Consider the following 72,089-nt stretch of genomic DNA (forward strand, 5'->3'; position numbering starts at 1 on the left):
TTCACTGCTCCCACCATCTCCACCAACAAAACTACCAAGGTAAGTGAAGCTACCCACTTGGTCAATCTTTTCATACCCAATGTACCCTTTCATCTCCACTTATTTCAAACCTTAATGACTTAGTCTTCTTAACATTAATTTTCAAACCTATTCTAACACCCTGAACTCGCAAAAGCTCTAAAAATTCATTCATTTTGCTCACACTTTCCTCTAGGATGCTTAAATCATGAGCATAATCTAAGTCAAGGAGACTTTTTCTTCCCCATCTGATTCCGTGATCTCCCATTGCCTTTTCCTGTGCTTCTCTAGACAAAATCCGTCAAAATAATCCATATAAATCGGGATAGAACACAACCCTAATTAGCCCCTGATTTAATACAAAACCAGCTGCTAACCTCATTTCCTACCTTAACTGCAGCAGTGTTATTCTCGTACATTGTACTAATCACTTTAATGTATTTGTCTGGTATACCATGCAAGGATAAAACCTTTGCTCATAATCTATAAAACTGAGGACCAAAGGTGTTTGACAACTCAGGTACTTCTCAATTATTAACCTAAGAGTGAAAATTTGGTCGATGCATCCTCTACCTTTTTTAAAACCGCACTGTTCTTCTCCTAAAACTTTGTCTAAGGCATCTCTCAGTCTAAGAAGCATGATATTACTAGGTGATCTGTTACCTACAGAGACGAGACTAATGCCTCGATATGATGGAGGACCTGCAACAAAAGACCAGACGTGTGAAATTTAACGGAAGAGATATGCTGTTTTCTGCAGGTACATATCTTCAAATGCCCAAGGACGATTTTCTATCCAAAAAAAAAAAAAAAAAGGCGAGGTTCGTCCACATGCTCAATGAAAGCTTATGTGAAAGGGGGATCGAAAATATTCAGGAGAAGGCGAGGCTGATATGATAACCGTTAAGACCACTGTTGAGAGGTCTAGTACTCTTCCTACTGTGCTAGTTTGTGATAATACTGACTTACTCTTTCTTGGATGGTTTCACGCCATTGCAATACCAACAAGATATGTTATTCTCCAGAAGTGAAACAAGGCAGCATAAGTTTTGCGTGGGATATGCAAATGATGAAAACTAGCTTGGGAAAAGAACTCTGGAATTCCATACTTTTCTGCCATGCACTACCTGGCTGCAACACCACTTCCCATATACATGATGTTGGAAAAGGAAAGGCTATAGACATATCTAAGGAAAAGAGACGCTCCGAAGAAGTTCTCTAGTTTTCCTGAAGACAAGCACCAAGCAGGAGATAATTGGTACTGAAGGATGTGCTTTACTGTCCATCATTGGACACAAGAGTGATGATGACCTAAAATCAGCTGTCTTCTAGGAGACGGCCTCAAAATACTCAGAATTTAAGCATCCTAAAACTAAGATTGACCTAAAACTAATGCAAGAAGACTTGAACGGACCATGCACGTGTCACGCTGCAAACCGCGACATTTTTTTAACTGTAGCACCGAAAATTGTTGTGTATCATGCAAATTTGGGCAATTTTAGCACTTTAGGAACTGACCGTGTTGGTTATCCTGCCTTTGCACCTTAAGAATATGAAGAAGTATTTTTCAAGATTGAACAGGCATAACTAAGGTGCAGAAAACAACTTAATCGAATACCAGGAGCAAGAGAGAAAAAAACCAAGGCTTCAAGATATACAAAACATGGGTAATGTTATTCTAGAGCAAAGTAAGGAGAATAATATAATATACACTTACCACCCACACATGCATTTCCAAAGTTTTATTCGCCACGTATCTATCATCAGGTCCAAAATCAGAGTTATAATAACAGTCTCGACTCTCTTCAGAGGGGATTTAGGTGCAAAAGAACAGTTTTGGTGCCGATGATGACTGATTTATCTCCGGTTCCATTGCATCTTCTGAAAGTTATGAGGTGCTCCTCTAAACCAAATAGCTGTGACTCAGAAAAACGCTTGGGTCTGGATTGCTCTATAGCTTGAAAATTATGGAAAAGGATCTCCTGCCCGATTGCCATGGAGCCTAAAGACGATGGCACTGCCTTCAGTGCCGATGATTTTGACATTTTTCTCTGTTTATGTTTTGTAGCAATATATTTTTCTCTATGCTTTGTAGCAATAATAGCAGATATGTATCGGAGGGTGAAATTTGTTGTGAAGGTTATGGGAAATTTTTCTAGGCTGGTTACGTCTCATGTGGGTGTGTACAAGTATGTACAATTATGTACCTTATCTACTAAGCTTTTCTCCTTGTTTTTTAATGATTTATATTGGTTTATGAAAAATATTGGAGCCCCTTATGTATCTTTGGATTGGTTTAGGTTATCATGTATTTTATTCGCGGATGACATAGCTCTAGTGGCGGATAGTAGAAATATTCTTCAGAAGTAATTAGATATAAAGATCTTAAGCCGAACTGGCCAGCCATTCAGTTACTCTGGTGTTCTGACAGAAGTAATTCTATAATAGCATCTTTTCCCTACATGGATCAGTTTGTGCCAATTGTATATTTTTTTTTTTGGTGGCGGTTTTATTGGTTTTTAGTTTTTGCTTGGTTTTTTATCTTGTTCTTCTTGTGTTTCTTTCGAGCTGAAGACGCCTTGTTTGGATACAGGCGAAATATCCGCGTAGCTTTACATTTTTCGTCTTTTCTCTCCACTGACCACGGTCTCGTTTGTTTTTTTTTTTTCACTTAGACTTTTATCTTTGTTGGTTTTAAGCAATTAGATATAATAAAAAATTATTTATAAAAAGAAGGACTTAGAGTTGAGCGCTATTAAATCAGTAGTATTAGTATTTAGGAGTAAAGGAGATGTTGATTCAGAGGTTTATTTTAATTTTGAAGGAAAGGTGTTACAGAGGTTACAGAAGAATTTGTTTATTTGGGTGTTAAGTTTAGTGTATTAAGGGAGATGTCTAGCCATGTAGAAGATTGTAATTTAAGGGGTAATAGGTTAATAAATATGCTTTTGAGAAGTAATTTAGGGAAGCAAGCTGACATGAGGATCCATAAAAGAGTTTTCCAGACAAAAGTAGCTTCTAGTCTACATTGGGACTCTGAGGTTTGGGGTTTTGCTAAAGCAGATAAACTAGAAGCAGTTCAGCTAAGATATTTTAAGAGAATTTTAGGCTTGAAGGATTCATTTAGTTCAGTGGTACCGAAAGGAGATTTGGAGCTTTTCAGTTTAGGGAGTGTTAGATTGGCTAGAATGGTAAAATTCTGGTAGAAGATAATTAGGGTACCTAGAGCTCGGCTTCTTAAGTCAGCTTATTTGGAGAGCTTGAAGGACGGTAGACGTGATTCATGGCCAAACCAGGTCAAGAAAATACTGGACCTTTATGGCCTTTCGGAGATGGGGAATGAAGGAAAAGGCCCTATTGGTGAAACCGTATAGAAGGAAGTCAAGTGAACCCCAAATGACCAAGAAATCCAAGAGTAGCTAGCTTATAAGGACTAATCTATGTCTCTGAGGTTTTGCTCCCAAGCCAAGGAATGTTGGGGGGGGGATGTTTATTTTAAATTTGTGTTGAATAAAGAGAATTTGAAGAATTTGTTGTTGGTAAGAGGGGATAGTTTGGATTTAGGTGAGAGACGGAAATTTTTGGGAAATTTTAGGCTGGCGGCTGACCCATATTTTTGCCCAATGTGTGGATGTGTGAATGAGAACTTATTTCATTTTGTATCCGAGTGTATTTTGTATCCGAGTTTTGTATCGAAGAGCTGGCTGAGTTGCGGAATGAATGTTTTGGAGGAGTGTTTGGGAGTGAATGCTGTTTAATTGAGCGGATGGCCGAGAGGAACGCATTTGCTATTAAACACAGTTTTTACGGTTTTCAGGATTTGAATTTTATTATGATTAGTGTTTTCAGGATTTGAATTTTATTATGATTAGTGTTTGTTGGTGAAAATGTTGAACCTTGGTGTGTTCCTTTTTTGTCGTTTTGTTGTTCTTTTTTCTTTTTTCGATTTGTATTGTGTAAAGTCGTATTTTGTTCCTGAGCTTTGTTTATAGACTGTATTATATGTTGCTATGGCCTACAGGCTTTTTGCAACAAATCTTATCTTATGTATGGGACACCCGATTCCATGTCCTGCGCTTTTACTGTTAATTCTAAAGCCAAATAAAACCAATTAAAATACTGGTGGCCCAAACTGAGTTTGTTAAGAAATAAATGAGACATTTTCGCTTTTTTTTCGTCTTTCCTACGGAAAATATCCTACATATGATCACTTCTTTCTTTTAGGATAATTATCCATTTGTTTTTTTTGGTGGGAATCTCCGTTGCCACTTCAAAAGGGCACTATACCTTGAAGTGCCCATTCGAATGGCTAAATTTTTCTTTTAATAATCTAACACTCATATAACTTACCATCCTTCTCTAGAAATATCAGAAACTTCATATCTTGTCGGTAGTAGTTTTAGGGTTCTCATGCACGTTTAATTTAATTAAATACGATTAAATTTTCTTATTTAAATAACCCACGCCCAGCACTTCTTCTAATGAAGCCAAACCTTTTTCCTATGGAAGATTTTCTACAAATAAGCACTTGCTTCTTGAATAATAATTACCGATTCGTTTTTTGGCAGTGACAAGAAACGAAAAAGGGTCTAAAAAAATTATAAAAAACCTTACTTTTTTCCTAATTCTGGTGGCAGCACTCCACTCCCGGTTGTTGGTAATCCACTCAGTATATATTTAGCCAGTTTTCTAACTTTTGGATGATAATGGGCCTGAAAAAAAAATTGACTGAAAAGTAAAAATTTAATTTCACAGTATTTGAAACCATATTGTTTGAAAAAAGTGTTTGTTTCGAGGTTCATATTTTTCTTCTATTATTATCAAAACTATTTAACTCGTTTCATATTTTTTATTAAAAATTTTTTCAAAAAGTTTAAATACAATTAAAAAGCAACATTAGAGCCAAAAACGAGCAAAAATAACTTTACATAATAAGTAAAACTTAAAACAAGCAGAAATTACAGTGAGTGAATGAATAAATGAAACCTAAAATGAACAGAAATTGGAGGATAGTGGAACTGAAAAAAATTGACTAAAAAGTAGCAATTTTTTAACTAAAAATTGTTTAACTCTTTTCATATTATGAATGAAAAAGTTCCCAAAAACTAAAAGAAAACCAAAAATCGATATACTTAAGGTGAAACTTAAAACTAATAGAAACTACTGCGAATGAATAAATGGAGCCAAAAAAAATGAACAAAAATTATAATGAATAATCAAGTGAAACATAAAGTAATAGATACTATTAATGGTTAAATGAAACCTAAAACTAAGTCAAAATAAAATGAATAATCAAATTCAACTTAGAACGAGCCAAAATTACCATCAATAAGAGCTATCACCTCCTCAAACTTTAATAATTCTCTCATTGCTAAAGATAAGTAGAGCTTACCTTTTGCTCCTTTCTCGGTACTGATCTTAGAATGTTAACTGACAACAAGTACATCAACTTTTTAACTAAGAAATGTATTTTTTTATAAAGGCGATCAATACTAGTTGATCAGCTGATAGAAATATGTGATACAAGCTTTATTTTCTACAGATAATCTTCAATGATTTTAACTTTAACATTAACTTTATCTAACATAATAAACAAAAATATAAACCATACAAATATAAATCTCTACGCTAGGGAAAATTTAACTTTTGCTAACGCGTAGCGATTACCTACATATAGAAATTCCTAAAGACATTCTAAACTAATAAATTAAATAAAAAAAGGAAGCTTAAATAAACAGTCCTAGCAGCATCCTAAGGGAATTAATTTAATAATAAAAAAAGAAAATCACATTCTTCCAAGCACCCACAGAGTAACAACCATCACCCAAATCCAACTACATCCAACCCCAGCCCCTTCAACCAGCATCTGATACCACATGAAATACCCGTATGAAATCTGCACAAAGGATTTTTAATCTGTTTGACCAGAGGACTTTTGACTTTGACTAAGTCACGTTGAGTAAGCTAGGTAAGTTGAATCCACTCGGTATGTTTACGATGGAAATATAATTCTATTCAATAAGGGTATTAAAGTCAGACCGAACTACCCTTCGGTATAAAAAAGTTTTGTTAATAAAATTAAAGAAAAAAGTTATAATATCTCAAGACATGTATACACTTTGTTGGGGTTCCACCCCTGCTTCTTTTCTTTTCAGATAAATGACCCATTTTCTTTTCTATAAATACATTAGCCTATAAGATAATTTTTAATTATAAGTTGAATTCTGGTTGCTAAGTTAGATGCTTTCGCAATAAGTAAGCTTTGAACTAAATTCTATTTTGGTACTTCCTGGTTTGAGTCATTGAAAGGTAAAGGTAAGAAAAAGTAGAATGGGGATTGAGAGGATTGGCTGGGCCAAGTGAAGGTCCACCCCTATGAAAAATTGCTGTATAGAATATTATTTTTGAGTAGTCTACTTTGAGACCCCGTATAGGGAGTCTGTAATGGGAATTTATAGATGTGTTTATTTTGACCGTTTGGAAGAATACAAGTATGATATTTTCTACGAACTGTGTACTAATTTTCCCGGAACCCAGACAGGGTAGGAACAGAGATACGAGATGCCGTCATTATTATATTGACAGGGGGGTTCGTTACCTCCAAGGAGATAGTTAGAAATTAGCGGTAACCCAGGGTGGGTAGCCTTGGCCTTAGAAATTGGCCATTTGACCGCTCGATCACGTTATCATACCACAGAACCGGTGTGGTAGACGCGGGTATCCCATAAAATGTGGCACCGCCAGGGGCTTTTCTTTACAGTAAAAGGTTTAGCACCATTTTTGCACCAATAAGTGGTGACACCCTTAACTTACCACACCAATACTGGTGGCATTGTAACCTACCAGTATAACACTGGTGCCAGCGGTGGTTACCGGTATAACACTGGCGGCAGCAAGAAAAGGAGCTATCAACAGCACTGATAGTAAAAGAATTTTGCGTTTTCGAAGAGACAAGTTGAGTTAGCCTACATAGTAGCCTATTGTGGTTACATATATAAAAAAATCGCAAAGAGAGATTTTTTTATCTGGGCTGTGCCTAGTTAGATAATAATAAGTAATAAAACTTAAGAATCAATAGATCACACGAATAATTAACTTGTGAGACAAGGGAGACTGCGCCGCCCACGTAGAATCGGCAAATTAAAACGAAACAATTTTCACGAAAGGATAAAAACAGACACTGGTAAAAGGATTTTCATTTGGACGGAAGACGTTAAGTAAACCTTGAAGTAATGGCGGACAAACGGAGAATTCAGACAAGATCTACCGCGGTAAAACAAAAATAAAATTCAGACACACAATTGTATGCAACTCCCGCTGGAAATACTCTAAGGAAAACACCATCAGATGGCAACTTATATCACTCAGGAGGTAAAATTCACATTTCGGACACATGTGAAGGGGAGATATTCAAAAAAAACATAATAATACAGAGATGTCTGGTGCAAGTCGTGGGAGAAGAAGAGAGCCTAAAGCAGAATAAGAAATAATTATTCCCAGATAGAGAAAACCAGACAAAAGAAACAGTGGCGATAATACATGAATAAAAATCATTATATGAAAATACGGGTAAAACAAAAACAACTCACCCTTCAGATGAGGTACAAAATGTAGGGGAGTTGCGGGTAAGAGAAAATATAATTATAGAACGAACAGACTCAGAAAACAAATTAAGAGGATATAAAGACAAAGAAAATCATAGTAGACCAAGTAGCAGGAGTAGCAAAAGCTCAATTTCCAGCAGGGGCTCGCGAAAAAGTTCTCAAATAGATGTGACACAACATATATTAAATTACATGGAGAAAGAGAGAATAGCCAGAGAACGAAAAGAGGAGGAAGATAGAAAAGAAAGAGCGAGAGATAGACAAGAAAGAGAGAAAGAGAGGATAGCTAGAGAGCAGAGAGAAGAGAATATTAGAATAGCTAGAGAACGAAAGGTGGAGGAAGATAGAGAACAAAGAGAAAGAGATAGAATAGCCAAAGAAAAAAAGGAGGAGGAAGCTAGAGAAGAAAGAGATAGAGTAGCCAAAGAAAAAAAAAAGAAGGCAGACAGAGAGGAAAGAAAACACATAATGGAAATGATTGCAGGGAGAAATTCTCAAGAGCCTCAGAAATCGTCTACAATAGAGGTAATGCAGGCAGTAAACCCTCAACCAATGAAAGAAAATGAAGATGTACATATATACATATACAATTTTGAAAAAACGGCAGAATTAAGCGGATTGCCGAGAGAAAATTGGGTGACAAGAATACAACCCCTCCTTAACTACAAAGCACAAATTGCATATAAAGCATTACCAATGCACTACTCAAAAGATTTTGAAAGACAAAAACAAGCCATTTTTGAAAAGTTTCAACTCTCCCCCGAGCACTTTCAAAGGAGGTTTAGAAGCAAAAGAAAACGAGACAACGAAACTTATATAGAATTCGGGTACAAATTGAAAGATGTGTGTTTAAAATGGCTAGAGTTAGAAAATTATAGAATGTTAGAAGACCCAGAGGAGATAAAGGAAAAATTGACAGAAGTGATAAATAAAACAGCAATGGAACAATTTTTAGAAAATAGCCACAGAGAATTGAAAATATATTTGAAAGAAAAGAACCCCAAAACAAGCGAAAAAATGGCAGAAATTGCAAATAGGTGGGCCGAAATAAGAGAAGAAATTGAGGAGACAGACATATTTCAATGTAGAGAGTATAACAAAAACAGGCACTATAACACAGCGCAAAGAGAATTATCTTGCTATAATTGTGGTACCACGGGGCATTTTGCAAGAAACTACCCCAGTAAACATGACCAAAAACCACATAAAATGACAGCCTGGGCCATGACCCATAATAAGAAAAAAAATTACGCATTTGCAGAGTCGCATAAAATATACGGAAAATTGAACGGGGAATTAGTTGAAATGGCAATTGATTCTTGCAGTGACCAAACCTATGTGCGAACTGACCTAATTAATAGAACGGAGATAGACCATAAAATTAAAAATTACAACATTATGGTATTATGGAGACAAGCACCCATGCCCGTCTGCTTGGGTAAGAATAGACATTGCAAAGAAGGAGGGTACAGTCCAGAGAAAAACAATAAAAGTAGGCTTAGTACCTACTCCAGCAGTGAATGTTTTAGTAGGAGGAGACTTTTGAGATATTGGAAATCTCCTATCCTTAAAAGTGACTTCTTTAACAGTGGGAAAATTACAAAACTATACTAATACGGAAAATATACAACTTCGTTGACTACGGGGGAGGTGGACCGGCCCATAAAACAAATTGGGAGGCTACGCCGCCCTGTCGGAAAATCGAAATACTTGATACGCGTGGTCGAAATATTGATAATCCATAGAAATGGGATGCAGAAGTAAAAAGACAACATAATATTGAAAATAAGACGCGCGAAAATGATTTTTCAGGAAAATCTGCAGAAAATAGAAAACTTGAAAATAGTTTTAATGAATATGAGACGCTAACAAGTACAATCCAAAATGAAACACTGATTGTACCAAAGAAAAACGAGACGAAATTTATTGTACGCGCTTTTCCTCACAAAGTTCGGGAAATTTTAGTACAATATGAAAAACCAAATGTCGGAATTCAGTTCCCATTTCATAACGAAATATTTGTTTCTGCGGCAAAAGCAAAGAGAACTAAAACAGAGAAAAGAGATATTAAACGGAGCTACAATGAAGTAATTCAGTCAAAGATGGTGGACACTGGAGTCCAAATCAGATTTAACGATAATATATTACTTTGTATGACGAACAAAATCTAGAAAAGTAAAAAAGAACACATAAATACCAAACAGAGGCAGACTTCGAAGATTCAGCCTCAAATGGCGAAAAATAAAAAATGTTTAACGGGCTGTACCTCGATAACATAAACAATAGGGAGAAAAAAATGTTGGATGGGCTGTGCCTTGATAACATAAATAATAGGGAGAAAAAATGTTGGATGGGCTGTGCCTTGATAACATAAATAATAGGGGGGAAAAAGAGGTCAAAAACCCATGGGGAATATAACAAAATGATTATAAAATGGAGATAAAGGACCTACAATGGGTTGGGGGAAAGTTGGGAGATATTGAATGTCGAGTCGGATTGGAAAAACTTGGAAAGGAATCTGAGATTAGTATTATCAACTCAAAAGATATGTCAATCCTTTATGAGGGGGAGGAATCCCTTGGGGGAGATCCCCTGCGGGAAGTCGCAAAAAATAGCCCTTTTCCTCAATGCACAACTGGCGGATAAGTTGCGATCCTTTTACCGAGGTTTTGCCTCTCTGATCTGGAGTCCTTGGGGGATACTCTCTCCCAGTCACTTCACATTTCACCAAAACCTTTGTCCAGTAACCCTATTCATAGTTGTTATTCTTCATGGGAATCGTTATGTTCTGGGGCATAACTTATTAAGGGGGGTTTATAACTTATGGGAAGGGGTTTTGTATGGGAAGAACACATAGGAAATCTATTATAAATAACGAATTATTAGGTAAAATAAATACTTTGTGATAGATACAAAAGTACTTTGGCACACAAATTCCTATTAAGGTCAATTCCAAACAGCCATGATCAATTTGTGCCAGTAAGTGAAATGTTTTAAACTCCCTTATGTGAGCTATTTTATCAATCCATTCATTGTTGTCAATCGCTGTCCACAAGTTATGCAAGCTGTCTATTGTTCATATATAAGGTTTTTATCAAAGAGGTAATCGTATAAACTTTGATAATAGCCTCATTCAATTTAAATTGAAAGTTCTAGATCCGTTTTTTAAATTCAAGAATAATCGGACAGTAAGCATCCCCCCCCATGCCAAAAAAACTGGAAACTTTTTGCAATCAAAAACAAACAAAAATTAATTAAAAAAACTTTCCAAAATTAAGTTTTTCAAAGAAAAGTAAAGGCCATTTTAAACTTAACCTCGGGAGATACAAATACCTGTTAAAATTCAAACTCAAAATGACCAGAAATTACTATTAAAGAATAAATGAAACCCAAAACGAACAGAAATTAAACAAACAATCATAGCAAAAAACATACAACAAGTAATAATATAAATGAATAAATAGATCTTGAAGCGAGTAATGCTTAGATTGAACATGAAAATCAAGCTTAAAACGAAAACAAATATTTTGCTATTAAAGTATGAATGAAACTTAAAACAAACAGAAATTAAATAAAAAATCAATGCAAACAAAACATACAATATATATTAATGTAAATGAATAAATAAATCTTAAAACGAGTGAAACTTAAATTGAATATGCAAATCAAGTTTGAATCGAATAGAAATAACTACAAACAAGAGTTTGGGTATCGTCTCACTGCAGAAGCCTAAAACCTAATGCATCATTGGCGCTTTACTGAAAACGAATTATATTACAAATGGTTTCTTTTGTACTTAATGTTGAAAATAAATATTAAAATTACAGTAAAATTTTGAACTGATGAGCTTTTAGCAATTAATATCATTATGCATCAATATATTCAGTTTAATTTATTAGTTTTTTTCAAGATTGGTCAAGACAAATATAGTTTCACTACAAGCAAAATTTGGATACTGCCACCTTCTTTAACTGTAAAAACCTAAAGCCTTCTGCGTCATTGGTGCTTCACTGAAAACGAATTACTCGTATATTACAAATTTATTATTTTCCAGTTCTTACAGCATTGAAAATGAAAATAAAAATTACAGTGAAAAAAGAACTTGAACTGATTGATCTTTCAACAATTAATATCATTATATATCAAATATTCAATTTGATTTTGTTTACACTTTCCAAGACTGTTCAAGACTCATAAAGTTTTGCCATTTTTTTTTAACTGTGTCATTTTTTTTTAACTAATTGTGTTAGTTTGATATGAAAACATTCTATGGCTTCTAGGCATTTTAATTTGAGCGGAAAACTGCACCTCAAACTTTGTGGAACGTGTATTTTCTTGCATGAAACACGAAAATATAATAAAATGTCAAGTTTCGGAGTGTTCCACCACTCGCAAGCAAGTGCCATTGATATTTTTGAATCCGTATGGTCAATTTAGGGGGTGGAGGGTAGGCTAATTCTCGTAGCAGCCCCATTCCGTCGTGGTATGGTTCACATTTTCAACACCTGGCAACCGGACTATCATATAATATACCAAGCATACAACTACCCCAAATCAGTATCAATAAATAAATGAAACCCACAACGAAAGATTGTCAGGAGAGATATACTACTACTACTACTACAAACAACTACTCACTGCAGCACCAAGCTACCCAGGAGCTACACAAGCTCCTTCTTCCCAATTTATAGAAAGCCTCACTCTTTACTCCCTCCCATGAAGTTCCAGTTTCCTTTAACTCTTTCCTTAAGACACCAAGCCACCCCCTTTTGGAAATAAGACAACAAACCTCACTGATTATATTATTGTAAACCAAAGACTGGCAGGATCAGTTAAAGATACTAGGGTGTGTAGGAGTGCTGCTATTGATGTTAAAAACAACTGCTCACTGCAGCACCAAGCCACCCAAGAGCTACACAAGCTCCTTCATCCCAATTTATAGAAAACCTCCATCTTTACTCCCCCGATGAAGTTCCAGTTTCCTTTAACTCTTTCCTTAAGACACCAAGCTACTCCCTTTTGGAAATAACCTGCTTTTTGTTTGGCCCTACATGGTTGGCCACAAGGATGATCTTTAACAAGTCATTATCCTTCATCTGCTTTGACATGTCCTAGCCATTTTGGTCTTTATCTCATTACAACCTTAGAAGGTGGGATTGAGCTACATTTTTTGTACAGCTTGCTGTCTAGGATACATTCAGTCAGTGGGTACCCAAAACAATCCATTGACTCTTAAAACATCTAGCAAATTCTCCTGTCTTTCAGAGTGCCCACACTTCAGAGACATACTTGACCACTATTATCACTGTAACATCCAATATTCTAATTTTGGTTTTCAGACTTATCTTCCTATTCTTCCAAACTTTTTTCAACAGTGTAATAATGGCCCTGTGCATTGGCTATTCTACTTTTAACATTTTAATGGCATTGAATAACAATACTTCTTTACTACGAATACCCACTAACAATAGTTCTTTACTAATAATTAATTAAAAAAAACTTTTCCACAAAATAAGTTTTTCAAAGAAAAGTAAAGAACTCCATTCAATAAAAAATGAGCAAAAATAAAATCAAATAATCTACCAAGTGTGAAATTACCACAAAAAAATACAAATTAAAGTTGCTTTGTCAATTTAATATACATATACTAATATTTAGTAATCAAAATGTTAATATTATTTGATTTATTAAAGTTATAAAAGTAAAAACATTTATATTTTTTCAGTAAAGTGCAAATTATGTTCTGGCCTTGGGAAGGCATAGGGGTTTTGAGCCCAACTTATGTTAATTTCTGCTCATTTTGAGTTTGACTTGGTTATTTATTGTAATTTCTGTTCATTTTGGGTTTCATTTATTTATTGATGCTGATTGGTGGTAGTTTCATGCTTGGTAGATTATTTGATTTTATTTTTGCTCATTTTTTTTTTTTAATGGAGTTCTTTACTTTTCTTTGAAAAACTGATTTTGTGGAAAAAGTTTTTTTAATTAATTTCTGTTCGTTTTATATTGACATAAGCTGCGTTTTTATCTCATGGAAGGTTCCTGTGAAATGGATACTCGAGCTCCATTTGACCGTTTTTCATCGCCTGGCAAACGAGCAAATGCGAAAGACATCCAGGAGATAAAAAACGGCTTTTTTCGCTAATTTAGTGGGAAATTCAAAAGGAATAGAACATGGACTCAGTAAACATTCATCCTTTTTGAACCACTTACAAATGATGAGCAGGAATCTACTGAATCTCTTGGTAAGAAACTTTTGATCCAAATCATCATTTCTTTGTTTCTATATGACTGAGGTGCAGGAATAACCTTATTGGTAAAGGTGCAGATTAGCTACCCCTGAAGTATATGGTGCAGAGCTAATTGCCCAATAGGCTAGAACCAGGATATATTGTAAGAAGTGAGTTGCTTATATACTGTCTTCACTGGGCAGTATCTCTGAAACTTTACAGCCCAAATGACTGATTAATGTATAGCAAAAGATGAGTTCTTTTTGTCAGGAGTAGCTAATCTGCACCATTACCCAGGCATGCTGGATGTGTTGGATAGAAATGAAAATAGAAAATCAAGAGTGTATACAGGTACTTCAGTCTCTTTTTTCCCTTTTGCTTGTCCTACAAAAGCAGGATTATGTAGGATAATTAACATCAGTCTTGTATATTTTTTAAAATGGAAAAACATGTGAAATCATCTGGCCTTCAGAGAAGACTAGGAAACTGTAAATACAGAAAATATTTATTTCTTCAGAGACCTGTTAGTAATCTTATTCATATTCTTCAGAATTTAAAGGGTTTTTGGTGGGCAAGGTCCATCTTGCAAAGGCTACTAGGTTAAGCTTGATAAGGAATAAGAAGAAAAGTTATTCTGATAGTTAGGAAGGTGGGCTCTAAGGCATCTTGAATTAAAATCAGGTAGTTGGAGGAATTGAGACATGACTAGTAGTAGAAAAAGCCAATACAGATAGTCAAAGTGAGTGAGAGGCAAATCAGGGATAACCACCCTATAATTTCTAGTAAACAAAAAAACTGATTAGGCCTACGCCTTTATTATATAGTCTAGATTTGTTGAGATTACTCCTTAAATTTAACATTTAAGGGAAAGTAGGAAATAATTTTGATAGGATATGACCATCCCTAAGCATGGGCATCCATAAGAGGGGCGCCCCCTGACTGAATGATGTTGCCTTATTTATATAGTTTTGTTCTAAGATGTCTATTATATAGCATTAAAAGTGCCAATTAGACAAGGTTTGCCCCCCCCCCATGGAATTCAGCTTATGGGCGTCCATGCCCTTAAGCCCCAAACTTGAATGTTATCTCTGGGACAGCTACTAAGTAGACGTAGACCTTCATTTAGAATCAGAATTTATATCCTCAATCCTAATATAGATCTATCATTCATTTTTCAGAAATAAACTTTGTCCTCCCCCACCTGTAAATATAGGCTAATTCCTGAATTACAGATATGCAATGCATTTCCACTGTTTTGATAAACTGTTAAACCAATTGCAAGGTAGTCTTTGAATAATTGCTGGTGAAATTGATAAAATTCAAGTTTAGCTACTTTTTTCTATCTTTAAAGAGGTTAGGAAAATGCTTTAAGTAATGAATAAAGGGCCAAAAACATAGCCTACCTTAGGAAGGTATTACCCAAGCTTCTATGTTAATCCTCTTCTGATTTCCAAGTCTTAGAAATTTCTCAACTTGACAGATTTATACCTATTGGAATGCTGACAAAATAATATTATACATCAATTTTATGTTTCCAGTTTATTTTTCTCTGGTTTTAGTATTGAAAATGTTTTTCTGTTAATTGAGAAGAGTTTTAAGTCATACCACTGGGTTTTTCTAAATTCAGGAATTCTATTTGCAGATCTTTGAAACTTCATAAGTCGAGATTAAGCAATTTTGTCAAGCTGAAAACAGTTTTTTGTTCTTTATTAAATCAAATCATATATTTTGCAAGGTTTCACATTTTTAACACAAAGATTTCCAAAGGTCTGTGCCCTTTAAAGGGAGGTGTTGAGGTAGCTGCTTCAAAATTCCTTCCCATCTCATACTTTAGGCTATAGATCCATTCCTGGAAGTTTTGTTTTCCTAGCCAAAATCCTTTCCAAGATGGCAAAAAGTAGCTAAACTAGAATTTTACCAGGTATTTATTGCCTACAAGTTCAATAACTTAGGGTTGTCTAAATATTAGTTCATTAGGGGAGATAGGACTACAGACTGTTTCCAATGCAAATGAATTTTGTATTTGGCTTCAATGTTATATTATGATTACATAGGTATGTCTATTTTTTAGATATGCCTATATCATTAGCAATGTATTGTGAAAATTTAGCTTTGATCCTTTCCCTTCTTACTGATAGATGAGAATATATAGCCCAATTCATATATTCTTCATACATTTTTGTCATAAAAATGCTTTTGAACTCAGGAAATATTGCCTGTATAATTTAGGATGGTGAAATATTTGATAAAAAGGAGGGTGAAGTAAAAGTATTTTTAGGCATGTTATGGGTAACTATTTTGGTATTTGTAATGTTCTTTTTGGAATTTTAAGTGTTTCTTTTTAAGTAGGCCTAAATGTTGGCTAATACCAACCCATATAAAATACTTATTAATGTAATCTTTTATGTCACCTCCCAATAAGTTAAATTTATGGCTGATATTACTGATTCTCCTTGAATATTTTTATTTTTTATTACATTGATTTCACTTGCCTTCTGTTGAAAAACTTACATATTTTTAAAAATCAAACATAATCTTTGATAAAAAAAAATATGAATTGCTGTTCTTCTGCATGTTGTATAAATTGTGAAGGAATACCTGGCCCTTTATTTCACACATTAGACTAAAATTTTTTGGAGTATCTAATATCAAAATACATCTGATACAATTTAGACATGACATAGAATAGCAGTAATTCTGCCCCCCCTGGCTGAATGATGCTGCCTTATTTTTATATTTTTGTTCTGAGATTTTTATTATATAGCATTAAAAGTACCAATTCGACACGGTTTGCCCCCCCCCCTGGAATTCAGCTTATGGGTGCCCATGGCTGTGCACTTACTTTGCTGAAAAATTGTGTAAAAAGTGCCAAGTATAGAGAGCTATGGTAATATTCTTCTTGCTGATCAGTATAATTGTTTTTAAATTCTTTTTGTTTTAAAGTGTTTTAGAAAGATTCTAAGCCAACCATATATTGCTGTCATAATATACCAAAATGAGGTGGTGGAAATCCAATACAAAATATAAATTTTCTTTTTTTATTATTTCAAGACTAAAATATCACAAAACTGTGATATTGTGATAAAATATCACAAAACTGGGTATTCACAGTGCTTGATCGTATTGTAAGTAAATACAATCCCTGGTGGAGTTTTGTTGATACCTGTCTTAAAATTAATTTGTCTAAATAAAATGTATTGCGTATGAGGCAGTAGTGAAAATGACAGCAACTATGACTTGAGTTGTCTTTTTATTTTTTATTTTTTCAAATTATTGTTGTTCTTTGGTCACACTGGTTTTTCCTGGCTAAGTGGCTGGCACTCTGGGTTGGGAATCCTTTGTCCAAGGAGCACAAGTTTAATTCCTGGCATTACTAGTTTATTTGGTTTGGAATATGGGTCAGTGATGTGACTTTAAACTCAGAAAGAGCTGGCCCAGCTTTAAACCTGGAGAAATCTGGGGAAGGTAAGCAGGAAGGGCATGCAAAAGCATAGGATTGCTGGTCCCTAGCTTCCTATTGCCCTTCCCGGCCAAATGACCAAAAAATTGAGCTCACTACTGCCAGTTTTGACCTAGGAGGTCTAGAGCCACCTTATTTACTGACATATTGTTGTGAAGTTTGCAAACAACATTTTATCTTGAGTCATTTGTAAAAGCATTTAGGTTGCTATGTATCACAACATCTAATTCCCTTGATCTCTCTTTTTATTTCATTGGATAAGAAAATAATTTCAGCTAAAGTTTTGTTAGATCCTCCATGCTGCATAGGGGCTATTTTCTTTTATTTTTCATAAGCTTATTACACTGCCTGTCCTTCCAGTGATTTCAAAACTAAAATAATCTAAATTAGTTTTTTCACCATAACAATCACTTTTTGTATCCAACAAAAGAGGCGCAGAGTATGCTGATGTCTATGTATACAGTTAAATGTAAATTAAAATAATAAATCATTAATTACTGTTTATATTTCAGATTTGGAAGATGAAATTTTGTTCATTTTAAATGAAGAGATGAATGGTGTTACCCCATTTCCTCAAAAGCTCATGGTGAATTTTTATCTGCCTTCTTTGAATGAACCAACGGTAAGTACAAGTTTAATAGAATCAGACTCTCTTAAACCGCATGTGAAATGAAGCTTAACCTTCCATATGGCAACTGGCACCTTTTTATATCACAAATGAAAAAAATTAGATGGGCTGAAAGATCAAGGTATTAGGTGACATCTACAAATTTAGGCTGGTTTCCATTGCTTGTTTTTAAAGGAGAGTAATACATTGTTCACATTGGTGTAGTAAGGTGCATAAGGTATAGTAAGTCGAAAAATGAAAATAGACCTCAGTTCTATTGTCTCTTATACATGACTAATCAGAATGCTTTATTAGCTGACCCATCAGGGGTAGATATAACAGTCAAAATGAGCAAGCATTAATTTTATATGGCTACATGGCTTATCACTTGAATGTGAACAATGTATAAACCCAATTATGCTATGATTGATGTCCCCTGTTAGTTTCAGTATATGAGTATTGATGATATTAGATGTAAATATTGAAGAGATAATGAACAGAAACTGATTTTGGAACATTAAAATACTAACTTTTTATCCTTTTTAGAATGATGTAACCTGTTTTCACCTTGCTTCAGTTAACTTTTAATTAGTTTGGGAGGTGCAAATAGGACTACTGCATTGTTTGGAGTTTGTGTGTCTCTGTGCCCAAAAAAAATAATGATCTATTCCCAATTGGAATAGTCTTTGCTTCAAAACACACTAATAGAAAAGCCCTGTTTTCCACAATGGGATAAATACCCTAAAGTTTTCATTACAAATAGATTCTATGATAAAGAGCAGAATGACAAAGGTATATAAGATTCTTTGCCATTGTAACTCTTTGCCGATTCTTTGCTGAAAAAAAAAAAAAATTTCGGCAAATTTTGTAGAGAGGTGTCAGCACCCACGGAAATTTGCCGGAACATTCTGGGCTGTCCCCCCTCAACCCTAGGAAGGTAGTTACACCCCTGCTAACCCCTTAACTTGAGGTGTACATTTTTTTCTACATATTGACATTGATCATTGACATTGATCATATTGGCCCTAAATCTCACTTAAGACTGTAAAAATTGAACTAATGTTAAAGGGATGCATATGGATGTAGATGGGATTTATCAAATGTTTGCTTTTGATATCAGAAATATCCGCAACTTTTCTCTCTAATTGGGATCTCTTCAAACCCATTGTCCTTGTCACCTCCTCCAAAGGTAGTTATAAAATCATTTTCTTTTTCAGGGACGCCCGAAAATTGATGATTACATGTCTGTTGTCTCCCAGATGTCTGATGAAGTGTTCAGCGAAAGCTTCAGGCTGACAAGGAACACTTTTCAAAGCTGTGCGAGACATCATATCAGAACAGTTGATAACTCTGCAGCATTACCCTTTGCATGCAGAGTTTGATGATAGAAGACTATCCTTTGGCAACGTATTACTCATAACTCTCTGGTACCTAGGAAACCTGTCATCTATGAGGGATGTTGCTGAACGTTTCGGGGTTTGAAAATCAACTGTCCATACGTGTGTTCATCAGATTTGCAAAATTCTATCAGAGCTTTCTCCTAGGTTTATCATTTGGCCTAAGGATGCAGCAGACATCGATAAAATTCAAGCTGAATTTTTTGAAAAAGCACATTTTCCGGGCGTGATCGGTGCAATAGATGGGTGCCACGTTGAAATTGTGTGTAGTGACAAATCCTTTCAAAAGGCATATTTCAATCGAAAAGGCCATCATAGTAAGCTTGTTCATGGGGTTTGTGACACCAGCAAAATCTTTACTAAGGTTTACATGGGATACCCAGGGTCTTGCCATGACGCCAGAGTGCTTTCCAATAGTTCACTTGGATATGACCTTGCTTCCAATTCAAATCTGGTTCCTTCTGGCAAGCATATTGTTGGGGATTCTGCATAACCCCTTTATGAGCAACTTATGGTGCCATATAGGGTTGCTAGCTCCCTCATCTCATATCAGGCTAACTTCCCGGATTGTAATAGAGCATGCCTTTGGGTTACTTAAGGGACGTTGGAGGAGGCTTAGATGTGTAGATATGAGTTTGGAATCAGTGTCTTTTGTAATAACAGCCTGCTGTGTTCTGCATAATCTATGCCAGCTCAACAAAGAAGAGTTGGAAGAATGGTTTGACGAAAATGATCAGTTTGTTAGGAAAGATGTCACATCATCCATTGCTGTAGGAAGGACTCACAGCAGCAACACAATAGTTGCTCAGCAGAAACGTGATAGGATTGCCAGAAATTTGCCATGAATTTGTGCGCTTAATTATTTACTTACTTTAAATAAATTTTCTTCTTTATTCATAGTGGTAATAGCTGCAACCATGATTGAAATCATAATCAAACCATTCTTCCAACTCTTCTTCGCTGAGATTATGCAGAACGAACGTTTTAGTTTATTATGTAAGTCGCTATTAAGTAAGTCAAATAAACCTCTCATTAACCTTCTTTGTTTGTTTGTACTTCTCAGTTTGAGGGTCTGATCCCTCTACCTTATAGCGTGTCCAGACTACCCAGGAAAAGCAGTCCAGACTTGGCGGTTTTTTTCAAAAAATATCTGTACAAGTCTATCAGCTATAAATTGATATAAAATTAAAAATATAATAAAAAGAATATAGTATAAAAATTAGTCGCTTTCCAACGAAGAGATGCTCCAACGATCTTTTTTTTAATTTTTTTACAGGCGCCTGCCCAGACTTTAAGTAGTTTTTCAAATTGCTCGTCCTTTTTTCGTCCCGCTTCTTCCTATACTCTTTCTCCTCTTCACTTAGTTGAATTCTCCTTTCATTCACAGAAACAATTTTTCCCGAAAGCTACAATTTTCTTTTTGATATTTGCCTTCCTGCTCTTTGAGGCTATCAAGTGCCGTTTTTAAATCTTTTTTAAGGTGTATTTAGCCCTTTTTGGTGCTCGTGGTGGTATCTTGGGAGTAGAGCCAGAGCTACTGGGTACTTCAAAATCAGACAAGTGAATCTCTTTAGTACATTCTTCTGATTTAGCACTATATGTCTTCTTCCTCTTCACTGGGTTAAGTGTCATAGGTTTCAATAAGCAGGGGGGGGTGGCATGTGAAGACCCCTCAATATCATCAAGCTTGTCATAGAATGGTGGTTTAATAACAGTGTCGCCTCCAGTCCGTGCAACTGCTTTTTTATATGAGCGATATGCATCCATCAGTGTTGTCATTTTGTTAGCAATTTTATCTTTTGGTTTGTCACCAAGACTGAACCTCAGTTTGGACATCTCACTAGCCACGCTCACCCAAAACCCTCGTGGAGCCCCAGCCTGGTAAGAATGAAAGTATCTTTCACTTCGAATAATATTCAGGAGAACTTTGACAGCTCTTTCATCATGTTTTGCAATTTCCGGGGTTTTTCTTTTCTCCACACAACTTCACTTTTAGGGAAGTATCTGTTTATGAGATGGTCAAATAGTCCTTCAGATGTGTGGGGTTTGACCAACTCAGATGTTTGAGGAATCGCTTTTCCAAGAATCGCTTTTCCAAGAATCGCCATCAAGTGTTCTCTTGTATAACAATTGGCAGCCAACTCTTCCTGTCCCCAGAGTAATATTTGGTCTCCATCTGTAAAAGAAATAGGATAAGCACATTTTTAAGGGAAAACTCTAGCATTAAAATAAATGAACCCTAAGCGGACAAGTTTAATAGTTGAGTTTTTTCTGATTTTTTGACGCACAAAGCATTGACCTGGGACAAGTCTAAGTAGAAATATCTCATGGCTGGTAATACTGTCATTTTGAGTTCAAGACCCCTGATCTGGTTTGTCGCATCTATACTATCATATTGGCATAACAGTACACCACTAAATTATCTTTTTAAGAAATTATCTTTGGCATAACAGATTTTGACTGAGCGATTGCAGGTATCTTCCTAATCATCAACTATCTGCGAGAGATAAAGAAGAAGAATGTTGATTTAAAATTGAGTAAGCTTGGGTGAAATTCTACTCTTACCCTAGTGGGCCGAGGAGAATTTGAAAACATGACATAAAATTTCATTCGGAACCAATTGTGGCATTTTTAAGGCTCAAGAGTAGAGACTATGGGGAAATCTGTCATGTGCAATTAGGTCATGGCAGTTGTCCTTGTAACTCTGTTCAAAAAGCTAGATTTCATCAAAGCACAATATCTTCTTCTTCTTCTATTTAACAGCAGGCGGGCTTTTCAGTAAAACTATTTAGCCCTTTTCCTTTTGCTTCACTCTGTGGGCTAGAGAGCTACTGGCTTGATTGCCTCATATTTATTAGATATATTCAGATATCTTTCAGCAGATCTTTCGCCTCTAGGAGTTCAAATATAAGATGATAGATGTCGATTTCTATGCTCTGTGTGCAGGTATAGTTGGCTAGGCTCTTGACTGATAGTGGGATTTTGTGGTGTTTGAAGTATTTTAACAGTTTACAAAGCAAGGTATATTGTGCAGACGTCTGCATATTACATTCAAATAGGCAATGGTCAAATGTTTCATTATTCATATTACAATGTCTGCATAGAGGGGACAGGGGACTTGAACCACTTGAATAAGAAAGCTTATATGAGAATGCAAGGATATTTAGTCCATTTGTTCTAGAACAAATTCTATGATAAATTTTAGAAAGATACTTATTGGGAAAGGGGGAAAGGATAGGATTAATCTTATTAAAATTAATATCTGATAGCCTCCATCGGTAAATATCTTTAATTGGGATTGGTCTACCACTTGGCTGGTCAATATTTTTAGCATTTTTTGCTATTTCATCAACCTGATGATTACCTTTTATGCCAGGGTGGCTAGGAATGTACTGAAAATAAGTTTTTATGCCACTTAAAGCAAGATTATCAATAATACTGTGACAATGATAAGTGTCAATGTCCAACTTATATTGAGGAGCTGAGGCCAGCAACTCAAGGCTTGATAAAGAGTCGGAATAGATGATAATATTATTCGAATTTTCAATCAAAGGTTGATTTTGCTTAAGGTGTTCTAATGCCATGATTATGGCATTTAATTCAGTAGACATCATAGATAAATTATTAAATAATCTCTCACCCATTGCAATTTTCAGATGAGGAAGGAAAACACCACTTGCAACCTTCTCATTCATTTTTGACCCATCAACAAATATTTGGAAGTGATTTTTATTGGTAATTGTATTAAGTTCAGCAAATTTTTTCTGGACAAAAGCAATGGGGGTTAAATCTTTATTCCATTTTGAAAATTCAGTATTTATTATGGGAAATGACCAATTCCATGGAGGGAATTGGGGGAAAGCAGGTGCAATAGACTTTGCTGGTACAGGGAACTTCTTTTGAATATTGGCATACTCATCTGCAATACCTCTATACATGGCTGTATTTCTTAACCAATTATGTAATGTGTGTGAGCTATTTGATTCTATTTGTGTAAGATGTTTTGTCAAGATAAACCTACGTCTCTAACTTATTGTTGTTAATCTACTCTCCATAAGATGAAACTTGGTGCTTGTGGGTTTCCTAAAACCAAATATGAGACGCATTATATCGTTTTGTATTGTTTCAATTTTTTGCATTTGGGTCTTTGCACATGCACCATAGACGATGAGCCCATAGTCAATATGGGGTCTTATATGTGATTCATAAAACTGGAGTAAGGTTTTCTCCTTACAACCCCAGGGTGTGGAAAGAAGTCTTTAGTATATTTGCTTTGCTATAACATTTTTTTATTGTGTTTGAAATGTGGAGGTGGAAATTAAGTTTTTGGTCAAGCATGAGACCTAGGTAATTAATATTATTATCTTCTGGAATAGTTGTTTTATTTAGAGTTAGTTTTGCATTAACATGGTTTCGCTTCCGGTGAAATTGGATTATTTTTGACTTGGTCAAAATTTGACTTGGGAATGTTGAGAGAATTTTTCAAACTGGAAGTGACTTTTGCAGATTTGACTGTGCTATCTGAAAGGTGTTGCCAGATGACCATAGCACCAGATCATCAGCATATTGTAGATTCGTGTGGGGTAGGTTCATGTCCCAGAGATATAGGGCAAAAAGGAGGCAACTGAGAACTGCTCCCTGAGGTAGGCCTTTGGATATTGTCTTTTGGGGTGAAGAGGCTGAACCAACACAAACAATGAAACTTCGCACTTCTATGAAGGATTTAATAAGGGATACTAGCTTAGGAGGTACTCCAAGGTTTGCAAGTTTATTTAAAAGGATTTGGTGGTTAACATTGTCATAAGCTCCTTCAAAATCTAGGAAAGCTGCCACTAGGATATTATTTTTTGAGAAAGATTCATTTATTGCATTTGTTAGCAAAATGAAAGCATCTGTTGATGAGTGGTATTTCCTGAATCCAGTTTGAGTGTGTGGGATCATATTATTTTTATCAACAAACCAGAGGAGTCTGTTATAAATCATTTTCTCCATTATTTTCCCCATCACAGGTGTAATCATTATGGGCCTATAAGACTCAGGGTTATCTTTTGGTTTATTTTTCTTTAGGATTGGTAGGAGGGACGAACATTTCCATATATTGGGGAACCTAGAAGATGCCCAAGCGTGATTATAACAATTTAGCAGTTCTTGTTTGTATGAAGGTGTGAGATTCTTTATCCATGTAGGGTGTATATTGTCATAGCTACAGCTAGTTTTGGACCTAATATGATGTATTGCATTATTCAATTCCTGGATTGAAAATGGATTAGTTATGTACTCGGATCCTGGGCGTTGTTGGTAAATAGGGTTCATAGGAATTGTGGACAGTTTGCTTTGATTATTTGATGTTAGCTTATTAACAAAAAGAGTTGCAAATAGGTTAATCTTTTCATTATCATTGTCATAATGGGTATTATTATGTATAAGCTCATACAGGAGTGGGTTGGGAGAAGTCTTTTTCCCACATATGTGGCTTATGACTTTATTTATAATTGGCTCATTTGTTTCTCTGGAGAGATTATTTGCAAAATTATTCCAGTATTTATATTTAGCATCTATTATAGTCCTTTTTAGATTAGATTCAGCTTGTAATTTTTTTAAATATGTAGTAGGTGTTGGTTTTTTCATGAATTCTGCCCTAGCTGCCTTTTTTATCCTCCATTTATTTAGGCACTCATTTGTCCACCATGCTTTAGGAATTTGTTTAGGGAATGTTTTCTTTGGTGTTGTCCTGGGGATAGCATGATTAGCTGTATTTATTAGTAAAGATGTCAAGGCTTCAGCATGTGTGTCAACTGTTGTGTTAGAAATGCATGAACTTTGGGTGAAACTTGTAATTTCATCATTTATCTTATTTTGGAAAATAGACCAATTTACTTTAGTGTTGATATATTTGGATGTATGAGATAAAGTTTCAGCAGGTTCATTTAGGGAGCAAACTATAGCAAAGTGGTCTGTACATAGACTATCAATTTTATTTATGTAAATTTTGTTCAAAAAATTTAAAGACACAATTTGTAGGTCAATTGTGGAGAAATTGCCACTTTTGGGGTTGAAATACGTATTCAGGTTTGGAGGGGTAGCAACAGCTAATTCATTATTATTTGATGTCATATGCTCAATAAATTTACCAGCTTTATTTGCTGGTTTATTCCCCCACAAAAGGCTGTGGGCATTGAAATCACCACAAATAATGATATTTTTTAACATATTAGAATTATTTATATAATTAAAGAAATCCTTGGCATCTGTAGTTTGGCCATTAGGGTTATAAAAGCTTATTATGTAGGTTTTTAAATTATTCAGGCAAACACCAATTACATCAACATCATTTTCAAAATCTGGAAAATTGATGCCGCAAAATTTTATATTATTATTAACTAATAAAGCTACACCACCTCCTTTTCTCTCTGAAAATCTATCCTTTCTCAGGATAGTATATCCCAGAGACTTAATTTTTTGATTTTGGGTTAAATGAGTTTCCTGGAGAAAAGCAATATTAATGGAATTATTATTTATAAATGATATTAGTTCATTTAGATTATTATCTGTGAGTGATCTTACATTCCATTGGAGTATTGATAAATGTTGTGTTGTTGATTTATTCTTCATATGACTTTGTATCAATGTTCAGCTTTGTTAAAAGTAAAGCAAGATCTTTTTTTGCTTGAATGAGCATATCATCTGGGATGTAGATTTTTGCCAATTCTGCAATAATTTTTGTTTTCTGTAGTTGATGTATGTTCATGGCCTGAACTGCATTACAGTTTAGAATGAATAAGCATATATTTGGGGATTGTATTTTTGGTTGTGCATCCTGTTTGTTGGTTAAGGGATTGACTCCTGGTAGTGATTCTGGTGTGTTTCTTTTTGGGAGGGAGGGCCAGGCTGACCTCTTCTCACCGGACAAGATGGCTTGTTAGCTTGGTGATTCCTTCTGATAGGGATTTTAGCTAGGGGGCTTAAAATAGGGTGTTTTATACGTGGTACTTGATGCATTTGGGACATTTGACTTGGGGGTTTTGGTTGGTTTCATTACAGGCTTTATCTGGTATTTTTGGGCAGCATTTGCTTCCATTGCTACAAAGGGGTATGGGATGGCCTTCTCTGTTGATATTTGGAGTGTTAGAGCTCTTTTCTTGTATGCAGGGCATAATGATTTATTTGTAGATTCATGTGGGCCTTTGCAATTGATGCATGTAGGCTGGGTGTTTTTGCAAGTTGTCAGCTCTTTAGGATGGAAAGATTTACAATTACCACGCTCTTGGAGAATTTCATTGCATTTGTTTGTCATGTGTCCCAGTTTGAAACACTTCTGACACTGGATAGGCTTAGGTTTGTATTCCTTGTGTGGTTTGATTTGCCCAAATAGGAATAGTTTTTCTGGGATATCAATTTTATCCTTCAGTGTGAATAAGAAGGATCTACTAGTTTTTTGGCCATCAGAGTTAGGTTTTCCAAGTTGGGTAACATCTTCAACTGGGATTGTGTTTCCAGCCCTATCTGAAAGGCCTTCTTTTAACTCCTGAGTAGATATCTCTGGGGGAACATTGTAAACTACTATTTTTGTTGGTGATTGTTTTGGGTTCCAGTTAGATGCAATAATTGGGGTATTCAGAAGGGATTTAAGGTTAATTATTGTATCTGCTGATTTCTGATCTTCTACAGCTATTAGCAGAGATCCATCACGGTTAATGTTAAGAGAGAACATTGATTTTAGCAATTTAAAAATTGCAACTCTTATTGCAGAGATCATTTTTATTTCAAAGGGGGTAGTGGGATTAATTTTAAGGTAAATTCCTAAGTTTTTTGAGGGAGGATCTTGGGCAGAGAGAGGGGAAATGCTTTTGATTGGGGATATTTTTTTCCTTTTTTAGAACTTCTAGAGAGGACCTCTTGAAACCCATTATCATCATTTATGGTTACATTAGCCCCTACACTTATCATTGTCCTATTCTCTGAATTGGAGCTATCATTAGAACCTTGAGATAGTGTGCTTGACCAGCCAGGATGGGTATCTTTCACTATGACACTTTCACTGGAATTTGATTTGGGATCTGGGGGGACTTTTTTTTGGAGGACTTCTAATCATTGCCTATTGGAAAAAGCTTTAAACACAAAATAAAATTAAAACAAGGAGGGAAAATAAAAGATATCACAGCGTCTACACTATACTATTGGGAAGGTAAAAACCACAGTATAGCCCTGAGGATGACTTGAGCAGAATTGGTTTAGTACAACTGCTGATTAGAAGAGATAATAATCACAAGAAAATATATTTCGATTTTCTTATAAGGTTGCTGTTGTGTCTACTGATGTTATATCTTGAGCTAGAGTGATACTTCATCTTAGTTAGCAAAGATGTTGTAGAGTAAGTATAAAATATTTGGTAAGTTTGGAATATAGGACCATATTGAGATAGTGTTAAAGATGCAGATTAGCTACCCTACAGTATAGGTACGGAGGTACTGCCCAATAGAATCAGGATAATACAGTAAGAAGTGAATTATTTATATCTTACTTCTACTGGGCAGAATTTCTGCCACTTTACAGCCCAATTAACAAAATAATCTGAGTGCAATGGCGCTGCCTAAGTAAAGAACAATGTTGGCAAAATGTTTTTTTTTCCATACCTGGGCAATTGTATCAAAGGACTTGTTGTAGAAACTTCGAAAAGGGCTCATTCAATTGGAAATTGAAATGGCTTATGCCCTTTTTAATAATCGAAAGTGATTGGAAGGCAGCTAACACCCCTTCCATGCCCACCATTTCCCCAAACACATCCAATCAAAATTATAAGATAGCCATTTTGCTAAATGTAGCTGAAAGTTCTTGTAATAAGGTCTTTGAGGATGATAAATCCCCTCAGGGCCCTCAGGGAAGGGATTATAAGTTATACCCTGGGGGCATATAAGGTTTTTATTATGGTTTTATTTAGGAAATTATGTCTTTGAGGATGACAACCCCCCACAGCCCTCTGGGCAAGGGTTGTAAGTTGTGCCCTGGGGGCATATGAGCTGGTATGACCCAAGGTGCAGGCTTGAACATCGTTTTTTTGCAACTTCATTGAAAAAAATTGAAAAGGAAATCCATGCTCCTTCCCAAATATTTTCATGAATTGGCGCTACTGCTGCCAGCAGGCCTAGCTGCCAGTCCCTTTAGATTAAAGGGTTGCATCTTGACAATGAAAAGCAGGTTATAAGAATCATACTTTCAATTTAAGGTCTTACTTGGTACTGGAGCAAGTCAGAGCTCTGCTAGGTATAACTGTGAGTCCCCCCCCCTCAGTTTTGAACATCACTTTGGATAGCTGTATGGTAAAAATGTCTGTTTGGAAGGATCATTCTTTGTAGTACACTTTAGCTAGAGTTCTGTTTCTTTCTGGCTCTATTTAGCTAAAGTGCTGATCTTCTGAAAAATACATAATAAGCCAAAAATCAGGTACAATAAGGCATATCAATATGTTTCACTAGTTGCTGGCTGCCAGTCATGCAAAAGAAAGAAAAAACAATTCCTTAGGCATAAGAAATAGGTTGAAATTTAAAAATATTAATTATACATGAGAATATCAGATAATGCATACCCTTTTTACTAACTCAGAAGGTAAAGAAATGCGGATAAACACAAATGTTAGAGAAAAATACTTAATGCATGAAATGAGAGTCTAGAAATAAAATATGCACAACTGTATCTTAGGAAAAGTCAAATAAAAGACAAATATAGAAATATCAGTACTGAAAAGATGCCAGACAAAACCTTTCTGTCACAAAACTAAATAGAGTATGGTTGAAACCAGGGTAAAATTGCAGATTATTTCCCCCTGATAAAAACAAATCATTTCCTATTGTATATTATTCAGTCAATTCAGTTGTAAAGTTGCACAGATACTGTCCAGTAGAACCAGAATATAAACAACTAACTTCTTACTGGTGCTCCCCATGAAGTAAAAATGCAGTGATGCAGCTCAATAGAAGCAGGATGCAAGACAACTTATGCATTAATTAGTCCATTGCACAGCAACTCTTCACCTTTACTGCACGGGTAGCAGTTCTGCATGTTTGCCTAGCTTGATAAACTGAATAATATACAGTTGTTTTTATAATGGTGTAGATTAGCAAGGTTAGCTACTCCTATAGGATAGGGTGCCTGATAGAGCCAGAAAAAACAGTAAAAAATGAGTTGTTCATATCCTGAATCTACTGGGCAGCATCTCTGTAAACTTACAGCAACATTTGCTGAATAACATTGATTGAGAAATGAGTTTTTTTGGTCAAATTCAAATATAGGATGATAATGATATATTTAGAAAATCTATAAGAAAGTCCTTAGTTTTACAGACTTACTTGAACTTTATTAATCGAATTGATGTGTTAAGGCTCTTAAAGTGTGCAAGGCTTAATACATGTTAGTTACCATTTAAGACAGGGCTTTAGTGATGATTCATTTTGAATACCACCATATTCAACAAAGTTCTGAAATCTTTTGACAATACAAAAAATGTTGAGTCCTGACTGCTCTGCATCCTACACTTCAGGAGGACCTAATCTGCAGCTTTACCAGAAGTATCAACAAAAGATAGAAATATAATCTCTATTCTATTTCTCTTTTATGCAAGACTAATCAGAATTACTTGGTTGCATGAGTGCATCAAAACACATTTGGGTAGAATTCTACTAAAGAAAATTGTTTTTAGTATGATCACTGTTAGATGAGGTGTTGTTCACTTTGGTATATAAGCTATAGTAAGATATTTAGCTATGTAAGTGAGGAGATTAATCTGAGGGTTAATGTATTTTTCACAATGATGTAATAAGCTAGTTAACCTTATTTACCTTATTACAACCCAACAAATTAAAAAAAATACACTGCAAAAATTATACAAAGCTAACATTTAATTAACCTAGGATTAACCACAAACGTGGGCTTAAGCTACTTTTGACTATCTTAGAAAGGGGTTAGGTTAGGGAAAATGAAACTTTGAGGGATGGGTATACAGGTAAAAGAATGTCCTGGGAAGGTATTTTGAAGTACATACCTCAACTCCTTCTCCCTCTAGACGGTCCTGACATTTGCCTACATCACAGGTCTATATCCATTGAAATTTTGACAAAACAACATTTTACCTTAATTTTCAGTTATCAGTTTCTTTTTCTCTGACTTTACCTCAGAAAATGCAATTCCAGTTATTTGAGCATAATCTTAAGCCATATCAATGTTTTATTTCCAAAACTTAGGAAATGTATTTACATATCTTTAATACCTTATAAATTGGAATTGGGCAAAGTAGTGAAGCTGAAAACAATTTTGTTGTACTTTATTTAAACAGAAGATCTATTTTGCAAGGTTTCACTTTTATAACCCACAGATTTTAAAAGGTCATCAAAGGTCAGGGCTCCCTAGAATGAGAAGTAGTGGAGATAGGTACTTCAAAATACCTTCACAGGACATACTTTACCCTGTAGACCCATCCATGAAAGTTTCATTTTTCCCAACCTAGCCCCTTTCTAAGATAGTCAAAAGTAGCTTAAATAGAATTTTACCCACATTTGTTTATCTAGGTTAATTAAATGTTAGCTTTGTATAATTTTTGCAGAATATTTTTTTGATTTGTTGGGTTTCAATAAGGTAAAATAGCTTATTACAGCAATGTGAAAAAGACATTAACCTTCTGATTAATCTCCTCAGTTACATAGTTAAATATCTTACAACAGCTTATATACCAAAGTAAACAACACCTCATCTAACAGTGATCATACTAAAAACAATTTTCTGAAGGTACTAACACATTATGACACATGTGCCATTCTCCAGGCCAACAAGTCTTCCTTCAGTAAATTTCATAATCTCTCAATTTCAAACTTCGCGCTGTTCTTCTAATGGAGCTCCAGGAGAAAGGTGCTTCCTATCTCCTGGGAGCAATCTTCTCCATCGTTCCATTACAGCAGATGGAAAATGGACAACATATTACTCCAGGCCCCAGGAGATCGCCAGGAGATAGCAAAAAACGACCAAAATACATCCAGGAGTTCCTTCCAGGAGATGAAAAACGCAGCTATAGTCTTTTCAGAGAAAAAGAAAATAATACTTTAAATCTTTTCGTTTTTTTTAAGAATTTATAGTTCGGCCTGCTATTTGTATGCTGGAGAAGAATTTTCAACAATTTTTAACAACATACACCCTCTTAAAAATCTGGACACAAATAGTGGTGTTTAATTTAGTTTAATACCTCCTCTAGTTGACCTGAACTGCTTTTTTTTTTGCAAACAAAAATTTTTTTTTGCAAAAAAATCTGTTTACTTTCTTTGATAGATTAGATACACTTATGCTATTTTGATTTTGTTAAATTTTAAGAGCAGAAGCAGCCCCAAAAGTTTGAACATAATACTCTCAGTCATTCTTGGGATACTGCTGTGATGCCTTATTGGTAATTAGCATTTACACAGTGGATTTTGATCTAATCTTATGACAGCATTAAGTTTTTAAACATAAAGTCAAATGGGAGGGTGGGCGTGGGAGGGGGATTAGTTTCCCTCCAATCACTTATGACTATTAAAAAGGACATCAGCCGTTTCTATTTTCAATCAAATGAGCCCTTTTCAAAGTTCCTAGGACAACTCCTTTGATACAAAGGGTCCTGGTCTAAACAACAACAACAAAAAAAACAATTTTATGTTTTACAACATCACTTTCTATGAAAATCTTACATGCTCCCAGGGCATAACTTGCAACCCTTGCCCTGAGGGTTGGTGGGGGGATGGGTTGTCATCCTTAAAGACCTAATTTCCAAAACTGAGGGCTCTGATGGGGTTATCATAATAAAAGACCTAATTTCCAGAACATTTGACTACAGACAAAATGGATATCACAAAATTTGATTGGATGTGTTTGGGGAAATGGTGGGCATGAGAGGGCGGTTAGTTGCCCTTCAATCACTTTCTACTATTAAAAGGGCACTATCCCTTTCAATTTTCAATTGAATGAGCCCTTTTTATATGTTTTACAACATAACCCTTTCCCTGAGGGTTGTGGGGGGATGAATTGTCATCCTTAAAGACCTAATTTCGAAAACTTTCAACTATGTTGAATAAAATGGCTATCTAAAAATTTTGATTGGATGTGTTTGGGGAAAAGGTGGGCATGAGAGGGGGATTAGTTGCCCTCAAATCACTTTCAACTATTATAAAGGGCACTAGCCCTTTGAAATTCTAATCAAATGAGCCCTTTTTCAAGTTCCTGTGACAAAGCTTTCAATAATAACCTTATATTCCCCAGGGATTAACTTATAACCCTTACCCCGTAAGACTGTGGGGGGAGTTTCCTACTCAAAGGTATAACTTCCTGAACTTTAAACTTCGTGGAACAAAATGGCTATCTAAAAATTTTGATTGGATGTGTTTGGGGAAATGGTGGGCGTGGAAGGGGTGTTAGTTGCTTTCCAATTACTTTAGACTAATATAAAGGGCACTAGCCATTTCAATTTCCAATCAAACGAGTCCCTTTTGGAGTTTCTACTATGATGCATTCTATAAAAATCTTACATGCCCCCAGGGCATAACTTACAACCCTTGCCCTATGGGCTGTGGGGGAGTGTCCTCCTCAAAAACATAATTTCTATCTGGAAATCCACAACACTGAACAAAATGGCTATCTAAAAATTTTGATTGGATGTGTTTGGGGAAAAGGTGGGTGAGAGGGGGGCTAGTTGCCCTCAAATCACTTTTGACTATTAATAAAGGCACTAGACCTTTGAATTTCAAATCGAATGAGTCCCTTTTCAAGTTTCTACAACAAAGATTTCAATAAAAACTTAAATGCCCCCAGGGCATAACCCTTGTCCTGAAGACTGTGGGGGGAGTGTCCTGCTCAAAGGTATAATTTCCTGAACTTTAACTGCATGGAACAAAATTGCTATCTCAATTTTGATTGGATGTGCCTGGGGAAATGGTGGGTGTGGAAGGGGTGCTAGTTGCCTTCCAATTACTTTTGACTATTAAAAAGGGCACTAGCCATTTCAATTTCTAATCAAATGAGCCCTTTTTGAAGTTTCTACAAAAGCGCATTCTATAAAAAACTTTATAGGCCCCCAGGGCATAACTTACAACCCTTGTCCTGAGGGCTGTGAGGGCTTGTCATCCTCGAAGACTTAATTTATAGAACTTAAAACTACGTTGAATAAAATGGTTATCTCAAAATTTTGATTGAATGTGTTAGGGGAAAAGATGGGCGTGATAAGGGGGTTACTTGCCGTCTAATCACTTTGAACTATTAAAAAGGGCACTAGCCCTTTGAATTGAATTTCAAATTGAATGAGCCTTTTTTGAAGTTTCTACTGCAATGCCTTCTATAAAAACCTTATATGCCCCCAGGGCATAACTTACAACCCTTGCCATGAAGGCTGTTGGGGAGTGTCCTCCTCAAAAAAAATAATTTCTATGTGGATATCAACTATGCTGAACAAAATGGCTATCTCAAAATTTTGATTGGATGTGTTGGGAGGAATGAGGGGCATGGGGGGGACTAGTTGCCCTCTAATAACTTTTAACTATTAAAAAGGGCACTAGCCCTTTGAATTTCCAATCCAATGAGTCTTTTTTGAAGTTTCTAGGACAGTGCTTTCTATAAAAATCTTATGTGTCCCCAGGGCATAACTTAAAACTCTTGCCCTGAAGGCTGTGGGGGAGTGTCCTCCTCATAAACATAATTTCCATTTGGAAATCAACTATGCTGAACAAAATGGCTATCTCAAAATTTTGAGTGGATGTGTTTTGGGAAATGGTGGGCATGGAAGGGGTGTTAGTTGCCTTCCAATAACTTTCAACTATTAAAAAGGGCCCAAGCCACTCCAATTTCAAATTGAATGAGCCCTTTTTGAAGTTTCTATGACAACTTCTTTGATACAAAGTGCCCTGCTCTAAAGGAAAAAAAAATAATAAATGATACATTGTGCCAACATTGTTCTTATATGCCCTCAGGGCATAACTCCCCCACAACTCCAAGGGTTGTGGGGGAGTCTCCTCCTCAAAAACATATTTTCTATCTGGAAATCAACTATGCTCAACAAAATGGCTGTCTCAAAATTTTGATTGGATGTGTTGGGAGGAATGGGGGGCATGGGGGGGGGTGGCTAGTTGCCCTCCAATAACTTTTGACTATTAAAAAGGACACTAGCCACTCCAATTTCTAATCAAATGAGCCCTTTTTGAAGTTTCTGACAACTCCTTCAATATAAAGTGCCCAGGTATGGAGAAAGAAGAAAAAAAATAATACATTGTGCCCACATTCTTCTTTACTTAGGCAGCACTAGCACGCAACCTATGATACTGCCTAGGTAAGTGAAGCTATCCAATTGATCAATCATCTCATTAGCCAACATCACTTCTTCAACTTCACTTACTCTTAATCTTAGCAACTTAGTCTTCTTAAGATTAATTTTCAAACCTATTCTTGCACAATGAAAATTCACTTATTTTGCCAACATTTTCATCTAATAGGCTGAAATCATCAGCATAATCTATGTCTAGGAAATTTTTACTTCCCAAATTGATTCTCTGTACTCCAATAGCTTTTGCCTGGTTTCTGAGGGTAGTAAATTACTTAATATGATGATACTTTTTAGACTTAGAAATGCTGTAGACCAAGTTTTAAGAGAAGAATAGTGTGGTAATGAGATGCAATGGCAATGGGAGAATATGGAACCAAATGGGAAAGTAAGACTTTCCCAGACTTAGGTTATGCTGATGATTTAAGCATCTTTGATGAAAGTGTGTGTAAAATGAATCAATTTTAAGAGATTTTGTGAGTTCAGGGTGCTGGAATAGGTTCGAAAATTAATGTTAAGAAGACTTTTGCTATGCACATTTGACTGGTTTATTCTAGAAGCTTTGCAATCATCCACATATAGCATCAAAGGGTTATTCAATTAGGTTGTACAGTCATTCATGTACATGCTGAATAATATAGGATCCAGAATGGTCCTCTGAGGAACTCCACTCATGACTGGGTGCATTTCAGAAAGACTGCACTGTAGTTGTACACCAACACCCTCTGAGTCCCGCCAGTTAGAAAGGCTTCTATCCAAGCTACAATATCTTGGTGCACTTCATATGTCTTTAATTTCAAAATAAGTAGGTGGTGTTGAACTTTAACAAAGGCTTTGGCTTGGTCAAGCAATAATACATCTTCTAGTAGACAAATATCTAAGAGACTAGTCACAAAATCATGACTCAATTAAGCTGATATCAATTGAACATCTTTATTGAAAACCATGTTGATGTTTGCTAAGCAGGGGATTTTTTTTAGATGGGAGACCAGTGCTTTGTTTGATGCCCTCAAGCACTTAAAGTACCAAGGACACCTAAAATGAAAACTAATTCATTAAATTGGTCAAGTGCAAACTTATACAGCCATATACGTCTTAAATTAGTGTGAAAAACCGATAATTCATTTTTTAAGGAGAAAGATCTCCTGTTTACATAATGTATTCCAATACGCAAGTTCGTGGCCAATTTCAAAAATAAAGAACGTGTGCTGTTAAACAGCAGAAAATGACCAAAAAATAAATAAATCAGCATATAGCCTTAGAAAGTGTTGTTTTCTTATATGTTCCGGTAAAACAGAAATCGGAACCTAGTTGAGCAGAGCTCTTTTCTTTGAAAAATACTTTTAAGGAATGCTTCTCTAGTCTTGATGTTACTAGGATTTTTGGCATTCCAGGATCTTTTAACCATGAAGCAGTGTAAAGGTAAACATTAAGGATTCTAAAAGAAAGCATCAATACATAGGCTACCCTATTGGTAGTTTTGCAGACCTAATGACTTCCACTGATAGCCTACCTTATGTAGGCTAAGGTAAGACACCTAGTAGGCTGTGTGATTTGCTTGAATATTTTGATATAAATCTACCTTATAGTTACTATATAATAGTAGCGTATACTTTTTATGCTTTTTTTATATTAGAAATACAAATTACTTGGGTGAGCACTGTTTGACTAGGCCTATTAAAGTCATTGGTTCTTTATACTCTAAGCAACAAATATTGTCATTCACTTTTATATTCTAGACACTATAAAATAATAACAGGAGTCGTTAGCCTATTGTGCTTACATTAAACATATATAATGATATAAAGTCTTCTCTATGATTTTTTAAATGTCACATGGATATAAATAAAAAAGAATAAGGTTATACTGAAAAAATTTTTTTATTCTCATTTCCTGGATAATCAACTAAAATGTCACAAAAAATAACTAAAACTACATCACTGATACATAGAGAAAACGACACAGTCATACAGATGGCTTTTCATAGTTCCAATTGCAGTTCAGGCAACTTGGTGGTCACATATCAATCCAAAAACTTAGTCAACCTACCTGAGAATTTATGTGGCCAGGAAAATTAGGCTTAGAATGCTTCTTCATCAGCAAGTTCCATAGACATTGTCTGTTGTGAGTCAGCCCAAAAATCTTAGTCATCTCTATTGTAATTTAAGTAGACTTTCCAAGTAGGCCTGTCTGCTTAGAGTCTAAGGCATTTTGACCACGTTTTAGGATTAACATGACCACTAAGTCACCTGGACTTGCAGTCCTGAGTCAGAAAACCCATTCTATAAGCCAAGACAGTTACACTAAAACAGAATTAATTGAAAATTGGTTGACTGAAAAGTTGCCTGGCCTTGTGTGCAAACAAGTGGTATAGGGTCTACCTGCCTAAAGTCTTAGACAGGCAACCCAGTTTATAAGCTCAGACAGTTACACTAACACAAAATTCATTCAAAATTGGTTGACCCAACAAGCTGCCTGGATTTGCAGGTGAACAAGTGACATAAGGTCTGCCATACATAACCTAAACTAACCTAGGTACCTTTTTCCTCCTAAACCCCAAAAAACTAAAGCTTGAATATAGTTCCTGGAGTGAGAAACCCCTTGTTTATAGAGCATAAGATAGGAAATTACTGGGTTATGTTATATGTTCTTGGCTTTTCTCAAGCTGCATTCTTGCATGTTGCCCATATATTAGAAAAGTACCCAAAAAAATTTTGTGGAACAAAACAGGAATTATATTAAGAACAAAATTAAAGAGTCATAACTTCTCTGAATGACAAATGTTGATTAAATAAAGCAATACTATTAGATCATTATCTGTCATGTTATTATGTAATATATATTATTGTATTATGACTCATATACAATATATTGTTGCATTGTTTGTACTTGCCATTGTACACTGTTTATTCTAATTCAGCATTAGGCCACATAATTTTGGGGTGCCAATTTTGTGAGGGGGGAGCAGTTGCCTCAGTTAGACTTTTAAAAATACCTTATTATTTCTATTTTGCTACTTTTTATTTTATCATGGCTAACTGGTTATTTTTGCCCCATTTACATTTTGAGGATTGGAATCACTGACATAATTACCAGATACAAATCATCAGCACAACTGGGTTATATTTTGTTTAGTGATGAGCCTGAATAAAAGACTCTTACTTAGTTACTACATAATGAATAAATCATTATGGTTATTAGACTTTGAAGTTGATACCACGAGCCTATGCTTTACTCCCCCCTAATATGGAAATATATAGCCTAAGTCAGCTTCAATCATTAGTCAGCTACATATGACCTATTTTTCTCCTTAGCCGGTTATTTAAAGAAGCAAATTTTTGAGCATAGGGTTACTAGGTTTCTATGGGCTGTTCTGAGCCTTCTAGCCCCTTCAGGGCTCAAAAATAATAGTCCCTGTAAAGTGATTATTTAATTATAAAAGAGCATGAAAAATGCTCATTATTTTGGCTGAAACGCTAAATTTTGTTGAAAACTGCAGTCTAGGCTATGTACCAAAAATATGGTGTTGATTTATAATACAGGGTATATTTTTCACCATTATGGAGGGAGGGAGGGGAGTCTTGATAAATTTAGCTATATATGGATTTACAATAGAGTTCTGACTATACGTGTGTCTAATTTTTTAGGCCAGGCCATCTTAATATTAAATTAGGCTAATCATAAAACTTTTAATATAGCTTTTAACTTAGAAGCTTAATTTTTTTATAATGTCCTTTGCCTATCACAATTAAAACAGTTGAAATGGGTGACTTTGGTATTGATTGTTTTTTTTTTTGCTCTTTTGGATTCTTAAAAAGATATATTTTATTAAAAACAGGTACTATCAAGGTACTATCACTTAAATATAATAGCTCCCTATGCCCCCTCCCTCTGGATACAATCTTGATAGGATACCGTCTGTGCTTTAAATAACAAAAATATTTAACTTATTGGCACCCCTTCTTTAAAAAAAATCGAGGTATTATGATTTAAATATTATAGCTCACTACTCCCCCCCTCTCTGGATACCACTTTGATAAAATACCGTCTCTGCTTTAAATTAGAAAAAAAATTGGGGGGATCCCTGCTTTTAATAAAAAAAATTTCGAGATATTATCATTTAAATGTAATACTTCCCTCCCCCCTCCTCTGGATACCACATTGATAGGATACTGTCTCAGCTTTCATTAGAAAAATAAGTTACTTAATAATTAACTAGGTCACTATATGGTTCAAACAAACACGCAAAATAACGTTAAAAAGCTTAGTGTTCCTTGAAAAAAATTGAGGGTATGAGTAAGGGGGTACAAAGACAACAACAAAAATGTCAAAATTACTCAGATATACCTAAAATTATTGGAAAACTGAGTCATAGATTTGCCGTGGCATTCAATAAGATCCAAACAATACAATTAAAAGGGAGCACACACAGAAGCCAAATTAGGCCAGTAGCCCATGAGAAGTCGCAAAATACCCAAGACAATGAACAAGTCCTACTGGAGGGCCTTGGGTCCATCAAAATAATTTAATGGTTTCCCAGGGATTTTGATATAATTTTCATTTGTGGACATTTTAAATTAAAAAAATAATCAACCTGTGGGCATCCCCGCTTTCAATAAAAAAACGAGGTACCATCATTTTAAAATTATATCACCCTACCCCGACTCCTATAGGCGATGATTTACAATTTATTTTTGTATAATATTTTTTAGGTAAGTTCCAGTCCAATCTTTAATTCCCAAACCTTGTACATAGCTTAGTCTATAGCTAAATTTGTCACAATAGAAGGTTTTTTTTTGGGATTCAACTTGAAAATAAAATTCTTGACTACAAACGATGTAAGAAATAGCGATTGGGAAACTGCATTCGAAATGATTTGAACCCATTTCATAAAGACGATCCTGTTTTTTGTCAACATATGAAGAACTGTGTATATTGCAATATTTGCAATTGCATCTGTCTCTTTTTTATGCAAAGTAACAAAAGAGACGAAAATTAATGAACAAGAGACTAGTGAATAATTATGGTGTGCCAAGTAATATTTGGCAGTGAAAATCACTGGTGATAAATCGCTAGTGGTGGCACCGTGATTGCGTGGTTTTCGGGGATTCGGAAACCCAAATTTTTTTTTGGGGTGACGCATAGATTTTCGGGGAAATACCCGAAAATTTGGGGATAGTGCAAGCCCTGCTTGATTTCTAATCAGGAAAATCGAAATACTAAACCACACAAGAAGGAAAAGCTCCGAATTTGAGGTTGACGCAATAAAGAATTGCCGCAAAATTAATTTGAAATCGACCGAACGCCGCCGCCTCTGTCGGTGGCGGCGTGCCGGCGGCATTGCGACACTTTGGTGGCGCCAGGCCTCTCGTCGGTGGCGTTTGGTCGATCTGCCGGCGCGGCGTCGCGGTCTAGCTGGAACAAGTATCCTGAAATGGTATCTTGTATACCATCTAGCGCTTGGTCATCATCAAAATATTTTCTGACACATCAGAATAGTCACTTTCTGAACTTGAGGTCATATTTTTTCACAAAATGTATTTTCATTAATTTATATATATAACAATCAACAGATTTTGTAAATTTGAATTTTCACAAATGAAAAACAATAGTTTTCGCTAATATTATTCAGCTCCGAAGTTTATCGTTGTTTTATTATTGACAACACTGTTTTGCGAATTTATTCAAACTAAAAATGCTAATAGCAGCTAAACAAAAACTCGTAGGAAACCCGGATTTTCAGGTATGAATAGACCTAAAATAGATTAGGAGGGCTAAATGTGTTTTCATTTTGGTGTCCTTGGTACTTTAACATACAATTCATATGGGACTTGTAGGCCAAGGCTGCATCCCAATCTGTCTTCCATGGTTGCATCTGCCAGTCACAATCAGCTCCAGATTTGAAGGAATTGATTGTAGGGGATGTTACTGTTTCATCAGTCTGAATTCCAGTAGGACATTATTCTATTGGAGGAGAAGTGGTTGGCTGTATGGATCTGGGCTCTCATCTGAAACCACTTCATTGAATGCCCTCTTGTTTTCTGCTTGGTGTCTAGTTGAAGATAAGATGGAGGACTATCACTGGTTAAAAACATCTTAGTCTGGATCATGTCTCTCCTTTGTCTTCTATAAACCAGTGATTGTAGCTTGTTTTCTTAATCTTGCAGGATAGTCCAGACCTATTCACCTTCTGTCCCCTTCCTTATACATGCTGTGCCCTTTCTTTGAATGGATTCAAGGGCAGGTACATTATCCTAATTAAAAGAGAGGCAAAAGTCCTGCCATTCTCAATGAATAACCAAACTAGGGCTTTTTAGTCTGTGGAGCTTTGGGGAAGTCTTTTTTAGGAAGCCTGTTTGTTTTGATGCTTTGCCAATGACTATTCTTGTGTGGGATGTGAATTTCTGCTTGTTATTATCCCCTTTGAAGGTAGATAAAGCTCTATTGCAGGGTCTTTTTAAATGATACATACTAATAAAATATAAATAATTTCTGAGACCACACTGGCTAATCATGATAAAACATAAAATTGCAAAGAAAGGAAGAAAACAAGAACAATTAACAGCCAGTGAAAAAAATTGAAAAATTATGCAAGTATTTCAGTCAAGACCTCTGCTTGACCGTCCTCAGTGCAAAATAAAACTGATAAAAATATAAAATACCAAACCTTAAAATAATAACACAAAACTAAAATTGGACTTTCACTGGCTGTTAATTGTCCTTGTTTTCTTCATTTCTTTGCGATTTTATGTTTTACCGTAAAATAAAGGTACCAGAATACCATCATTTTAGAAAATTCAAGTTTAGAGGGTTTTGTTGATCTTGGAGTGTAGTTGAGTTAGGTGAATAGAACTTCCAGGAATGGATCCAGGGGCTTAATTTTCTCCTGTGAATGTGTTTGGAATACTTGTCACCACTCCTTCCTCTCTCAAAAGGGCACTGACCTTGGTCATCTTCACATTTCTTGTTTCCTCATTTTTCCTTTATATTTAATTTCTTGTTGGGATGGGAATGCTGGGATGTTTTGACATTAAAATGCACCCTTTGAGGTATTTCCCTCCCCTAATAATTTTTAAGGTCTCCCTCCCTAGCCTAAAAATATTTTTAAGGTCTGAATAAATTTCACTGTCTTAGGTAAGTTCTGTTGTTCTACAATTCCAATCATTTCCATACAAGGGCTTTAAACCTCTACAATGGGCTTATATGATTGTTTGTTGTTAGGGAGGAAGAGAGATGCCTCAAAGGGTGCATTTTAATACCAAAACGTCCCAACTTTCATTGAGCCTTCAGATAAGTACAACATTTGTTCTAAAGGAGAGACAAGGGGAGGGTGGAGGTAGAAATTGATATATGATACCCAGGGCTTTATCCGGGACTGTTGTTTGGGGGGGGGTTTTTGCTGGGGGAAGGGGATACAAACAACTTTAAAAAACATCAAAAATTTGAAATTTAGATTTATAATCCCTCTTGATTTCTGGAAATATTTCTGGTCTATGCTGTTATTAGGAAAGTAAAGACACATTAAATCCCAAAGTGAGCAGAATTTATTCCATATAAGAAGGGGACTGCCCCTTCCTTATCTCCATCTCATGATCAGAGAAACTTCAAAGGGTGCTCATTACATCAGAAATTGAGAGTTCTAGTCCTGTTTTTATAAGTTGAAAGTGATTGGAGACCAACCAGCTGTGGAGGAAGGGGGGGGGATAAACACTGCCTTTCAGTGCCAATACATAACAGATGACTGTTTTGGTGAGCTTTGAAAAGACATAAGTTTAGGTCCCTTGCATGTCAACTTTGAATTGTTAGAACTAAGGAAATTATCCTTTGTTTTTCTCTTTCTTTCATTCTTATGCTTGAGAGTTAAGGCTGAGTAGAAAGAATAAAAATCAGATAAATAAGGTGGTTTAATGACAAAAATGGCTGTAATGTTAAATACTCTGTAAGTAAAGTCTTGGTCTTAGACTCAAGACTGGGCTAATAAGTGGAAATTATTCTTAGATTCTGAAAATTTAATTGCATCAAAAATTTCTGTTTTATCAAAACAAAAAATCAGAAAGGAGTAAATTTTAATATTGTGCACAACCTAGGAACCATTTAATTTTATTATTTTGTAATTGAACCATTAAATGTCATTTTGCGTTTAATCTTCTAATTATAGAAATGATAATTGTAAAAATGACAAAAACAAAATATTTTGGTGTTGCATGGAAATTGTAGGCGATAACCATTTTCTGAAGTTAAACACTTTAGGTACTTTAATGTTGGGGATTTTGACTTGAATAGAAATAAGTTTAAGTGTTTGTGAAGGTTTTCCTGTGTATTTTCAGTGTTGTGTTTTCACAATCATGTAAACGGTTTTCAAATGGGCTGTGCTTTGTGCATTCCAGTGTATCACAATCGGGTTCAAAAAGACACTTTTAATCAGGTGATAGGGCAGACAACCCTTTGAATTTTCTGTGATACTAAAAAAAATGTTGTTAGATTTGTTCTTACCTTTATTCTCAGATATATTTACAACTATGCATATTTATGACATTAATTTGCTTCCTATTTTCCATAGTTGAATACATTTTAACCATATTTTGATTTCCCTTAAGGTGAGGGGTGGATCTGGACCCCCCATACTACTTTTTATATTTTGTACTCAATTAATGTTATTTTTGTCTTGAACTTTATTGTTTATTTGGACAGTTTTTTTTAACTTATGTTTATGGCAGTTATTATAGGTTTTTTGTTTGTAAATTAAGAGAAGATTAACAATTTGATCTGTCTTTGGAACTTTGTAATTTGTCCCGAAAATTAAAATTTTTATTGGCTTTTGTGGACTTGTCCCTGAACATTTGTATAAGAAAGGGGTAATTTTTCTAATCTTAGTAAAAATTCCGTTTTTAGTTGAAATTATAATTATTCTTATATTGCTTTATTTGGATGTAATATTTGAGGGTTGTTTAACCACAAAGAACAAAAGATAAATTTGACAATAGGTTTGGCTGTACAAACTTGGAATTAAGATGATATTCTCTCTCGTTTTTTTTCTATGATGTGTTGGCGTGAACTAATAAATTCTTCTTCGCTCATAACATTCCATAGTATAAACTGAATCCCATACATCTAAATTTCAAGCAGTTAGGCGGATCTGTAAAAGTGACTTAAAAAATAAAGAGTTGCAAAACACAAAAAAAAGGTGAAAGGAAAAATAGCATCCTAAGTAACAGCTTTTTGATGAAGAACCAGGGTTTAGAACTGGGGTTCCAATTACAGGTAGGGGGCAATTGCCTGTCATTGGATTTTCCTCCCCCTAGATATTGAAAACTACTCTTTTTTGTACTCTCATTGACAAAAATTACCCTTTGCTATATTTTGGAAAATACCTTCTGTTGTATCTGCTAAAGAAAGTTGGTCCCCCATTTAAGCTACTTATTAATTATACAGAACACATCCAAGAAGTGAAGTTTAATTTATCCTAATGAAATATACCAAAATATGATGAAAATATAATACTTTATTAACAATATTATGGAGACCGGGTTCTCTCAGGTCTTACGTATCAAAATTTTTTAATATGTTCAGTTCTGGATAGTTGACAAGGACCCTATTTAATTATAATTTAAACTAATCATTTGTTCTAAATAGATATATTACTCCATAATACTGATATATTTATATTATTATTTTAAAACTAGCTATTTAATATTGAAAATGCTTGATTTTTTTTCGAGAAGTTTTAAGTAGCATTCTTTCAGAACCGTTAATATAAAAAACACACCAGTTTTAGTGTATGTCTTGATTTGCAGTAAAAAAAATTAAAATGAAACTGTTTATGATTTTTAAATTTATATTGCAGACATGTATAAAATTAATGGTGAATTTGTTGATCCCTGCATTATCTGGAATATAATAGCCCTCAAATAGCCTAGGCTCTTGGCCCTCAAGTAGGATTTATTGTCAGTGAAAAAAAAAGAAATGAGCAAGACTTCTGTCGAAATATTATGGTAGCCAAATAGCCCACGATTTCTATGCACGTGTTTATTTTTCAAAAAAAATGCTGAGCACAGGAATAACAGACTATTAATTAGATAAAATAACGTTGACAGCTCATTTTTGGGTGAAAATTTCTCTTTGGTCATGAGCTATGGTAGTTCTAAATTAATTATAGCCAAACGTGAATTGGTTGCCGGAACTGTAATGGCTGTAATTTAATGGTTTCTTAAAAATTATGACTAGAAGATTTTATATGGGCTCATTAAATTTTTTCACCTTAATATACTTTATCCTCGGACATTAAACCAAAACCTGAAAATTTTCTCAAAATATACTATTTAGAACTGTTGAGTACAATTGATAGTTAGAATTATATTGCAGACAATATGCAAAACGACGCTGGAGAATTTGTTGATCTCTACATTCCTCGAAAATGTTCTGCCTCCAACAGGATCATACATGCTAAGGATCATGCTTCAATTCAGATCAACTTTGTGGATGTTGACGAAAGCGGAAGAGCCCAGAGCACATTTAAAACCTTTGCTATATGCGGAGCCATTAGAAGAATGGGAGAGGCAGATGATTCCATAAACCGACTCAGTAAAGATGCAGGAATTTTGTCGAAAAATTTCTGATTTTTGTGCTTTGTTAAATAAACAAGGTCCATGAACTTGCTTCTTTTTGTGTATATTAAAGGCTTTGGAGGGATGGGGTAAATTTAGTTGCTCTCTGATTACTTTGACTCTTAAAAAAGGCACTAGAAGTTCTGATTTCCAATCCAATGAGCCCACTCCAAAGTTTATACGACCACCCTTTTCGCAAAAACCTTATATGCACCCAGTGGACCTTCAACTATGCTGAACAAAATGGCTGTCTCAAAATTTTTATTGGATGTATTATGAGAAATTTTAGGTATGGGGGGGGGGGGCTCGTTGTTCTCCAATCACTGTCTGCTATTAAAAAGCAACTGAAACTTTCAATTTCCAATGGAATGAGCTCCTTTTGAGAAAAACCTTCGTAATTCTATTTAATAAGTATTTTTCATTTTATGTATGTGATAGGTTGCAAATTGTTCGTTGGTTGCAATCACATGTACTAATGCTAAAATTCGTTCCATGGTCATAGTAATTATTAACGCGACCATATTTGGGACTAGGGTTGAAAAGAGTTTCAGGATGGTAATATATAACTACTGAAAAGCCTTTGGATGAATTGAGTGGCACAAAGATAAAAAAAACTCATTATTTTGGGATATTTATTGCTTTTATTCTGAGCAGTAATGTCAAGTACACTAAATTTTGAACACAAATGAAACCAGTTAATCTTAAAACATATAGACATTAATAAAAAAAAGTGAATGGAACAATATTGTTCAATAGAAATCTTCATAAAATGTACTAATTTTAAGGCTTTCCTGCTCTAGACTCTATGCCCATCTCTGGCCTTCTCCATTGCAAAATTTATTTGTTGACCTTATTTGAGTAGAAAGAGAGCTGATACATTAGGAACGACTGAAGAAAATAATAAATTTACTGTTGTTTACCACAAATATTTTTGAAAATTCTTGCATTTTCATTGTATTTCATAAAAAAATTAAAATTAGAAAGAGGAAGCAGCTTAGAGAACCCGAACTTCAATCTTTTTTAAATATACAACACAGTATTTTATAATCACTTCCTTGAGTGGCTTTAATTGGGGACATGCTCCCCCCGCCAATTGACCCCACTGTTCCCAGCAAGTTTCCCTAAAAGGGGCGAAACTGGTTATTTAGGTCTGCCTCTGTAACTACCATTCATTACGACCACTCCTGTTATATGTCTAGTGCACAGTATGAAGATATAGCAGTAAGTTTACCGCAGATAATTTCTGAATCTTCATTCTCGGTGCGAACAAACAGTTCCACTCACTCCTGCTTGCAATACCGCGAACAAACAGCTCATCTCATTTGATCTGCCATTAGCAATCCAATTACCCTGGAACGCATATTTTGGCAGAAACTTTCTCAAAATACTTTTGAAACCAACTTGAGACTTCGAAACCTACTTTTAATTCCTAAAAACATCTAATAATAACACTGCACTACTAATTACCGATTTTCATATATGTATTGGAATAAATTAATTTAAAATTAGTTTCTTCAATGTTCTCTGGAGCACTCGCACCTCGGTCCGGGTTTTTATAATGGGTGGGATAGGGAAAGATCATACTGCCTATAATTTATATACTGAGGTCTAGTGACTGTGGTTGTGCGCTCCACTGCTTTTTCTGTATTGTCTGGTGTCTGTTCGGATGATAAATCGGTGCATAAACCCCCCCCCCCCAAAAAAAGAACATTTTCTAGTAACCTAATTTTGGCTGCCTATTAGCATTGAGTCAACCCACTGCAGGGGGGGGGGTAAAATTAATAACGCAAAAAATTAGATGGATTATAGAACAATCATAACAAAATCTCCATCTGTGCCAATAGAATCAGCCTGGTCAAATCATTGGGGCCATCATCATGCAAAAAATGAGAGTTGATAACCAAAATCAACCGTTATTGTAAATAACCAAGTAAATATCTGTAGCAAATTAGCTTAATTTATCTATTTTTTTTTAGTAATTTTAGTTTAGGACTTCTGAAAGATTTCTAATCTTAGTCCAATTAACTTTTTTAATGTGTTAGATGGTTGAAACTCGTGCAAGAGAATTCTTTCTCAGATTATTTTAAACGGCCTTAAATGAACAAACCTCCCTCCATGGGGTGCGCTTTTTGGGTCAGCCCTCTAAGTGGGCATTACTACACTGCTTAACCTCTCTAAAAAGTATGCTGTATAATTTGCCTGTGCGTGTAGCGAAAGACTGCAGATGTTTCTATTTGCTATGTTTTTCACCAAAGGGAAATTGAATTAAAACATAAAAAGAAGAACAGGGGATTCGAGTTGGGCGGTATTCTTTCTTACGGAGAGGTTATTGCCGCTCGTTCTTAGGGTTCTGTGTCTCTCTTTGATGATGGAGATGCTAAATTATTTGCTATGACAGTGAGTTTAGACAACATTGGAGCCAAGAGCTAAGCAGGATAACGCTGCAATTGAGAAAATAACATTCACTTGCAAAAAATGCAAATTTTTTTCCGAATAATTAAGATAATAAGTAATAATAATGTACATAATTAATGTACACTTTTAGGGTAAAATTTAATATATATATATATATATACATATATATATATACATATATATATATATATATATATATATACACACATATATATATATATATATATATATATATATATATATATATATATATATATATATATATATATATATATATATATATATATATCGAACAGTTCGTTGTAACGAACTGTAAGTAAGGAGCGCATCCGCTCAATAGTAACCAAAACTTTTAAAAACTGAATTTTGCGGTCAATAGATACATAAAAAGAATCAGATTTTTATGCTGATATCAAATATATAAGTTTCATCAAGTTTGGTCTTACCCATCAGTTACGCCCCTGAAAAAATTCGCCTTATTTTCGAAAAAAGGGGGAAACACCCCCTAAGTCACAGAACTTTAATGAAAATCACACCGTCAAATTCAGCGTAGCCGAGAACTCTACTATAGAATATTCAAGCTTCTGTCGGCAAAAATGTGGAATTTTATATTTTTTTTGCCAGAAGAAAGATCAGGGATGCGTGTTTATTTGTTGTTTTTTTCCCAAGGGTGATCGTATCGACCCAGCGGTCCTAGAATATCACGGGAGTGCTCATTCGAACGGAAATTAAAAGTTCTAGTTCCCTTTTTAAGTGACCAAAAAATGGAGGGCAACCAGGTCCCCTCCTACGCTCATTTTGTTCCTAAAGTCACCCGATCAAAATTTTAGATAGCCATTTTGTTCAGCATGGTCGAAAAATACAATAACTATATTCGGAGGGGGTTTTAGTAAAAAAAAATGTGTGTGGGGGGGGGGGGTTTACACAAAAAACGTACAAAAAATTTGTTTATATCCATTTTTGTTACGTTTTTACGAGTCAAGCACATATTTCGGGGGGGGGGGATTCAAACCCCCCTAGCCCCCCTCTGGGTACAGCCTTGGTATTTGTTGTTAGGAACTATACAGAAGTTTTCAGGGGGATTTTTTCTGGTAGTTGGGGGAGGGGGTACGTGGGAGGATCTTTCCATGGGGGAAAGGACATTGCTTTGAAGAGGGTGTCGGATTTCCCAGCATTATTTAAAAATCGATCAGAAATTAAATAAAAAAAAAACAATTTTTTCAACTGAAAGTAAGGAGCAATATTAAAACTTAAAACGAACAGAAATTATTACGTATATGGTTGGGTTTGCCCCCTAGTTATTACCTCGCTCTTTACGCTAACGTTGTTTTTGTACTTTCGTCGGAGTTATTTATTCTAATTGACGGCCTTTGTGATTAAGGGGTCATTCTTAAAGAATTAGAACAAAATTTGAACTTCAGCGTAAAGAGCGAGGTATTGACTAGGGGGCGAACCCCCCTAATATACGTAATAAAAATATACGAATATAGAAGTTCGTTATGTAAGTTAATTCGTATAATGTCAGATCAAAATTTCGAGAAAGCCATTTAGCCAAACCTCCCCCCCCAAAAAAAAACGCAAAATTAATATGCAAATTTCGTTTTAATTATTCATGTGCGGTGAGCCATAATCAAAGCTGCTTTAATTCTAAAACGTTCAGAAATTAAATAAAAAAACTAAGTTTTTCAATTGAAAGTAATGAATTCTGTGAAATTATTCCGTGAATGAAAGGGGCTGTCCCCTTCTCAGTGCCTCGCTCTTTACGCTAAAGTTCGACTCTGTCTCACAACTTTATTTTTTAAAACAATAAAAAACTTTAGCGTAAAAAGCGGGGCGTTGAGGACGGGACATGTATCCCCCCACGTGGAAAATACATCCCCGCTGAAAGGAGATTATTCCCAAAAACTTTCTTCCCACTGAAAATTCCCCAAACAATCCCATCCCCCTGCAGAACACTCCCCGACGAAAAGTGTCCGTATGTTTCACAATAACAAATATTATCTGTAAGCACTGGACAAATTACAAAAGTCATTTAAAATTCTAGAATGGTTTTATCCGATTGTTTTGTAGTTAGGGAAGGAGAGACGAGGGGAGGGTGGAGGTAGGAACTGATGTATAATCCCTTGGGCTGTAACAAGGATTTTTTTTTTGGGGGGGGGGTACAAAAAAAAGATCAAAAATGTGAAACTGGTATCTACCACCTTACAATTTCTGGTCTACGCTGTTATTATGAAAGTAAAGAGTAAAATTAAACCACAAAATGAGCAGAATTTATTCCGTAGAGCAGGGGAACTGCCCCTTCCTCATTCATAACTCCACTTCATTGTTGCAGAAACTTCGGAGGGTGTTCACTAGATCAGAAATTGAGAGTTCTAGACTTTTTTGCATAAGTCGAAAGACATCGGAATCCAACCCGCAGCGAGGGGGGTAAACGCCTGCCACCCTTTATTTACTGTTATTTAGTTTTCCCTAGGGGCGATTGTGGCGAACCAGTGGTTCTAGGAAATCGGGAGTGCTCGTTTGAACGGAAATTCAAAGTCGAAGTGTCATTTTCAAGTAGCCAACAATATTACGCAACGGGAAAGTGGGGTTTTCTGCCATTTTGTGGCACTAAACTACTATTTTGACTCAAAGAGAGCACAGCTATCGATTTGAAATTCTGAAATAGCCAATTGATTTAAAAACTTGGAAATTGCGCTTCCCAGTTTCAGAGGAAGTCATGCCACAAGATGACACATTCGTCCCAAAAAAGGCACGTAGTCCACACAAAATCGATGGCCATTGTGTAGGCGAGGGGCGGAGCATCAGAGGGCATTTAAATGCCAAAACTGTCAACCTCTCTTCGAGAGAGAGTGAGGTTTAATTATCTGTGTCAATTAAATTGTCTTAACATTCTCGCCATTGTTTAAGTCCATTATTGAATTATTCAGTAAATCTTATCATTCCGCAAAAGTTGAGCCTAAATCTCTATGAGCCTTCAGATAAATATAGAAAAGGGTCAGGGGAGATCAAAATTACTTTGATCGCACATTAGAGTGATCATGAATATTCATAGACATTACTATAATTACTTAAACGTAACTGCAACAGTTTTTCTGCTGTATTCGGCAACTGTTTAACCGTAATTCAGCTTCCAACGGTAATCCATTCTGTGTTAGTCTATTCTTTGGAAAATTCTGTACGACTTATTGTTTTAAACTATTTTACGTTTTTTGATGGCAAACCCTTATCCCTTCTTAATCTATTGACCTTCTTTTTATGTGTTTACTTTTTCATTCAGTTTTGACCCCGAAACGCAAATTCGACTGATCTAGGCTTGTGATATATTAACACTATAAAACTTGACCCATACCTTGATCACACATTAAAGGATTTTGTGAGCATTAAGTGAAGCAGATCAATCATTGTTGTGATTTTTTTTGTTACTTTCGCTAGAAACATTGGCTGTTACTAAATTTTATATGTCAGATGATCGGTTAAAGAACAACTATGATTTTTTTTTTATTTTAACCATTATCTTCCTTCTCTCCACGAGGGTAAAAAACTTAACCACAGGGTAAAAACAAATTAACGCAACTAATCTAGAGATAATTATTATTTCATATCAATTCAAAAGATATTAGTAGAGATAAAATTAAGTACATATATTAGACAACACTTGATTTTTTTTTATCCGAACTAGTATCTTCTGAAGAATAAGAACAGTTTTAGTGACGATTTTAATTTATTCTTTATAATGTTTTCTACAGCCTTTTCACTTTTTTCGATTTCTTTCTTCCACTATCAGCTCCTTTTTTTGCAGATGAAACAATATTCTTGAATTGACCAGCATATTTGGCTTTTTTCCTGAAAAAAGAAAATGTTTAAAAATACGTTTAGAGGAGAATTTTTAACCATTCCAAAGTCCTGTGATGGATAAATCTTTACCTGGAAAAACCTGACCCAGGGTTAGATTCGAGCTGCTACAGGACCGAGACAAGGACCTTTGTACCTGAGAAGGATCTGTTGAAAAAAAAGAAAGGGCGCGAATTCACAAAAATAGAGGGGGGGATAGAGGTTATTGTTTTTCAATTTAATTAAGATACAAGAGAAGGAAATTTTTAAAATCTAGGAGCGGAAATTATCAAAATGGGGAAGGGGAAGATCAATTGCCCACCCCCCTCTAATTGACGTCCCTTTAAGAAAGCATATAAAAGTCTATCCTGAATAAATCATTTACTATTTCATGCTCTAAACGAGGATGCATAGAGTTTATATACCTTGGCAACGCTGGCAGAGCGAAGTTTACTTGTCTGTGAGCAATCAAAAATTTCCTGATTTACCTGGTATTAGAAATACCCGACTTTCGTTTTTGGTCAAGAGGGTGAAAGATATACCTGTCTTATTAAAGACAATCCATTTCTTGAAATTATATCACCATCCAATAGACTGTAGATTCAGATTTATCTCGCCGGAAACGCGCTTGGAATAAGTTTTGAATTTTGGCGGAAAGCAGTGTTGTCAACTCATCCAAAACGACTACCAGATTTAAAAAAAAAAAAACAAAAAAAAAAGCCATTTTTGATTCCTCATTGTTAATAAGCGTAATGGGAACTAGCAGAAGAGGGGAAGGAACCTCCCGCAAGCGACGTATTGTACCCGCCGGTATTAAGTTACCCGTAAATTGCGGGGAACAGTTGAGGGGGTCCTTACACTTCCCTTGTTCCTTCATTTTGTTTGTATTCATTCAGCGCTCGGCGCGTGCACTTGAAATAGAAATTCTTGGATAATTATTAACCTGCCCTACGGATAACGATTTGTACTTGCTGAAGGACTGATTGTGGAATAGTTACGGCACGTCAGCATGGCTGACTACAGTTATGTTTATACGCCGGTATGGAACTTTATAGAAATGGCGTTGCGATATTAATAGAGCGTAACGACAGATGCAGACGTGATTCCAGCCGTGAAATTTTTTACGAGGGAGATTCTTCGAGAAAACCATGAAAAACTGAACGAGATAGCAGACAGTTTTGGTGAGCAGTATGTGAAAGAAAGGCGTAGTCAAGCTTCGAGAGAAACACTAGCCAGTGATATGTATAATACTGTGAAACTATTGAGCTCTGTAGCTGAATTTAAGACACGGTTCACCATTTGGAAATTTTCCGAAGTACCGAAAATTCCACAAGACACTTTTACAACCTTGTGTGTGAAAGTTAACGAATGCACGGATAAGATTGACAGTGTTATGGAACAGTGCAAATCTGTGCTTCCATCTCAGAGTGTTTGGCCCCCCCCCCCCTCCCACAGCCTGCGAAAGCTTTACATCGGGTTTTCATCACCAATGTACCCACCACAGAAATTGACTCCTGTTCCAAGCAGAAGCTGTTTATTGAAAGACATGATAGTGATGGAGGCATAGATCATATACAACTGACCAAGTCCGGTCTGGTTGCTTACATGAAAAGCCCCAAGTCGGCAGCTTCACTCGCCAACTCCCTGAAGTCCTTCCCTGACATATGTTCTTCTTTTCGTGAGGAAAAGTTCTTTGTGATCGCTAAGTTCGTGCCTCTTGCCACAACAGAAGATGATGTTGTCTCTGTTAACCCCAAGCTAGTCAGTGCCAAGCGGTTTGGACAATCTGAGACAGTCAAACTTACCTTCAGTGACGCCGACTCCCGAAATGCAGCAATCAAATGTGGGTTATTCATTGGTTATACTCACATCAAAGTCTTGCCATTCAGACAAATTCCCAAGCGGTGTTTCAAGTGTCAGTCATTTGATCATCTTGCTAAAGACTGCACCAGTACCATGCGTTGTTCCAGATGTGCTGGTTCCCATGAGAACAGAAGAGAGAGCTCCTGCCGTTCTCAAACAGTGAAATGCGCTTTGTGCCCGGAGCCTTATAATGGTCACCCTAGCTTTAGTCTGCAGTGCCCAGCAGTCCGACGAGCAATACAGAAAGCTTATCCTGAAACCCAAAACTGAACGAAATATCTATATTTTGCCGCAATGTTTACGGCCATAATTCTGCCAAACTGGACTATTTGATAAACTTGTACAGAGCATAAAATATTATTTGCGTCCAAGAACACTTGTTAACGGCCGATAAATTTTGAATAATTCAGTCAATTCCTAATAAATCTGTGCACCTTCATGAGGCTATGTACTCCATTGCCAGGGGCCGCCCTAGTGGCAGACGTGCGATATTCATTAACCAGAATATCGACCGTCGTAAAATGGAGTTGTATGAGTTCTAACTAGCGCTTGAGTTCCCTGGCCCCAGTGCTTTCACGCTGGTCAATGTCTACCTACCAACTAACATGAACACGGACCTCAGTGAAAAACGGTATGCCGAGGCTTGTGGTCGACTCGGAAGACTCCTCCGCAAACTGGGGAATTCGCAAATTTTAGTCTGCGGTGACTTCTAGTGTGACCCTCTCTTGAAAAGAAAGTTACAATACGTTCTTATGACATGTATTCCGAGTGAATGTACTCTTTACACTAAAGATCAAAACTTTACGTTCATTCACAACTCAGGAAGCACAAGCAATATTAATCACGTCTTTTCAAACTTCACTATCCCCTTGCCTATACAGGTGGATTCAGAGCATACAGCAAGTGACAATCTTGGTCTCAAGTTCCGTGTTCCTTTTAGTCGCGCAGTGAAATCAAGAAATCGAGGTTACATAGAAAGACGCGAGTGGAAAAAGATTAATATTGATCTGTATCAATCGACGTGTGACGAAATTTTGGGCAAAATAAAAGTTCCATTTCAGCTTCTGGTCAATGGGTGTGATGAAAAAATCGCACTCAACACATATTGTGCTGAAATCACCCACGCGCTAAAAGTTGCTGAGTCTGCATCTGTACCTAGTGCAGTTATTAAGAAAGGTACTAGGAAAAGGGGATGGAGCGACCATCCTTACGTGAATCATGCTAAAAGGAGGTCTAAGATGTGGTACTCAGTGTGGCGCGAATCCGGCAAGCCTAGGTCAGGTACTGTTTTCAATCTCTTTTGTAAAACAAAAAGAGAATACAAAGCATGTGTGGATGAGCTTAAAGTGGAGGAAGCAGAAACTGCTTCGAAAGAGGCTATCCGCGACCCGCAAAATATGTGGAAAAAGTTTTCAAGTAGTAGAGTGCAGCCAAAGCATTGTGCCACAGTACCTGAAGAACAGTGGTTAGAACATTATTCGAAGGTTTTCGGGTCAAAAAATATTCCTTTGGAAAAAGAATATGATGAATCGTTAAAATCACGTCTTGATTCGCTTCTGAAACAGAGAAAATATTTTGTGGTTTCTAAAAATAATGTTTCAAGGGCTGTTAGCCAGTTAAAGGGTAACAAGGCTCCCGGTCTTGATGGTGTTAGTGGTAATCATCTACGCAATGGTTCCCCGCTTTTGCTTCAGCATATGCAACTACTCTTTCAGATGTGTATAGTTAGTGCGACCGTTCCTAACTCGTTCTGTACCGGGGTTGTTACAAATATCCTCAAGAAAGGAAAAACGCGAATGAGTGTGGAAGCTATAGGCCTATTACTGTCTCCAGTACGCTGATCCAAGTGTTGGAAAGATTAGTTCTTAGCGAAATTGCATCAAAATGTGTTATAGACCAAAGACAGTTTGGATTTCGAAAATATCTCAGCTGTGCTTTTGCCCATAGACTTCTAAAGTGTATTCTTGCTAAGGCTGAACTACTCGGGTTGTCCGTGTATGTATGTAGTGTCGAAATTTCTGCTGCATTTGACTCAGTCATCCAGTCCGCCGTCTTCCAGACCCTGCTAGATGCTGGCGTGAACACCCATATAGTAGCTAAGTTATCCTATTGGTACTCTAATAGCTATATAAGAGTGAAATTCGGCCTTGAAAGACTTAGTGCGCCAGTTAAACTAAATAGAGGGCTTCGACAAGGCTCAGTTCTAAGTCCGATATTATTTAACACTTTGACTTCTAAGGTTACAAAACAAATCTCTGGTGGGCTTAGCCTTGATCTTTGTGATCTGAGTCTAATAAGCTATGCCGATGATTTACTTATGTTTTTCTCTGAGTCTATTGCAGGATAATTTAGATAAGCTTGTATCTGGCTATAGAGCTATTGGTCTGCAAGTTAATGGTAAGAAAACTGAATTTCTGGTTTTCAGCTCAACGAAACGGGATGCACCAGAACCAACTGTTTCAGTAGACAGCGCTACTATTGCACCGTCTTCGTCGCTTAAATACTTAGGTCTTTTGTACGGTCGAGATAAGAAAGCAACTAGAATTCTTTGCCTTGACACCCTTATGTCAAACCTACGAATTAGCTATGCTAAACTGGCTCCCCTGAAGTATTCATACAATCGGCAAATTCTGGCGAGGCTATATAGAGCGGTGGCACTCCCACATATTCTTTACCTGTCCCCTGTATGGGAATGGTTTACGGAAACAGAGTGACTAAAGGCTAGATCTGCGTTCTGCAAATATTTAAAATTTCTGTTATGAGTACCGCTGTTCGAGAGAAATAAATTTCTCTTGGACAAGTATCTTATTCCAGAGCCTCGTGAAGTTGTGGTAACGCACGAAACCAATGCTAGAAAAGGTGCACTGGAGCACCTTTACGATTTCCTTCCGTTGCACGTCATGTACGAGCTGTGAATGTATATAGTGTATATAATTTAATCGTTTATTTTTGAAGTAATGTTTTTTTTCTTTTGTTTTTCCTTACTCCGCCATGTTTTTGTTTTATTGGTGGGCTAAAATAAACTATCTATCTATCTATATAGTTTTTGGATAAGATTTGTTTTCCGACTCGAATACCCAATACCAACATTTCTTTAACCAACTAAGTTAAAACAGGAACAAGAACTTCTAGAAATTATAGTTTCATTATCATATCGCATATTCATAACCTCCAGTGGTATGACCTTGGGACAATCAGTCTTTTCAATCTTCAGTAAATTTCTGATTTTTGATGTCCCCTAGACGAAAAGCAGTCTTATATCGCTTTCCTTATTAGTTTAACTGCAGCGACCGCAACGTAGAGCTATATAACATTTAACTGCTCCTCTAGCAAGAGCACAAGGTCACTGGCAGAAACCACATCCTAGAGCCTTTGTTCTGCTCAGCTGAAGGCAGAATACGACACGTGAAGTTGCGATGAGTGTTCAGAGAGTAGGGTATCTTTTAGGGTTAAAAAGCTAATTAAAAGAAGGAACCATTTTCCATCATAGACATTAAAAACTAAACTCATTAATTACGATTTGTGTCGGTACTGTTCAAATTGAGAAACTTGTCAGAGCACGACAAGTATGTCAAGGTATGGCGAATCAGTTTATCAATACCCCATTCAGAAAAATTTGACTTCAATTACTGTTGCTGGCTTAGGGGCGGAAGCAGGACGTCTTTATGGTGTCTGAATGAAATGACCCTCAGCATATTTTGGCAAAGGTAGCGAGAGAATGGCGCTATTATTGATTTTACGCATGAAAAAATTGAGAGGAGCTGGGACATAAGGGTTTTTCTGATAGCATCAGGAAAAGATTGGCAGACATGGTAAACAAAAAACAGAAAAAAAACAAATGTTGTTTTTGGGACTGTGAGGGTTCCTTCGATCTCTGGGTGCATACTCAAAGGAGGCTCTGAAACGAAAAAGAGTGGTGCTAATTCACTTGCTCCCGCTGCCAGCGCAAACACAAAGAGGTAAAAGTCTTTGCCAGAAGATTTCCAAAAAGATATAATCAGTAAGCTGGAGCCTAACCTCTCAACCTAACCTCTTGGGAACCTCCCAAATTTAGACGGGGATTGAGTTGAGTCACCTAGTCTTATTTTATTACAACACTTTTAGCCTTCTGACACGCTCTCCTATCCTTGCCAATGGGGTCTAAGAAGACACTCAGAAGTTGGCAAAAATCCAGATGGAAGCCTGATAAAATGAAAGGAAAACGAGTTTCGTGTGCCGTTAACTTAGAGACAGTTCGTCACCGATGGGACGTTTCAAAGAAAATCGTCGTACTGTTTTTAATTTTGAGTCGTTTAGACTCAATAGTTTCTGTTTAATATGCTATACTCTAATCTTGATAATTGCCGTTGAGTGTTGAGCCCATGAGTGTTTCATATTGTTTGTCGTCAAAATAAATTAATGTCTCTCGATTAGTAGCCAACAATCTCCTGCAGAACAATGATGGAATTTATGCAGAAAAATATAGGCTTATTGGTAGCACAATTGTCCGTAGAAACATCGTTTTAACAACAACGCTGGAGCTCAGTTGTAGCACAGTTGGATGCAAGTTTCTCGTGAAAACGGAATTTGACGAATACCCTTGAATTCGTTAAATATATTCTTATGCTATTTACTTGGTTTTGTATTTGAGTCACTTATTTTATAATTAAACATTTTATATAATTTTGTAAGCTTTTGTTTATTAGTATTTGAAGTTATTAATTATTACATTGTTATGTTATTGATTTTGACTTTATTTTTATTTTGTTCTTCTTTCATCTCTTGTAAGCGTATTAAGTTCCTTAGTCAGTTCGCTCATCAATCTAACCGTGGAATTCCATTAAGGCCACGCACTTCATAGGGATCACTTCCTCGCATCTTGAAGAAAAGAATCATTCCATAGAAAATGCAGAGGGAAAAAAGAAGAAATTCATCACTAAGAGGACGCTAAGAAGGGCGATAATTTATTTTTGGAGAAATATGAGATTAACCCTTAGGTTTGGGCTACAACAATGATAGCGAAGACAATTTGGATAGTATAACTAGGTTTCTGATACCACCCTTGACGAACGTGACGAACAAAAAAACCGAAGACGAAAAAAGGCTACACCAACAAAAAGTGGACATTCTCTTTAGTCTAAAAATAAAACACAATTTTGGCCATCCTTTTTGGCTTCGAATATAAAATTTTTTGACGCTAGCAATTGACATAAAAAAAACATAGCTTTAAAGAGAGACTATGATAATTTAATAAAAAGGGCTTTTGTACACATTTCCTCATATTGTAGAAAAAGATTAATGAGGCGTATTAAGGCCATGCAGTACTTACAAGATCACCCTATCTCGTCCATTATGAACTTTTTAGCTTGTGTGGCAAAAATTTTTAGAATTGATTGGGCCGTCTTCTCATAGCTTGCAGAGCTTGTATAAGATATCTGAATAGACGACAGAAAGTAAAAGTCGATACATAATTTCCCGGAATCTTAGAATAAAGAATTAAGTTCTACCGTTCTGTGCCGGTAATAGAGATATTCAGCTTTAATAAAACTTACATGATCGGAAAGCGCGAATTTATTTATTTATTTATATTAAATGGAACAGAATTCTCTTTTTAAAGTTCAGGAAAGGATAGCCCCTAAGAATCTTCTAACAAACCCGCTAGGTAATGCTAAAAACCAGCTCAAAGGATTTATCATTTGAGCAATTCGGCAACTTTGGGAGTTCCCTGTAGTGATACCCGCTTTCATTGGCAAGCTTTCCGACAAGAAAGACGTAAAATTTCATAGCCTTTTCAATCAGATTTCAAAGTCAAACCACAGATACTAAATAGCTCTTGATAATGGCGAGGAACTTCTCCAGTTCCTCGTCAACTTCTCCAGTTCAACCAAGTAACTTCTCCAGTTCCTTGGGGAATTCACTCATGGATTCTTTATATTTAAGACGGTCAACACACAAAACGCAGACAATGAGCTGAGTCTCGGAAACTGATGTTAAAGTACCGCACGACCTTAATATAAATAGAATTAATAGACTGGCTTCATCCGTAGCCATCGATACAATTTATTCTCAATCTAATTTCTGAATCGTAGTTTCATTAGTGTTCTGATTGTGAATGTGCGGTGAATGTACTGGTTTAACTTTTAAAATATACTGAACTGAATTAAATATAGTTCCAATTAGATTGATTGGAACGTAGTTAATTTGATATTCCTCTTTTTAATTGGTTTGATTGTAAGTGTTCTGAATTTACTGATTTAACTTTAACGTTCAACTGAACTGAATGAAGGTTTTATTGTTTCATTAGAACTGAATTTTTTTAATTTTCTTCTTTTTTTATTAATCTGATTGTGGTTATGCTGTGAACGTACAGATATAATTTATATAAAAAACAGAACCGAACTGAAGTGAATGTAGGCAATTAATAGACATGATAAAAAGATTAACAATAAATTTACCTTTTATTTAATGCCCCCTTTTGAAGGGGTAAATAGGCAAAGGGATCATATTTTCCTGTTTTGACATCCCCTTTTCCTTTCCTAAGTGGTTTCTTCTCTTCCTTGTCCTTCCTCGTTTTCTTTGATGGCTGTTCTAAACGTCTATGAATACCCGAGCCACCAGCTAAAATATAATATTACATTTAATTAGAACAAGCCAAATGGCATTATTATAATAGTGTATATGTATATTAGTGTAAATAAATGTCTAAAAATGAGGTAAAAACGAGTAGCCTAGAAAAAAAGAAAATCTAAAAGTTTTGTGTATCAAAGCTATTAAAGTCAAAATTTAAAATTTATACAAATGGCAATGTTAAGGCGAGAACGACATTGCCAAGACAAATGCCCATAAACGGAAGTTACAAAGGAAACCTGGAAAGAATAAAACGCTCACACTGGGCGTGCTCTAGAACTAAATGATCATTTATTTTTTATTATTTTCAACCGAAAACGTAGGGGTACCAGTTCACAAAAATAGAGAAGGAAGGCAAGGATCATCCTTTTCATCCTTTTAAACGTAGATAAAAAAATAGGTATGGTTCAAAATCAAGTGACGTGGGCAACATTATTCATTATGATTTTTTTAATGAACAAAAAAAAAAAAAATCCAAACCTAAGGAGGATATCCAAAACAACTAAGCATAAACGAGAGTTACAGAGGAAACTCGGAACGAATAAAATACTCACATTGGGTGTACTACAGAACTAAATTATCATTCCTTATTTGTAACTAATTTCAGTCTAAAATGGCAGATAACAACAGTTTTAACACTTAAATTCATCTAGTACGTAAAAAGGGTTAATATTGTGGTCTCTTCGACATCTATAGTAATGCAAACTGCCTCTAATAGTTTGGCAACCGTTTTCATAGAACACAAACAATAACAAATAATTAATTACAAATAAATAATAATAACAGTTGATTCAGAATCTTAGATTAGGTTACTAATGAATGATATCAAATAAATATTAACAAATAGTTATGTGTCAAAAGACTATCAAAATCAATCAAGAAAAAATGAATATAAAAACGACAATGTTTTGGCGAGAATTGCATTGCCAAGACAAATACGCATAAACAGAAGTTAAAAAAAAGGAAAAAAAGGATAGAATAAAATGATACCAGAACAAATTATAGGCACCAGAACAAACTTGATTCAATTCAATCTAAATTAAAAAAAATAGTAAGACACAAAAAAAACTAAATTCGTAAATAAACAGATATAAAAATTTCATGCGAAAACAGATTGCGTATTGTCATCCACTATACAAAATTCTCTTGGAATCCCTGAATTTAATTGTTGGGCCAAAAAAGTTCACAATTGTTAGAGTTCATAGTTTCCATGCAAATTTCAAATGCATCATTTAAGTAAATTCACAAAAAGTGGAAAGTGTCCGATAACAGAAGAATTCACAATAATGATCTTTTGATCAATATGAATAATAAATAATGATCAATATGAATAACGATCTTTTGATCAATGAGCAACAATGATATTTTTTGAATGAAACAAAAATACCATCCACTTTTTTTTCTAAGCTGTTAATAAAAGCTTGTATCGCAGGTTGGCAGTTTGTATGGTTATTTCAGAAATATAACTATATTTTCAGTAGAATTAATACTTTTTGTCTTTTTGTTTTCTCCTTGTTACTTTTGGTGTTTTGGATAAAAAAGCTGCAAAAAATTTGATTTTGATTCAAATTAACCTGAATTAGACAACTTTATACTACGGGTTCGCATTCCCATTGCTGTTGCATTTCTGCATAGTTGATCAGGAAACAAAATCGTCAGAGATCAGTTGATGTTAAAATCTTTTTGATTTGACCTAACTTGGTTTATGATAATTTTGTTTTAAATTTGTTTTAAAAAAAACTCGACGTCACCAGAGTAAATATTGATACGTTGTTTAATTCAACCTGCATTAGAAAGATAAAAAAAACTTTATAGAGAATTAGGTATTAGAGTAAAAACATGATGAAGATGTAAGGAAATTTTGACAAATATAATAAACTAGAAAAAACGGATATCACAACATACACACAATAAAAACCTGATTTTAAGCTTTTTTAACAATCTTTTGTTCTGGGCACCCGGCTGACTGACCGTATTCAAACAATAGGCTGTACAAAAAATGGGGTTCAATACCGCTCTTTGGGGCTATAGTGAAAGAAAGGTTGAGGTGCCTATGGCACGTTGTGCGGATAAAAGATGACAGATTGCCGAAGATTGTTCTTTTCGACCAACTGTCTAGGGCTAAACGGAAAGCAGGTCGTCCTCGTCTGGGAAGGGATGACGTCATAAAGAAAGATTTAAATGAAATGGGAACTTCATGTGAGGTTGTAAAAAGGGAGGCTTTGAATAGATTGGGATGGAGGTGGAGCGTGCGTAGCTGTGTTAGCCTCAGGCGGCTTGGTGTTGCGGTGAGTTGTTAGTAGTAGTTAACATTCTAATCAGTTGGTCAGGTTTCATATTTCTTGGATATGCCACTGCACTTCATTTTGTTAGAAGGACACTTGCCTTAAATGGATGAGGGCCCAATCCTATTGGTACAGTTTTACCACCTACAGAACAATTGTAATATTTGTAGTGCTTATTTTTTAATTTTAAATACGAGATTTTAACAACGTCATTCTTAATTTCAGAACAATTACGAGCGAAGAAAGTCACTAAAAATTTCCTGGCCTTCACAACACATAATCAGAAATTGACTGCTAAAATGCATATTTTCTACATAAGGTTACTTGAAATTCGATTTAGCAAGCAAAAGTTGCATTACAGCATGAGGTAGGCACGTGGAATGTAATGGTCGCTTTCTTTCTAAAAATAAATCCCATACTCTAATATATGTTGGTAAAATTATGAGCAAGAGGGAGGGGCATGGTTTGGAAGCTCCTCCCCCACTCGAATTCCCTCTTAGTGACCTGAACGCTCATAAAGAAGGCTAACTTCTATCAATTTCATCATGTCAAAATCTGAAAAACGCGTTATAATTGTACTCGCCTTCTTCATAAAGGAGAGTACATTTATAGACTAAGGGCATAGGGTCACGAGGGCATAACAGGAAATTTGGACCAATTACGTTGGTGCATTATGGGCCATTGTTCAATTAGCATTTTTAAAAGTTGCTTTACTTACCTTTATCTTCATATTTGATAGTCTTCTTGCAAAAATAAACGTATGTTTACCAAAGGAACTGCCAATTTTAAGGAGGGAGGGGGGAGTATTTTTTTTCGATCCTAAGAAAAGGGTGTACGCTACAAAAGCTTCAAATTTACGTAGTGGTGGCACTTTTAGTCTCCTATCCGACAGGCTTTGTTCCCTTCTTCATTTTTTTGGTATTCTTAAGGGCATGTTAAGTATAGGAAATGTAGTGAAAAGGATATGTAGTCTTTCTTTAAAAAGAAAATCTAGAGCAAATTCTAAGACTGAAAAGGCCACGAGACCATATTGACAAAGCTCACTTGACACCCGATACAACATCACACGGAGAGTGCTATTATTAGCAAATTCATTGGTAAACCTTACTTAGCCAAAAAAGGGCCGCAGATTTCCAAAGTCGCCGCGGACTCGGTCTTATTCTACATGAACAAGAGTTGTTTCAGTTTTTGAAATAAACTGTTATAAAAGTAGAAAAAAGGACAAAAAATAAAAGATAGTTGCAGATGGTTTTCTGCCAATACCGTCTGGTATTTTTTCAAAAGACAAATGATCTAAATAGCCAGTCATGTATGCATGAATTTATTGTTGAGAAACTTATGATTTGGGGAGGAAGTCGTGTTTGGCAAAACTTATCAAAAACAGGACAGTTATACAACTGATATGAAAAGTGTAAAATCCATGGATGTAATTGCGGGGAGGAAGGGAGTTGAATCCTTTCCAAGTGAATGTAGAAAATTGTACGTATACGCCGTAAAAAAAATAAACAACAATCAGTCAAGAAAAGAAGAAGGCGAAAAAAATTCACCTTTATATCTCATATCTCCTGAGACTGAACGGAGGTCTTCAGCTGAATCAACACGTTTCCTCTTTCCCATTTTCATAGCAGCCAACGCGGACACCGTTTCGGCAACATCTAGCGTACCTGAATAAACAAATAATATAATATAGATAATAATTTAATCGTATAATAAACGATAATAGTCATATGTATAATATAAACGATATGAATAATGGTATTATACATATAAATTATATAAATTATAGTAGTATCTAAAAGTTACAAATATTAAGATGATTCTAATAGCACTTTCCCATTTGGATAGGAGCCAGTGTGGGCACGGTTTCGGCAATATCTAGTGTACCTGTACAAACAAATAATATAATATGAATAATAATTTAATTGTATTATAGGAGAAATACTCACAGATGCAGTAAAATATAAAAAATATAAATAATAATATTATACACATAAATTATATTAAATATTATAAATAATAATATGATTTTAAGTTTAATTACAAAAGAGGTATTTAAAATTAAAAAAAAGTCTCAATGAGAGCTCAGATAGTGAAAACTGCTAATAAACTTTTTATTATTACTTATTTTCAAAACGGGGTCTCCTTCTCCAACAACCCTCATAGACTGGCAAAATCTTTAGACAGATATCTAGATAATAAGGCTTGATGAGTAGAATACACATCAAGCCTTAGTAGCATCTTAACAGACATACTCTGTATACAGAAATAATTTTCCCAGGATTCGGAAATGACCAAAAATTAGCAGTGTAAAAAAGTGAAAAAAAAAAAAAATGTAAACAACAGAATAAGAAGCACATTTAAATCCTAAGTCATAAACCTGTAATCGTAATTTGATTGTGTGAGCTGAAATTCAAAAATGCTCTATTTAATTAGCTTCCAGCATAAGTTTTATTCAGGATAGGTCGTTAGCAAATTTCAACGCTCTCCTAAGCTCAAAATAACTATCTCAAGCAACCTATTTTTTTGGTAATGAGTATTATAATGAAGCTATCTACCACAAGCATTAATTTATGCATACTTTTTACTTAATTGAAAAGGATGAACTTCCGTCCATATTTTAGGAGGAGGGGGGGGGGTTATAAATGTAATTCCACAAAGGGATACGGCGATGGTTAACTTCCCTCAGAATTAAGATATTCGATTTATCAACAAAAAAATACATAACTGAAAGTCACTGGCTCATCCACGCCTCTTATGAAACCATGCTAGTTTGTTAGAAAAGAGTAACAACAATAATACAAAAAACGATTTACGTCATAGATCTCACATTTACTTTATACTTCCTTCGTTATTCATTGCTACGCAAGGAAGAAAAAATACACATACGAAAGAAAAAAAAAGCGAGAGAGAGAGAGAGAGAGAGAGAGAGAGAGAGAGAGAGAGAGAGAGAGAGAGAGAGAGAGAGAGAGAGAGAGAGAGAGAGAGAGAGAGAGAGAGAGAGAGAGAGAGAGAGAGAGAGAGAGAGAGAGAGAGAGAGAGAGAGAGAGAGAGAGAGAGAGAGAGAGAGAGAGAGAGAGAGAGAGAGAGAGAGAGAGAGAGAGAGAGAGAGAGGGGGGGGGGGTTGCGGGGTATAATGTTAAACACTTACTTGTACTTCTGAAGGATTTGACACTTTTGCCCTTTTTCAGAGGAATTTTCTTGCTAGATTTCTCATCTTCATCACTGTCACTGACATCACTTTCTTCGCTACCATCAACAATAAGTAGTTTCCCGTCTGGATTTGTTTTAAATGACTCCTTCTTTGGTTGTCCTTGGTCAACAGGTTTTGTGACTATAAAAGAAATTCAGTGATAAACCCATTGTATTTTCCTCTAATTTTTTTCCGAGTTTCATTAAAAAATATGCGAAGTATTTTAAAATTCAACGTTTTAATACATAAGAGTGCAGCAAACCTTTTATGTGTTTTACAAAAGGAGAGATTTAGCATTGAATTAGTTTTGAAAGCTTTAACTAAAATAAAATAAAAAGTAAATAGAGTATATTTTTTCAAATAATTAGTTTTCAAAAAAAAACTTCAATACGCTCCATCGCAACTTTTTTATTTCTCCTTTTATATTTTAGTCAATTGACAAACAGGCAGTCGGTATTCCCTAATAAGGGGATTTTTTTTAATAGTTACTGTTGTTATTATTATTTGTAAAAAAAAATGCCCAATTGGAGTTTCAATCATGATTATATTGCTTTTGGAATTCGCAGCAGTCTCAAATCCCAACTAGATTCAATGCAATCATGAAGACTATGCCATAATAATTATTATTTTTATTTATTTATTTTACTAATAATTACAAAATAAACTATATATACACACAACCACCCGGGGAAGGCTGGAAAAGTCTGGTGATGGACGGCTGCAATCCTCTAATTCTCAACCAATAACAAGAAAAAACAATCTCAACTAACAAGTTGATCCACAGTATGTCAGATCCACAGTAATAGTTTCGAGATTAAATAGAAATAAAGAGTTTCATTGCCTTGAAGGAGGGTTTTATTGCTCACTATTCTCCTAGATACGGAAAAATCTCTTTTATTTCGAATCATTATTGAAAAAAACGAAAAAACAAAATAACCTCCTCCCCCTAGATCTTGAAAACTATCTTTGTATCTAGATTAAAACAAATGGAAGAAAAAGTACAGACCTATAGAAAAAATTGCTTTCAAACTCTTTTACCAGCAAGTTACCCTTTGCTGGCAAAATGTTTGAGTGCTTCAGGGAAGGCGTCATAACATCTAACCGTAGGACATCGACAAAATCCGTCATAACATCGACAAAAAAATCTGTCAGAACCACAAACTGTCATAACATCTAAAATTTTAAAACTTTAGTTTTTCAGAGTTTACGGGGGAAAAGGTACCTAGGTCAGGTAAGGTTACGTATTTAATATATGCTATGCTTTACCCCCACCCCCTTGATGTGCAAATATATAGCCGTAATTTGTTTCTAAACTATTATATACTTATTACTGTTCAAGTTCGAGTTCTTTATTAATCAATAAAAAAATTTTTTGACAAAACTATCAAATTAATTACCCACAGTGAGAATAACTTATGTGTGTGTTTATATACACTCAACAATAAATAACTAATACTATCTCCAGATACCGTAATAAAAAGATTGCTCTTCAACTCTCCGTACGGTAACAACAAACAAAATCCGCAAAAAAATCAAAGTAACCAAATAAATAAAATGAAATGAGGAGCATCCACCCCAAAAAATAAATCAATTAATAATTACTAATTAAATGATTCATTAATCTAATTTTATTATTAACCAATGAATTATTCAAATCTATAAAACTATGAAATTTATTCCAATTATATATAATACTATGCCTTGGTGAAAAACGGGACCTTTCAGATTTTATTAAAGCCTGACGGACAGCAGAACTGCCATGGGTCCAATATGTATGCAAAACCTGATTATCATCCTGAAAAAAACTATTATGCAAATAAAAACACTCAGGCAAAAGACCTTGAACTTGTTTAATCATATAAAGAACAGAATGGAAAGAAGAGAAAAGATCCAGTGGAAGGATATTTAAAATTTGATACATACTTTTTGTTGACGATTTACCAGGGTAAGAAAATGGGCTAGGTAGGAAATTTTTCAATAGACGCAGAGCTTTATTTTTTTGTCTCTGAAGAGGAAAAATATGAGTTTTAAAAGTATTCAAAAAAATAATGGGACAGTAATTTATATATGAATGTACTAGAGAATGATAAAGAGATTTCAGGGCATAAAACGGCAGAATAAATTTCAGATGATTCATCATACCAATATTTCTTGCCAGTTTCATTCGAATATAAATTGCATGTCTTTTAAATGATAAACTTGAATCCAGTATTATCCCGATATATTTAATATCATCAACTCTTTCAATTTCAATGGGTAGGCTTTGAATATTAATCATCATAATTTACGGTGCTGTTTTCCCAGTACGAGAAAAGATGATGAATTTTGTCTTAGTACAATTAATAGTCAATTTATTTCTCGAAAACCATAAGATAATCCTCGACAGTGCTGATTCCAACCTAAGCTTCAACGATCTAGAGTCGGGGCTGCTGACACTGCATGCCGTGTCATCGGCAAATAATATGTTAAGGCCAATATCATTGATGCTATTACTGATATCATTAACATAGATAAGAAATAGGAGTGGACCCAAAATAGAGCCTTGTGGGACTCCGACTGACTGATATTGAGATACTGATGAGGAAGAAGTATCACCTCCGTCTACATACTGATTTGGGTTTTTTAGGTAAGACATTACTAAGTCATTAACTGGGCCTCTTATGCCACAGTTATCAAGTTTAGTATGCAATATTTTATGGGAAATCGTATCAAATGCCTTTTTAATGTCAATAAAAATTGTAGCAGGAATATCACCTTTGTCGAGGGCGTCATGAACAAACTGAGTCATTGCCATAATAGCATGCTCAGTAGAGTGAGACTTCCGGAACCCAAATTGGATCGGACTAAAAAATTCAGATCTTATTAGAAAGCTGACTATACGGTTATATAGGCACTTTTCAAGCAACTTCCCAAAAGTAGACAGGATCGAAATCGGCCTATAGTTTGTTGGGTTCTTCGGGTCTCCTCCTATATACAAAGAGATAATTCTTGCAGACTTGAAACAAGAAGGAAATCTTCCGGTTTTAAAACAGAGGTTGAACACATGGGAAAGCGGGTTTACAATATTTGGTGCTATGCACTTAATCAGATTAGTCGATGACCCATCGATCCCTTCGGAATATCCATTCTTTAAAAGGTTTGTTGTAAGTAAAAGTTCATCTGGGGTTTCAGGAGTAAGAAAAATGGAGCAATTGAGAGACGGGGGTAGATATGATTGAAAGTCCTCTCCAGTTTCATTATCCAGATGATGGGCCAGGTTGTTCCCAGCAGTTGACGAAATTGCCATTATATAAACTTATAAATTTTTTGTCAATGTTATCACGGTTAGTGGTTCTGACGGTCAGATGTTATGACGTTTAGTGCTTGTGACGGTTAGTCGAAATGGTAGAACCCCAGTGTTTTGTATAACTTGAGACCTGTCAATAAGGAAATCCAACATTTTTAAGCTTAGATTTGGTTGAACAAATTTCAAAAACAGTGAGCAAATCACAAAAGACTCGGGTTCTTATTTTATTGTTTTGGGTTCTTATCTTATTGATTTTCATTTGGTTTAATTTGTTTTGGGTTCTTATTTTATTGTTTTGGATTCTTATTTTATTGACTTTCATTTTGTTTTATTTGTTTTGGGTTCTTATCTTATTGATTTTTATTTTGTTTAATTTGTTTTTGGTTATTATTTTATTGTTTTGGGTTTTTAATTTATTGATTTTCATTTTGTTTTATTTGTTTTGGGTTCTTATTTTATTGTTTTGGTTCTTATTTTATTGATTTTCATTTTGTTTTATTTGTTTTGGGTTCTTATTTTATTGTTTTGGGTTCTTATATTATTGATTTTCATTTTGTTTTGCTTGTTTTGGGTTCTTATTTTATTGTTTTGGTTCTTATTTTATTGATTTTTATTTAGTTTTATTTGTTTTGGGTTCTTATTTTATTGTTTTGGATTCTTTTATTATTGATTTTCATTTTGTTTTATTTTGGGTGTTTATTTTATTGTTTTGGGTTCTTATCTTATCGATCTTCATTTTGTTTTATTTGTTTTGGGTTCTTTCTTTTACCTGTGACTTGTTGAGCAGCCGATGGGTCTAACAAATCCACGATATCGTCTGAATGTTCTGCAATCCAAGTACCAGCCGTCTCTTTTCTTCTTCCCGTCTTCTGTACAGATTCTTCCTTACCATCCTCGAGGTCAGATTCCTGGTCAGCAAGGATTTCTTCAATTCTAAAAAAGCAATTAAATCATGAGAAAAGGGGTAAGAAACAAACAAGCAGATGACCTCATTTCCCATTTGACGGAATTATATTCCTTTTATTTTGCATGTGCATCCTTTTTTTTGGGGGGGGGGAGGGGCTTGGAGGATAGAAAAAATTCCAGCTGGTACGTGAAGGAATTGGCAAATTAAATACAAAATTTAAGAAATTATTGTAAATATATGGAGGGCATGGGGTCGAACAAGAATCCGCCCTGCATTCCCCTACGTGTTGAAGAGACATCCGTCTCGTGTCTGGTCTTTTTTTTTTTGCTAGTAGGCCTATACATATTTCATCAAAAGCAGATATTTTATTTTTACTTGGTTCCCATATATTATATATTTCTAAATTATTGGTGCCGTCTTGAAGTGTGCTGTGTTATGTTGTTGGCAATGAATCTATCACGTAACTATCCATTTCTCAAAATATTCGGTAGAGATTATTTTTCTGATATCTTACAGACATGCCCTTTTGAAAGCAGCATGCACGTGCGAGTTAACCTTACGCCTAGGTTAACTTATCACTTAACTGAAAATCATTACGGTATTTATAAAAGAAAGTACATAAAGGCGTTCTTTATGTACGCAGACACAAACTTAGAAGCAAAATTTCTTTATTTAATTTATCTTACCTAAAAAAATTAAATGAACAGAAATTAAGATAGATCTCGTGACGGTTCAATACATTTAAAGCTTTTGCATATTTTATTGAGCTAGGTTTCATACTGGAATGAAGAGAAGCGAAACTCAACCCCCGTCAAGCCCAGCTCAGGGACACTGAAACATACTTAAAGTCCAACATGGGCAAAAATCAATTCAAAGAAACCCGAACCATACAAAATACAGGCTATGCAAAATTCGGTTACAGGACTGTCACAGGACTACTGGACAAGGGATACCAAGTCGTGACAACACTAAATCATACAAGATGGATAGAGTAGGTACCAGGAGAAGCTTGCGGAAGCTACCAGTTAAAAAGTCCATAAAGATGTTGGCAACGAAGACGCTGATAACAGCGACAACGGTGACGACTGTCACTTTTGAATCATGATGGACACGGTATCATATGGCAGAAACAATACATGTATATTAAAAAAATTTGGAAAATACAGGAATTAAAAAAAATTAAATCCGGCGCCAACCTTGAAATAAAAAAGACGGATGAAGTATCAGAAAAAAATGATAAAATAATGGCACCAAAAATCTAAAAAGGCGTAGCTTTCCCTTGAAGGTGTAGTTGTCTTTGGGAATAAAGAGCTGTTTGAATTTTTACGGACAAAAAGCGTTGTCAAATTTGATTACTTAGTACTATTTATTTATTTTCAGGTTCAGCGTGCCAACAATGACGAAAATGTGATACTAAAATGGGTCCAGGGGGACAAAAACATTTTTATTTTGACGTCCTTGGTACAATACTACTGATACTCCTACTAACAACTCACTGCAGCACCAAGCCGCCTGAGGCCAACACTTCCTCCTACACCCCAACCTATTCAAAACATTTTACCCATGAAGTTCCAGTTTCCTTTAAATCTTTCCTTCCTTACAACCTCTTCCTACCTCATTCAGGGACATCCTGCTTTTATTTTACTCCCCCCCCCCTATGGATGGCCAAAACGCATGATCTTTGTTATAAATAAGAATATTCGCAAAGGGGGTGAAACGAAGAATAATTACTAAAATAACAAAGAAAATTTATTTCAAAAATGTGTGCTTACATCACCTTACCTAAAATAATACTAGGCGAAATTAGTCATATAGAGCAGGGAACTTTAACAATATATAAGTACTGATTCTATTGTACAATGTTAACTTCGCAGGTTAAAACACGTTCACAGATGTTTAAACGTAGGTAATTGAGCAGTAATAAATATAAAAAAAAGCTGCGAAAATACTCCCTCGGAGCGAATAGGGCATCAACTATTTTTGCGAATATACACGTTCGGAGCAGCAAAAGGGTTAAGAGACCCATTGTTTGATGTACAGTCAGTTAAACAGGGTACAAAAGCCTATGCTTAAACAATAGCCATAAAGAACATTTGACGAATCTTCCTCGCCTTAACGAAGCGCTCACGTTTTAGAACCATACATTAATCAACTGAAGACAAATATGACTGTTGAGTTTATTTTTTATGAGACTGAAATTACTTATAAACATAACTGACTGTATTATTTTTATGTTAATTTGACTTTTCACCTGTTGCACATGCAAAGTAAGATAGAGTTGGTGGCATTTTGCATACAACAAACACTATCAATGTTTTCAAAGTATCAACTAGATACGACACCCTCCCCACTATATAACGGTTAAAAGTTAAAGACAATATGCAAAAAATAACATGAATAATATTCAGTTCTCATTCGGCACCCGCAAATTAAGGTGATATATATCTTGTAACGGATTAAAGAG

General features: G+C 35.4%; 3 protein-coding genes and 1 pseudogene across 3 annotated transcripts; 2 read left to right on the forward strand and 2 right to left on the reverse strand.

The window, feature by feature from the left end:
• The first annotated feature begins 18,209 nt into the window (after positions 1-18,209).
• Positions 18,210-20,351, forward strand: LOC148952665 (uncharacterized; annotated as a pseudogene).
• An 881-nt stretch (positions 20,352-21,232) lies between these two features.
• Positions 21,233-31,416, reverse strand: LOC148952666 (uncharacterized). The gene is made up of 2 exons (XM_089087329.1): positions 31,100-31,416; positions 21,233-21,492 (listed from the first exon to the last, which is right to left on the reverse strand). Exons 1-2 carry the CDS (start codon positions 31,155-31,157, stop codon positions 21,233-21,235), a joined length of 318 nt encoding a protein of 105 aa, XP_088943455.1. The 5' UTR covers positions 31,158-31,416.
• A 2-nt stretch (positions 31,417-31,418) lies between these two features.
• On the forward strand, positions 31,419-45,286 carry RpS21 (ribosomal protein S21). Its single transcript, XM_089088038.1, has 2 exons — positions 31,419-31,521; positions 44,998-45,286. The coding sequence occupies exon 2, from the start codon at positions 45,003-45,005 to the stop codon at positions 45,249-45,251; it is 249 nt and encodes an 82-aa protein (XP_088944164.1). The 5' UTR covers positions 31,419-31,521; positions 44,998-45,002; the 3' UTR covers positions 45,252-45,286.
• A 6,070-nt stretch (positions 45,287-51,356) lies between these two features.
• LOC148952668 (RRP12-like protein) lies at positions 51,357-71,770 on the reverse strand. The gene is made up of 6 exons (XM_089087330.1): positions 71,754-71,770; positions 69,488-69,651; positions 65,391-65,573; positions 63,790-63,906; positions 59,786-59,948; positions 51,357-51,500 (listed from the first exon to the last, which is right to left on the reverse strand). The coding sequence occupies exons 1-6, from the start codon at positions 71,768-71,770 to the stop codon at positions 51,398-51,400; spliced, it is 747 nt and encodes a 248-aa protein (XP_088943456.1). The 3' UTR covers positions 51,357-51,397.
• Between the last annotated feature and the right edge of the window lie 319 nt (positions 71,771-72,089).

Source organism: Artemia sp. Qi Xiang Cuo, chromosome 4 (genome assembly GCF_049724085.1).
Source record: "Artemia sp. Qi Xiang Cuo chromosome 4, ASM4972408v1, whole genome shotgun sequence".
NCBI classification, from domain to species: Eukaryota; Metazoa; Arthropoda; class Branchiopoda; order Anostraca; family Artemiidae; genus Artemia; species Artemia sp. Qi Xiang Cuo.

Bases quoted from the DNA above. Each gene is read 5' to 3' on its own strand.
- LOC148952666 (XM_089087329.1), bottom strand. From the start codon at position 31,157: ATGAAATTTACTGAAGGAAGACTTGTTGGCCTGGAGAATGGCACATGT. The intron at 21,493-31,099 runs GTTAGTACCTTC...TTTCTTTTACAG, and splicing joins TGGCACATGTGTCATAATGT to ATGGAGACCAAATATTACTC.
- RpS21 (XM_089088038.1), top strand. From the start codon at position 45,003: ATGCAAAACGACGCTGGAGAATTTGTTGATCTCTACATTCCTCGAAAA.
- LOC148952668 (XM_089087330.1), bottom strand. The intron at 65,574-69,487 runs GTAAAAGAAAGA...TTTCTTTTATAG, and splicing joins GGCTGCTCAACAAGTCACAG to TCACAAAACCTGTTGACCAA. The intron at 51,501-59,785 runs GTAAATTTATTG...TTCTTTTTTCAG, and splicing joins AAGGGGGCATTAAATAAAAG to GAAAAAAGCCAAATATGCTG.